This window comes from Zea mays, chromosome 6 (assembly GCF_902167145.1).
Source record: "Zea mays cultivar B73 chromosome 6, Zm-B73-REFERENCE-NAM-5.0, whole genome shotgun sequence".
NCBI classification, from domain to species: Eukaryota; Viridiplantae; Streptophyta; class Magnoliopsida; order Poales; family Poaceae; genus Zea; species Zea mays.
In genome coordinates, this window is record NC_050101.1 from 172,318,756 (window position 1) to 172,390,844 (window position 72,089).

A 72,089-nucleotide genomic window follows, 5' to 3' on the forward strand; every position below is an offset into this window, starting at 1 on the left:
CGTCATCTCCCAAAGCGACAGCCGCCGCTCCATCAAGGGAAGCACCCTCCGGCGATGAATGGCGGCAACCACCCCCGCAGCGGTGAGCCCTCCTTTCCGCAGCTCCTCCAGGGCCTTCAGAAGGGGCTGTTGATTCTTCTGTCTGTCTTGCGGGGTCCCGTAGCGCCAGTTATCGGCGGCGGCAGTCACCACTCGCTGAGAAAACGACGGGAGCCTCCCGTCGTCATTTCGGAGATAGAACCACCGGCGTTGCCACCCTTTGTTCGAAGACGCGAGGATGGCGGGGATGTACTGCGGTGCCCATGCCTGCCTTAGCTGGAGGATGCAGCCAGCAGCCCGCACTGCCATGCAGACCCTTCTCTCCCCCGTCGGCGAGGCAAAAAGCTCCGCGGAGAAGAGATGGGTCCACAGGTCCCAGTGAGGGTCAATCCCCAAGTATCCTTCACAAACCGCCACGAAGATGGCGGCTTGCGAGATGGAGTTGGGACTGAGGTTGTGCAGCTCCACCCCATAGACATGCAGAATCGCCCGCATAAAACGGCTTGCCGGCACTCCGAACCCTCGCTCGTAAAAGGAGACGAAGCTCACGACATACCCCGGCGGCGGGGACGGGGCGGCTCCGCTCGGAGGGGCCATCCACTCCGGCTGCAAGTCTGAAAGTATCCTAGAGGGGGGGGTGAATAGGCTACACCTGAAAATTTTCACTAAAAACTTCGAAATAGGTTAAATTAAAGTTGCACTGGTGCAAACCGGTTCAGTCGATTTTAATCACGACTGAACAAGTTTGAACCTGCTCAACTTAAATTTGATAATCTATTGAACAAATGCGAAGTAGTGAAGAATATAGCTAAAGATTTGCCCTACACAAAAACTACTCAAATGAATAATATGAACCAACCACCGAATATAAAGCGCTTGACAAGAACACACAAGAACACGCGATATAACCCGAGGTTCGGCAACCACCACAAAGGTGTCCTACTCCTCGTTGAGGAACCCACAAAGGGCCGGGTCTTTTCCAACCCTAATCCTCCACAAGCCGACCACAAAGGTCAAGGCGATCTCTTCTCAAATCAGCTCAAGGAGCGGGTGATACAAACTTCTTGGGGTCGTCCACAAATTTGGAGACTCCCAAGCAACCTCTAACCGTCAAGGAACACGAGGTTCCAAGAGTAACAAATCCGTACACGGTTAAGTTTGCAATGAGCTCAAGAACAAGAGAATGGGAGAATCGAGATGAAATTGACAGCGAGTTCGATCGAGTTCACCTCACACCAAGGGCCCTGCAAATGATTGAAGGAGATGCGATTGCGGGTGTGAAAGGTGAAATGAATGCGCTTGTTTGAAGGTTGGTCAGCCAAGAATTCGTGGGAGAGGCAGGAGTAAATGAGAGAGAGAGAGTGTGAGGGGGTATATAAAGGATCCCCCAAAAGCTGGCAGCCGTTGGGAGAAAAGGAGCAAAAACCGGTTGAACCGGTTTTCAGACCGGTTGAACCAGTTTCTACCAGGGGGATCCCGGTCCACTGAGCTACTCAGCCGGAGACTCGACCGGTTTCAAAATCGACTGAGTAGGAAAAAATTCGGCTCAACCGGTTTCTGAAAAATAGCTGCTGCGACTTTTCTGACAGCTCTGACTGTCAGACAGGTCAGAGCAGAGGTGGCAGGTGAACAGTACCGAAACCGGTTGAACCGGTTTTGGGGGCTGAAACCAAATTTTGAGTATTTTGAAGAGAACAAAAGGGGAGTCTTTGTGGGAAGTAAAATTTGTTCTTCTCAAGGGCATTCATGATCTGGGAAAATGATCTCCCAAGAGTTTTCAAAAGATATTGAACTTGGCTCATTTCACAACTTACTTAACCGTCGCGGATCCCTCTTAATTGTACGGCGATTCCTATGACTCAAGAATTATAAATTTAGCACCGCCGTTATTTCTTAGCACTTGGAGCACGCCATTTGATGTTGAATTTTAAATCCGCTGTGCTTTATATTTTTATGCTCGTAAGATCTGTGCTTCTCCTGTCTGTAGAAATACTGTGTACATACTAGGAGCAAACTTGTTAGAATCTTAGTTTGTTTTGTCATTAATCACCAAAACCCTCAATTAGGGTTGATTGCACTTACAATCTCCTCCTTTTTGGTGATTGATGCCAAAACAAACTAGAATAGAAATAAGAATTAAAAGTTACAAGTATTTGCTAGATAAAATCTTTTGTGTATGTGTAGCTCCCCCTAAATATGTGCATGAGTTTTGCGATATTAACATTGACTTGATATGTCAATTTGCAACATATTTAGAGAGAGAGAACAATCAACACCATACACAAAACAATGAGGTATGAAACATAATTGGATAGAAAGAGTAAAAATTACACATTCAAGCTCATTATTGCATAGCATATGATATGAAAAAATTCTACAACTATTACAATAATGAGAACTCGTCTCATCACATCATAAAAGTGTTTATGGCATTCGAGCCATGCATGCATCAAATAGTTATTACAGACCGATTGTTCATTACAAAAATAAAGGGGTACTGCATAATAAACCTTCTCCCCCTTTTTGGCAACAAGAACCAAAAAGAGAGAGAAAAGCGCCAATCCAATAATCACCAGTGGGGAGGAGGATGATGAGGAGCAAAGAGGTGGTGCGCCGGGTCAGAGGCAAAGTGTTCCTCTCCAGACTGGGCCGGAGGAGGAGCACTGCCAGAAGAGTCCTAGGGCGGAGGGTAAGAGGACGATTGGCCCGGATCCCCGTGATACGGAGGCGGGACAAACTGCTCCGGATCATCAAAATAAGTTTCTTCTTCTTCGACGTCATCAGCTGTCGTAAAAGGCACCCCATATGCCTGCTGGTACCACTCGTTGACATCTGGAGGAGGAGGGTGGAGAGGTACATCAGCAGAGCGGGGGCGAAGGGAGTACCCAAAGCGGAAGCTTGACGACGTAGGTTGTCGTCGGTCTCCTGCTGACGTCGAGCCACCTCATGGACATCCGCAGCAATGTTTCAGCACATGGAGAAGAAAGCCGCAAACCCGTGGGCCAAGAGGGCACCCATCCCACGGCCACGACCTCGACCACGACCACGACCACGTGGTGTGGGAGATCCGCGGCCAGGGGAAGGGCGCGAGGCACCAGCAGCACCAGCACCAGCAGACGGACCCGCAGATGTATGAGCACGAGAACTGGAGGGGGCTTTCCTGAGGCGCCCTGCTGGATTGTTTGGATCAATCCAGAAAGGGGTATATGACTGATGTCTGGTACCTTTGTCAAATCTGAACTGAGTCACAACCTCAATCATCTTCATGATAAACGGAGCATGAAGACACCCCTTCAAAGGAAAGCAGGCGACATGAATGATCTCCTGCCAAATCATGTCAAAGACATTTATACTTTCTGAGCTATTGGGTTTCATGAAAGAGAGCAAGACCTTGCTCTCCCCAAGAATGTTCATCTAATTACCCCCTTTTGGAATGAGGGTCATCCTGCAGAGGGAGTTGATATAACGATAATACTTATGAATGTTTGTCGACTCCCAATACTTCCCAGACTCAGAAAGATGAAGATCCTTGGCTTCATCTCTAGTAGGCTGCCGGAAATCATGAATCTTGATCTTGTCGCCAGAAATATCATTGTCAGAAAAGCCAAGAATGTGAGCAAATCGACGACAGCTCACCTTATACCAACTACCTTCAATGTAGAAGTTCAAATAAGGGTAGTTGTAATGACTCTCCTCGTCAGCTAGCTTTATCCATAAAGTGGAGTAAAATTGAGCAATAACTTCATCATTCCAATCATATTGGAATGTCATGATACTCTTCATCTGCTTCCTTTCACAGGCCCTCAATGCCTGTGTCATCTCTGGGTCCCCAATGGCTTCACAACCTTCCCAGTTGATATAACGTTGATGCAGGATAGGTTGATGCTTCTTGGGGAGAATGACAGAATTATAAAAGTCCACGTGAAGAAGTGTCCAAAAGCGGTTTCCATCAATCCTGGCATCACGAATGCGCGATGCAGGATTTTGGAAACGAAGATCCTGGAGGAGAGCAGAGCCTCCACTGGCAGTGAAGTCAGTGACTGGCTCATTGCCAGCGCGCCGAGCCTCTGCCCGGTGGAGGACCAACCCACGAATCACAGGGGCGTGGGCCGGGGGAAGATCAACTTCATCATCCTTCCCGCCATCATCATCACTTGTGGCCTCCCATGCCTGCGGATTCGTCGCGGGACGGGACCGACCGGAAGGATTCCGGGTTGTCCGACCGCGAGCACTTTGAGACCCGGAGGCCTCAGCACCCGGCATGACATTGCCGCTTCCGCGCCCTCGCTTGGATCGAGAGCGAGGTGGAGTATCTCCGTGGATTTACTGGTCATCCAAGGAGTCGGATTCAACCACAGACGGGTTCCTTCGACGCACCATTCTAAGAAATAAGAAATAGAACCTATGATGAGCAAGGATCAAACACGTTTGAGTAGAAACGCATAAGATATTGAGCATGCACTTCAACCGTTCATATGAGCGGTTCAACTACAACGAACAATATCAAATTGCTAATCTCTAACAATGTCTGTGACAAATGAAGATAATCTAAGTGTTGCAATCACTTAAACTAAAATGTACCCAACGAATGATACATTAGATAATCAAGAACACGTAGGATCGAGTACAAGGAAATAAAATAGGGCAATACCTCGATCCGGAGATTGGGTCAAGAACTCCCAACGAGATGGAGGAAGATGATGGAAAACGCCAGGATGAACGGATCTCCAATAGCTCTTCCAAAGGTGAGAAGGCACGAGTGAAATTTTTGGAGTGGAGTGTGAAGGAGAGAGAGGAGGAAGAAAGGACGGCGGCGGCTGGAAAATGAGACTGAGAAGAGAAGAGGAGAGAGGGAGAGAAATAAAAGGGGGAAAGTCGACCGCCAGAAGACAGAAAACCGGTTCAACCGGTTCCAAAACCGGTTCAACCGGTTTCTGGTCAAACTGCGCAGAAAAAGCGCGCAGAAAACGGTGTTGACTGCACGAAAATTCTGGCAGTCTGACAGCACAAACTGCGCGCAGACTGACGGCGCGAAGGCCAAAACCGGTTCAACCGGTTTTTATACCGGTTCAACCAGTTTCCACCAGGGGGAAACCGGTTGAGTGGCCTACTCAGCCGGTTTACTCAACCAGTTTCCAGAAATTGCCTGGAAGGGCTATAATAGCACTTAGCAAATATGACATGAGATATTTTAAAGATAAAAATGTTATTTCTCATTTCATATTGCTCAAACAATCAATTTTCATCCATCAAATTTGATCAAAATTTTAGTTATTAAGTCACGTTTCGAGAATCCAAGATATTTAGTTCACTCCTAAGAAAACAAAACCTAGTCTCATCAAGGGGTTTAGTGAAGATATCGGCTAGTTGGTTTTCTGTGCTCACATGAAACAGTTCGATATCTCCTTTGGCTTCGTGGTCTCTCAAGAAATGGTGTCTGATGTCAATATGTTTAGTTCTAGAGTGTTGCACCGGATTGTTTGCAAGTTTTATAGCACTCTCATTGTCACACAAAAGTGAAATTTTGTTAAACTCACAACCAAAATCTCTAAGGGTTTGCTTCATCCATAACAACTGTGCACAACATGCCCCAGCTGCTATGTACTCAGCTTCTGCAGTGGAAAGTGCAACACAATTTTGTTTCTTGGAACTCCACGACACTAAGGACCGCCCAAGGAATTGGCAAGTCCCAGTAGTGCTTTTTCGATCTACTTTGCAACCGGCATAATCTGAGTCAGAGTAGCCAAGCAAATCGAAAAGGGAGCCTTTGGGATACCATAATCCTAGGTTTTGGGTGTGGACTAAGTACCTTAGAATTCTCTTAACGGCTACAATATGACAATCTTTAGGATTTGCTTGAAAACGTGCACACATACAAACACTCAACATTATATCAGGTCTAGATGCACATAAGTAAAGCAGTGATCCTATCATTGATCTATATAATTTTTGATCTACAGGTTTACCTTCTTCATTTAGTCGAGATGTCCATTTGAAGACATTGGAGTCTTGGCGTGTTTTGCTTTTTCCATGCCAAACTTCTTGAGCATATCTTGTGTATATTTGGTTTGGCATAGAAAAGTACCTTCCTTGAGTTGTTTGACTTGAAATCCCAGGAAGTATTTAAGCTCGCCCATCATAGACATCTCAAACCTGTTCGTCATTACTTTGCTAAACTCTTCACAAAATTTTTCATTAGTACTACCAAATATAATGTCATCAACATATATTTGGCACACAAATAATTCATTGTCAACTTTTCGAGTAAATAAAGTAGAGTCAACTTTTCCCATTGTAAACCCATTCTTAATTAAACAATCTTTAAGACAGTCATACCAAGCTCTAGGGGCTTGTTTAAGCCCGTAGAGTGCCTTGTGAAGTAGATAAACATGATTTGGCTTCTTTGGGTCTTCAAAGCCCGGTGGTTGCTCCACATATACTCTCTCTTGTAGTGGTCCATTTAGAAAAGCGCTCTTGACATCCATTTGATATAGCTTGAAATCATGGTTAGTAGCATAGGCAATTAATATTCTAATTGATTCTAACCTTGCTACCGGCGCATATGTTTCACCAAAATCAAGTCCTTCCACTTGAGTATAGCCTTGGGCAACCAACCGTGTCTTGTTTCTTGTAACCACACCATGTTCATCTTGCTTGTTCCTAAAGACCCATTTAGTCCCAATCACATTTTGTTTGGGTCTTTGGACTAAGGACCAGACTTCATTCCTAGTGAAGTTGTTCAACTCCTCTTGCATGGCAATTATCCAATCCGGATCACCCAATGCTTCTTCAACCTTAAGTGGCTCAAGAGAGGAAACAAACGAGTAAAATTCACAAAAATTAGCTAAACGAGATCGAGTTGTTACCCCTCTCCTGATGCTACCGAGGATGTTGTCCACTGGATGATCCCTTTGAATTGTTTGATGGACTCTAGGATGAGGCACTGATGGATGTCTTTGTATTTGCTCCTCCTCATCATTCACTTGATCAAGAGGCACTTCACCATCAATACTTTCTTGTTCATCTTCTACCACTGTTGGCATCCTTTGATGATTTTCTTCGTGGCTTGGATGACTTGAGGTTGATGGGTTTGCTTGGGTGGAGACTTTGTCACTCACCACCCTTGCACCCACATCAACAACCTCATTGGTCATCCATAAGGTTCCTTCCTCATCATCCCTTTCTTGAGGTCTCACTTCACCTGTTGCAAGTTTCTTTATGGCCTCACAAGGTAGTTCTTCATTTCCTGCAGTGTCATTAGAAACATGCCCTTGCGAGCCATTAGACTCATCAAGTGTCACGTCTATCGCTATTTCAACAAGACCGGTGGTATTGTTGAAAACACGATATCCATGCGCATTTGATGCATAACCGAGCAAGAAGCCCTCGTCCACTCTAGGAGCAAACTTTGAGCTCTTGACTTTCTTGTTAAGAATAAAACATTTACAACCAAACACTCTAAAATAATCAACTTTAGGTTTGTTACCAGTGAGAAGCTCATAAGCAGTCTTTTTGTAGATCTTATGAAGATAGAGATGGTTGATTGCATGACAGGCGGTGTTGACTGCCTCTGCCCAGAAATTGTCAGGTGTCTTGTACTCATCCAACATGGTTCTTGCAGCTTCAATTAGAGTTCGGTTCTTTCTTTCCACAACACCATTTTGTTGTGGAGTGTAAGACACCGAGAACTCATGTTTGATTCCCTCTTCTCCTAAGAATTCTTCGACACATGTGTTCTTGAATTCCGTCCCATTATCACTTCTCACTTTCTTGATTTTGAGCTCAAATTCATTTTGAGCTCTCCTCATGAATTTCTTCAAAATTTCTTGAGTTTCACCTTTGTCACTCAAAAAGAAAACCCAGGTGAATCGAGAAAAATCATCAACAATGACTAAACCATACTTACTACCACCAATGCTAATGTAGGCCACAGGTCCGAAGAGGTCCATGTGAAGAAGCTCCAATGGCCTCTTTGTTGTGACCACATTCTTTGATTGATGTGGGACTCCATGTTGCTTTCCTGCTTGGCATGCGCCACAAACCCTATCTTTCTCAAATACAACATTTGTTAGTCCAATGATGTGATTATCCTTCTGAAGTTTGGCCAAATTCCTCATACCGACATGGGCTAGCCGGCGATGCCATAGCCAACCCTTGTCGGACTTCGCCACTAAACAAGTCTCAGGCGTCGCTTTACTTGTTGTGAAATCAACAAGATAAAGCTTGCCCTTCAAGCGACCAGTAAAGGCAACTGAGGAGTCCTCCCTTCTATGGATCTTCACATCCACATCAGAAAATAGACAATTATAACCCATTCCACAAAGTTGTGAAACGGACAACAAATTATAGCTTAAAGAATCTACCAATAAAACATTTGAAAGTGATTGTTGGTCAGAGATAGGAATTTTACCAATACCAATCACCTTACTCTTGCCACTATCTCCAAACACAATTTCTTGTGCTTCTTGAGTTAGTTGCAATGTATGAAACATGTCTTTCTCCCCGGTCATGTGATTTGTACATCCACTGTCAAGCACCCAACTTGACCCACCAGAGGAGTAGACCTGCAAAACAAGTTTAGGCTATGCTTTTAGGTACCCAAATTGAATTGGGTCCTACAGTGTTAGTTATAGCCTTGGGTACCCACACACATCTTTTCATGACTTTTCGTTTAGTGTAGGCACCCACATATTTCACAACCAATTTCCCTAAATCCCAAGTCAACATATAATCACAAAGATATGAGTGGGAAATGGGAGCATTAGATTTTTGTCCACTTGAGGATCCCACTTCCTTCATCTTACTCTTTGTGGAACTCAAGTTAACCTTTACCTGAGGTGACTTGTCATTTGAGGAGTGAATCCTCCCCAAGGCATCATATAGGGTGGTTCCCTCTATGAACTTGGGGGATCTCCACCCCTTATGCACTGTGCTAGGGTTTTCCTTGGATGAGTTGAACCCAAGCCCCCTTCTTCCATTGTTGGGCTTAAGAGACTTGTACTTGGGTTCAACTTTCTTTAACCCATCATTGCTAGAGAATCTTTTCAAAATTTCTTTGACCTTCACCTGTGGGCTATTCTTCCTTGCATGGTTAGTTAGACAACAAGAAGCATGATATTTGGCACAATGTTTGCAAGAATTATCATTTAAGCTAGACTTAGATTCAAATACTAAAGATGAGGCATTGATGTTCTTGCAATTTTCAAGTTGCACTTGAAGTTCTTGATTTTGAACATTCAAGCTTAACATGCTTGTTTCAAGTGCATTCTTTTCATTTGCAAGATTAGCTATAGAGGTTTTCATGTTAATTACTTCTTTATCTTTATTCTCTATAGTTATCTTGACTAAAGAGACTTCCTTAGTCAAGACATCTAGCATTTCATCTTTATTGTGAATCAACTCTTGAAGCTCTAGGTTTCTTTCCTTTTCAAGGATAAGCAAGTCTTCTTGAGCATCAAGAGTTGCTTTTCTTTTATCTAGCTTCTCCATTAATTTGGTGATAACATTGTATCCATTCAAGCCAAATTCTTTAATCATTTTATTTTTCATGGCAATTTGATCATCATCATCATCATTTGAAAAATCATTACTAAATAAGGTTACCTTATCTCCCTTTGCCATGAGGCAAGTTGGAGTGTAGGAGTCGTCTTGTAGGTTGGTGAAGAGTTGCGCGCTTGATGTAGATTGGATGGCCACATTTACCACCACTTCCTCTTCCTCGGAGCTAGAACTCTCTTCATCGGAGTTCCATTCTTCACCAATGTGGGCTTGACCATACTTCTTCTTCTTGAAGTATCCCTTGGTCTTGCCTCCCTTTTTAAACTTGTCCTTCTTGTATTCCTTCTTGGCTTCTTGTTCCTTCTTGTTAGGACAATCCGCTATGAAATGACTGGTTTGGCCACATTCATAGCATGCCCTCTTCTTTCCTTTCATTTGGAACTTGTCATTCTTCCTTACAAATTTCTTGAATGTTTTGATGAACATAGTTGTGTCTTCATCACTTGAGCTATCTTCATCACTTGAGGTCTCGACCACTTTCTTTGCTTTGTGGTCTTTGTTCTTCTTGAGGTTGTCTTGTTCATTTGTGATCAAGGCATGAGAGTCTCTTGTCTTGATGGGGGCTTCTTCGGACTCGTGTTGTTGAATTTTTGCAAATAATTGATGAGGCGTCATATCCTCATAGTCATCACGATCCCTTATCATCCTTGCAAGACTCTTATCCTTTTCTTTATAAGCTCTCATGAATAATCTTGTGACCTTGGAGTCACTCCAATCTTCACTCCCAAGTACTCTTATTTTGTTGACCAACACCATCAACCAATCAAAGAGTGATTGAAGCGACTCACCCTTTGTCCAATCATATCTTGCAAGCTCACTTTCCAAAGCTTCAACTCTATGTCTTTTGGCTTTGGGATCTCCTTCATGTGACATTTTAAGAATATTCCAAATGTCACGGGCATCTTCTCTTCCTTGAACTTTCCGGTATTCTTCCGGACAAAGACTTCCTTTAATTATGCTCACTGCTTGAGCATTTCGATGAACCTCTTGCATCATTTCCGGAGTCATCTCTTCTCCTTGGGCGGGCTTATACATACCTACATTCACAATCTCCCAAAGACTAGGATGCACACCGATTAAATGCGACTTCATCTTGTCGGCCCACTCATCATAGTTCAAATCACTAAGAGTTAGTAACTTTCCAAGTGGGGCGGAAGAGAAGTTGGGAATATAATTTCTAGAGTAATCGAATTGAACTTTGCTAAATTCGTTACCTTTGCTTTTGGTAGATGATCCTTCGGTGTTGAGACTTACCTTGCTCAATACCTTAGACACCAAAAGATCCACTAGATCGTCATTATAATCAAATGTTCCCTTACCTTTATCTTCTTCGACCTTTCTCTTAGCATCTTCCTCTTTCATTTTGAGGAACATCCTCTCGGCAATCTTCATGGCGAGGTCGAGGACCTTAGGGTCCACTTCCTCACCGGAAGATGTGACGGGGATTTCCTCGAGGAGAGGATCCACATGGTCCCGTTGTGTAGACATGATCGTTTCCTCACGCGGTTAAGCGTAAAATGAGGCACGTAGCTCCGATACCAATTGAAAGTAGCCTAGAGGGGGGTGAATAGGCTACACCTGAAAATTTTCACTAAAAACTTCGAAATAAGTTAAATTAAAGTTGCACTGGTGCAAACCGGTTCAGTCGATTTTAATCACGACTGAACAAGTTTGAACCTGCTCAACTTAAATTTGATAATTTATTGAACAAATGCGAAGTAGTGAAGAATATAGCTAAAGATTTGCCCTACACAAAAACTACTCAAATGAATAATATGAACCAACCACCGAATATAAAGCGCTTGACAAGAACACACAAGAACACGCGATATAACCCGAGGTTCGACAACCACCACAAAGGTGTCCTACTCCTCGTTGAGAAACCCACAAAGGGCCGGGTCTTTTCCAACCCTAATCCTCCACAAGCCGACCACAAAGGTCAAGGCAATCTCTTCTCAAATCAGCTCAAGGAGCGGGTGATACAAACTTCTTGGAGTTGTCCACAAATTTGGAGACTCCCAAGCAACCTCTAACCGTCAAGGAACACGAGGTTCCAAGAGTAACAAATCCGCACACGGTTAAGTTTGCAACGAGCTCAAGAACAAGAGAATGGGAGAATCGAGATGAAATTGACAACGAGTTCGATCGAGTTCACCTCACACCAAGGGTCCTTCAAATGATTGAAGGAGATGCGATTGCGGGTGTGAAAGGTGAAATGAATGCGCTTGTTTAAAGGTTGGTCAGCCAAAAATTCGTGGGAGAGGCAGGAGTAAATGAGAGAGAGAGTGTGAGGGGGTATATAAAGGATCCCCCAAAAGCTGGCAGCCGTTGGGAGAAAAGGAGCAAAAACCGGTTTCTACCAGGGGGATCCCGGTCCACTGAGCTACTCAGCCGGAGACTCGACCGGTTTCAAAACCGGCTGAGTAGGAAAAAATTCGGCTCAACCGGTTTCTGAAAAATATCTGCTGCGACTTTTCTGACAGCTCTGACTGTCAGACAGGTCAGAGCAGAAGTGGCAGGTGAACAGTACCGAAACCGGTTGAACCGGTTTCAGGACCGGTTGAACCGATTTTGGGGGCTGAAACCAAATTTTGAGTATTTTGAAGAGAACAAAAGGAGAGTATTTGTGGGAAGTAAAATTTGTTCTTCTCAAGGGCATTCATGATCTGGGAAAATGATCTCCAAGGAGTTTTCAAAAGATATTGAACTTGGCTCGTTTCACAACTTATTTAACCGTCGCGAATCCCTCTTAATTGTACGGCGATTCCTATGACTCAAGAATTATAAATTTAGCACCGCCGTTATTTCTTAGCACTTGGAGCACGCCATTTGATGTTGAATTTTAAATCCGCTGTGCTTTATACTTTTATGCTCGTAAGATCTGTGCTTCTCCTGTCTGTAGAAATACTGTGTACATACTAGGAGCAAACTTGTTAGAATCTTAGTTTGTTTTGTCATTAATCACCAAAACCCTCAATTAGGGTTGATTGCACTTACAGAGTCATCGAAGAGAGGGCGAAGCAAACCCTCAGCAACAAGGGCCTCCAGGTCATCCGCCGTGACGGTGGAGAAAGGCCACGGGTCGTGCGGCAAAACAATGGTCACCCGGTCAGCCATCACCAAGCAGAAGAGGTGGCGGCGGAGAGAACGAGGTGCACGGTTTCCTTTCACTGGCTATTCCCTCGAGTTGCGAAAACCTAAGTGGGAGAAGAGCAGCATAGTAGAAAACCGTCACCGGTCCCTCTCTCGAATATATGAAGGCCCAGGCAAGACCCGTTCAACACTTCGCCCGAACCCGCCGCGAGATTCAAAACTCAAAGCAAGACACCCGTTCCTCGAACGGCTCGCGCACGCGCAACGGCTGCCCCGTGAACCACTCGTCCCGTCGCATTAACTCTGCGGCAGGACATGCGGCACCTTTGGGAGGAGAAGCAGGCGACGCTTCGCTTCCGCCATAATAACCGCGTCAAAAAATGTGCGCCACGTCGTTCGATTTCGTATCCTTTTCCTCTTCCTCTTTCTCTCTCTTACAACAGGGACCGGGAAAGGGGACACCCCGAAAGGGATCCTTCTCCGCGAAGGAAGCGGGCCCCGAGCCCCCTACTGATCAGAGGTTCGAAGGCTGGCCCCTCGAAAGGGTTCAACAGCCGCCTCAGAGCGCTCGGGCTCCGCGCCCACTACTGGTCAGAGGTTCGAAGGCCAGCCCCTCGGAAGGGTTCAACGGCCGCCTCAGGCCACTCGGGCTCCGCGCCCACTATTGATCTGGGGTTCGTAGGCTGGCCCCCGAAGGGTTCGACAGCCGCCTCAGACGTAGAGCGAGAGATGACCCTGGGTACGTTCGATACTGAAAGGGAATTAGGCTTACACCTAGTTCCTAAATAATTTTGGTGGTTGAATTGCCCAACACAAATCTTTGGACTAACTAGTTTGCCCAAGTGTATAGATTATACAGGTGAAAAAGGTTCACACTCAGCCAATAAAAAGACCAAGTTTTGGATTCAATAAAGGAGCAAAGGGGCAACCGAGGGCACCCCTGGTCTGGCGCACCGGACTGTCCGGTGTGCCACCGGACAGTGAACAGTACCTGTCCGGTGCACCAGGGGACTCAGACTCAAACTCTTCACCCTCGGGATTTCTCGGAAGCCGGCGCGCTATAATTCACCGGACTGTCCGGTGTACACCGGACATGTCCGGTGCTCCAAGGAAGCTCGGCCTCCTGAACTCGCCAGCCTCGGGTTCGCGCGGCAGCCGCTCCGCTATAATTCACCGGACTGTCCGGTGTGCACCGGACTGTCCGGTGTGCCAGCGGAGCAACGGCTCCCTGCGGCGCCAACGGCTCCCTGCGGTGCATTAAATGCGCGCGCAGCGCGCGCAGAAGTCAGAATCGCCCATGCCGGTGCACCGGACATCAAACAGTACATGTCCGGTGTGCACCGGACACCCAGGCGGGCCCACAAGTCAGAAGCTCCAACGGCTAGAATCCAACGGCAGTGATGACGTGGCAGGGGCACCGGACTGTCCGGTGTGCACCGGACTGTCCGGTGCGCCATCGAGCAGACGCCTCCAGCCAACGGTCAAGTTTGGTGGTTGGGGCTATAAATACCCCAACCACCCCACCATTCATTGCATCCAAGTTTTCCACTTCTCAACCACTTACAAGAGCTAGGCATTCAATTCTAGACACATTCAAAGAGATCAAATCCTCTCCAATTCCACACAAAACCCTAGTGACTAGTGAGAGTGATTTGCCGTGTTCATTTGAGCTCTTGCGCTTGGATTGCTTCTTTTCTTTCTCACTTGTTCTTGTGATCAAAACTCCATTGTAATCAAGGCAAGAGGCACCAATTGTGTGGTGGCCCTTGCGGGGAAGTTTTGTTCCCGGCTTTGATTTGAGAAGAGAAGCTCACTCGGTCCGAGGGACCGTTTGAGAGAGGGAAGGGTTGAAAGAGACCCGGCCTTTGTGGCCTCCTCAACGGGGAGTAGGTTTGAGAGAACCGAACCTCGGTAAAACAAATCCGTGTGTCACACTTCATTATTTGCTTGCGATTTGTTTTGCGCCCTCTCTCGCGGACTCGTTTATATTTCTAACGCTAACCCGGCTTGTAGTTGTGTTTATATTTGTAAATTTCAGTTTCGCCCTATTCACCCCCCCCTCTAGGCGACTATCAATTGGTATCGGAGCCCGGTGCTTCATTAGAGCCTAACCGCTCGAAGTGATGTCGGGAGATCACGCCAAGAAGGAGATGGAGACCGGCGAAAAGCCCACTACAAGCTACGGGAGCACTTCATCGGAAGAGTCCCGCACCAAAAGGAGGGAGAAGAAGAAGAGCTCCTCCAACAAAGGGAAGGAGAAGAAATCTTCTTCTCACCACAAAGAGAAGAAGGAAAAATCTTCTTCCCACAAGCCGCATCGGAAAGGCGACAAGCACAAGAGGATGAGGAAGGTGGTCTACTACGAGACCGACACTTCATCAACATCGACCTCCGACTCCGATGCGCCCTCCGTCACTTCTAAGCGCCAAGAGCGCAAGAAGTATAGTAAGATCCCTCTACGCTACCCTCGCATTTCCAAACATACACCTTTACTTTCCGTCCCACTAGGCAAACCACCAACTTTTGATGGTGAAGATTACGCTAGGTGGAGCGATTTGATGCGATTTCATCTAATCTCGCTCCACAAAAGCATATGGGATGTTGTTGAGTTTGGTGCGCAGGTACCATCCGTAGGGGATGAAAACTATGATGAGGATGAGGCGGCCCAAATCGAGCACTTCAACTCTCAAGCCACAACCATACTCCTTGCCTCTCTAAGCAAGGAAGAATACAACAAAGTACAAGGGTTAAAGAGCGCCAAGGAGATTTGGGATGTACTCAAAACCGCGCACGAGGGAGACGAGCTCACCAAGATCACCAAGCGGGAAACGATCGAGGGGGAGCTCGGTCGGTTCCGGCTTCACAAAGGAGAGGAGCCACAACACATGTACAACCGGCTCAAGACTTTGGTGAACCAAGTGCGCAACCTCGGGAGCAAGAAGTGGGACGACCACGAAGTAGTAAATGTTATTTTAAGATCTCTCATTTTTCTAAATCCTACTCAAGTTCAATTGATTCGTGGTAATCCTAGATATACTAAAATGACCCCCGAGGAAGTTATCGGGCATTTTGTAAGTTTTGAGTGCATGATAGAAGGCTCGAGGAAAATCAACGAGCTTGGCGACTCATCCGAAGCCCAACCCGTTGCATTCAAGGCAACGGAGGAGAAGAAGGAGGAGGCTACACCAAGTCGACAACCAATCGACGCCTCCAAGCTCGACAATGAGGAAATGGCGCTCGTCATCAAGAGTTTCCGCCAAATCCTCAAACAAAGGAGGGGGAAAGACTACAAGTCCCGCTCCAAGAAGGTTTGCTACAAATGTGGTAAGCCCGGTCATTTTATTGCTAAATGTCCTATGTCTAGTGACAGTGACCGAGGCGACGACAAGAAGGGGAGAAGAAAGGAGAAGAAGAGGTACTACAGGAAGAAGGGCGGCGATGCCCATGTTTGTCGCGAGTGGGACTCCGACGAGAGCTCAAGCGACTCCTCCGACGACGAGGACGCCGCCAACATCGCCGTCACCAAGGGACTTCTCTTCCCCAACGTCGGCCACAAGTGCCTCATGGCAAAGGACGGCAAAAAGAAGAAGGTTAAATCCAACTCCTCCACTAAATATGAATCTTCTAGTGATGATAATGCTAGTGATGAGGAGGATAATTTGCGTTCCCTTTTTGCCAACCTCAACATAGCTCAAAAAGAAAAATTAAATGAATTAGTTAGTGCTATTCATGAAAAGGATGACCTTTTGGACTCCCAAGAGGATTGTCTAATTAAAGAAAACAAGAAACATGTTAAGGTTAAAAAGGCTTATGCTCTAGAAGTAGAAAAATGTGAAAAATTATCTAGTGAGCTAAGCACTTGCCGTGAAATAATTGACAACCTTAGGAATGAAAATGCTATTTTAAATGCTAAGGTTGATTCTCATGTTTGTGATGTTTCAATTTCCACTCCTAGAGATAATAATGATGATTTGCTTGCTAGGATTGAAGAATTGAACATTTCTCTTGCTAGCCTTAGAGTAGAAAATGAAAAGTTGATTACTAAGGCTAAAGAACTAGATGTTTGCAATGTTACAATTTCTGACCTTAGAACTAAAAATGATATGCTGCATGCTAAGGTTGTAGAATTAAAATCTTGCAAACCCTCTACATCTATTGTTGAGCATGTATCTATTTGTACTAGATGTAGAAATGTTGATATTGATGCTATTCATGATCACATGATTTTAATTAAGCAACAAAATGATCATATAGCTAAACTAGATGCTAAAATTGCCGAGCACAACTTAGAAAATGAGAAATTTAAATTTGCTCGTAGCATGATTTATAATGGGAGACGCCCTGGCATCAAGGATGGCATTGGCTTCCAAAGGGGAGACAATGTCAAACTTAATGCCCCTCCTAAGAACTTGTCTAACTTTGTTAAGGGCAAAGCTCCCATGCCTCAGGATAACGAGGGTTACATTTTATACCCTGCCGGCTATCCTGAGAGCAAAATTAGGAAGATTCATTCTAGGAAGTCTCACTCTGGCCCTAATCATGCTTTTATGTATAAGGGTGAGACATCGAGTTCTAGGCAACCAACCCATGCTAAGTTGCCTAAGAAGAAAATTCCTAATGCATCAAATGATCATGCCATCTCATTTAAAACTTTTGATGCATCTTATGTGCTTACTAGCAAATCCGGCAAGGTAGTTGCCAAATTTGTTGGGGGCAAACACAAGGGCTCCAAGACTTGTGTTTGGGTACCCAAAGTTCTTGTTTCTAATGCCAAAGGACCCAAAACCGTTTGGGTACCTAAAGTCAAGAACTAAAATTGTTTTGTAGGTTTATGCATCCGGGGGCTCAAGTTGGATACTCGATAGCGGGTGCACAAACCACATGACAGGGGAGAAAAGGATGTTCTCCTCATATGAGAAAAACCAAGATCCCCAACGAGCTATCACATTCGGGGATGGAAATCAAGGTTTGGTCAAAGGTCTTGGTAAAATTGCTATATCTCCTGACCATTCCATTTCCAATGTTTTTCTTGTAGATTCCTTAGATTACAACTTGCTTTCCGTTTCTCAATTATGTCAAATGGGCTACAACTGTCTATTCACTGATGTTGGTGTCACTGTCTTTAGAAGAAGTGATGATTCAATAGCATTTAAGGGAGTGTTAGAGGGTCAGCTATACTTGGTAGATTTTGATAGAGCTGAACTCGACACTTGCTTAATTGCTAAGACTAACATGGGTTGGCTCTGGCATCGTCGACTAGCCCATGTTGGGATGAAGAATCTTCATAAGCTTCTAAAGGGAGAGCACATTTTAGGATTAACAAATGTTCATTTTGAGAAAGACAGGATTTGTAGCGCATGCCAGGCAGGGAAGCAAGTTGGAGTCCATCACCCACACAAGAACATCATGACGACCGACAGGCCGCTTGAGCTACTCCACATGGATCTATTCGGCCCGATTGCTTACATAAGCATCGGCGGGAGTAAGTATTGTCTTGTTATTGTGGATGATTATTCTCGCTTCACTTGGGTATTCTTTTTACAGGAAAAATCTCAAACCCAAGAGACCTTAAAGGGATTCTTGAGACGAGCTCAAAATGAGTTCGGCTTAAGGATCAGGAAAATAAGAAGCGACAACGGGACGGAGTTCAAGAACTCTCAAATTGAAGGCTTCCTTGAGGAGGAGGGCATCAAGCATGAGTTCTCCTCTCCCTACACGCCACAACAAAATGGTATAGTGGAGAGGAAGAATCGAACTCTATTGGACATGGCAAGAACCATGCTTGATGAGTACAAGACACCGGACCGGTTTTGGGCCGAAGCGGTCAACACCGCCTGCTACGCCATCAACCGGTTATATCTTCACCGAATCCTCAAGAAGACATCATATGAACTCCTAACCGGTAAAAAGCCCAACATTTCATATTTTAGAGTTTTTGGTAGCAAATGCTTCATTCTTATTAAAAGAGGTAGAAAATCTAAATTTGCTCCTAAAACTGTAGAAGGTTTTTTACTTGGTTATGACTCAAACACAAGGGCATATAGGGTCTTTAACAAGTCCACTGGACTAGTTGAAGTCTCATGTGACGTTGTGTTTGATGAAACTAACGGCTCTCAAGTAGAGCAAGTTGATCTTGATGAAGTAGGTGAAGAACAGGCTCCATGCATAGCGCTTAGGAACATGTCCATTGGGGATGTGTGTCCTAGGGAATCCGAAGAGCCTCCAAATGCACAAGATCAACCATCATCCTCCATGCAAGCATCTCCACCAACTCAAAATGAGGATGAGGCTCAAGTTGATGAAGGGCAAAATCAAGAAGATGAGCCACCTCAAGATAATGGCAATGATCAAGGGGGAGATGCAAATGATCAAGAAAAAGAGGATGAGGAAGAACCAAGACCGCCACACCCAAGAGTCCACCAAGCAATACAACGAGATCACCCCGTCGACACCATCCTCGGCGACATTCATAAGGGGGTAACTACTCGATCTCGGGTTGCTCATTTTTGTGAACATTACTCTTTTGTTTCCTCTATTGAGCCACACAGGGTAGAGGAAGCTCTCCAAGATTCGGATTGGGTGGTGGCGATGCAAGAGGAGCTCAACAATTTCACGAGGAATGAGGTCTGGCATTTAGTTCCACGTCCTAACCAAAATGTTGTAGGAACCAAATGGGTCTTCCGCAACAAGCAAGATGAGCATGGTGTGGTGACAAGGAACAAAGCTCGACTCGTAGCCAAAGGGTATTCACAAGTCGAAGGTTTGGATTTCGGTGAAACCTATGCACCCGTAGCTAGGCTTGAGTCAATTCGCATATTATTGGCCTATGCTACTTACCATGGCTTTAAGCTCTATCAAATGGACGTGAAAAGTGCCTTCCTCAATGGACCGATCAAGGAAGAGGTCTATGTTGAGCAACCTCCCGGCTTTGAAGACAGTGAGTACCCTAACCATGTCTATAGGCTCTCTAAGGCGCTTTATGGGCTCAAGCAAGCCCCAAGAGCATGGTATGAATGCCTAAGAGATTTCCTTATTGCTAATGGCTTCAAAGTTGGCAAGGCCGATCCTACACTCTTTACTAAAACTCTTGAGAATGACTTGTTTGTATGCCAAATTTATGTTGATGATATTATATTTGGGTCTACTAACGAGTCTACATGTGAAGAGTTTAGTAGGATCATGACACAGAAATTCGAGATGTCGATGATGGGGGAGTTGAAGTATTTTCTAGGATTCCAAGTCAAGCAACTCCAAGAGGGCACCTTCATTAGCCAAACGAAGTACACTCAAGACATTCTTGCTAAGTTTGGGATGAAGGATGCCAAACCCATCAAGACACCCATGGGAACTAATGGGCATCTCGACCTCGACACGGGAGGTAAGTCCGTGGATCAAAAGGCATACCGGTCGATGATTGGTTCATTGCTTTATTTATGTGCATCTCGACCGGACATTATGCTTTCCGTTTGCATGTGTGCAAGATTCCAATCCGACCCTAAGGAATCACACCTTACGGCCGTAAAACGAATTTTGAGATATTTGGCTTATACACCTAAGTTTGGGCTTTGGTACCCTCGGGGATCCACATTTGATTTGATTGGTTATTCGGATGCCGATTGGGCGGGGTGCAAAATTAATAGGAAGAGCACATCAGGGACTTGCCAGTTCTTGGGAAGATCCTTGGTGTCTTGGGCTTCAAAGAAGCAAAATTCGGTCGCTCTTTCCACCGCCGAAGCCGAGTACATTGCCGCAGGACATTGTTGCGCGCAATTGCTTTGGATGAGGCAAACCCTGCGGGACTACGGTTACAAATTAACCAAAGTCCCTTTGCTATGTGATAATGAGAGTGCAATTAAAATGGCCGACAATCCCGTCGAGCATAGCCGCACTAAGCACATAGCCATTCGGTATCATTTTCTTAGGGATCACCAACAAAAGGGGGATATCGAGATTTCTTACATTAATACTAAAGATCAATTAGCCGATATCTTTACCAAGCCACTTGATGAACAATCTTTTACCAGACTTAGGCATGAGCTCAATATTCTTGATTCTAGAAATTTCTTTTGCTAGCTTGCACACATAGCTCATTTAAATACCTTTGATCATATCTCTTTTATATGTTATGACTAATGTGTTTTCAAGTCTATTTCAAACCAAGTCATAGGTATATTGAAAGGGAATTGGAGTCTTCGGCGAAGACAAAGGCTTCCACTCCGTAACTCATGCTTCGCCATCACTCCGAGCAACTCTCTATTCCTTGGGGAGAAATGAGCATCAAAGAAAAGGACTTCATCCTTGGGGGAGAGAGTAAAAGCTCAAAAGCAAAAGGACCGGACTTCATCTTTGGTATAATCTTAACTCGTTACTTATGACCAAAGGGGAAGAAATTACTAAGGAGGGCTCTAATGATTCCGTTTTTGGCGATTCATGCCAAAAAGGGGGAGAAATGAGCCCAAAGCAAAAGGACCGCACCACCACCACCAAATTCAAAAACTTAGTGCTTTCAAAAAGTCTTTATCATTTGGTATCCTATTGTGTTCAAAAGGGGGAGAAAGTAGTATTTCAAAAATGGTATATCAAAACCCTCTTGAACACTAAGAGGTGGATCTCTTTTAGGGGGAGTTTTGTTTAGTCAAAGGAAAAGCATTTGAAATAGGGGGAGACAATTTCAAATCTTGAAAATGCTTTACAAACTCTTATTCATTTACCTTTGACTATTTGCAAAAGATCTTTGAAATGGATTTACAAAAAGAGTTTGCAAAAACAAAACATGTGGTGCAAACGTGGTCCAAAATGTTATATAAGAAAGAAACATTCCTTGCATATCTTGTAAGTAGTTATATTGGCTTAATTCCAAGTAACCTTTTCACTTACATTATGCAAACTAGTTCAATTATACACTTCTCTATTTGCTTTGGTTTGTGTTGGCATCAATCACCAAAAAGGGGGAGATTGAAAGGGAATTAGGCTTACACCTAGTTCCTAAATAATTTTGGTGGTTGAATTGCCCAACACAAATCTTTGGACTAACTAGTTTGCCCAAGTGTATAGATTATACAGGTGAAAAAGGTTCACACTCAGCCAATAAAAAGACCAAGTTTTGGATTCAATAAAGGAGCAAAGGGGCAACCGAGGGCACCCCTGGTCTGGCGCACCGGACTGTCCGGTGTGCCACCGGACAGTGAACAGTACCTGTCCGGTGCACCAGGGGACTCAGACTCAAACTCTTCACCCTCGGGATTTCTCGGAAGCCGGCGCGCTATAATTCACCGGACTGTCCGGTGTACACCGGACATGTCCGGTGCTCCAAGGAAGCTCGGCCTCCTGAACTCGCCAGCCTCGGGTTCGCGCGGCAGCCGCTCCGCTATAATTCACCGGACTGTCCGGTGTGCACCGGACTGTCCGGTGTGCCAGCGGAGCAACGGCTCCCTGCGGCGCCAACGGCTCCCTGCGGTGCATTAAATGCGCGCGCAGCGCGCGCAGAAGTCAGAATCGCCCATGCCGGTGCACCGGACATCAAACAGTACATGTCCGGTGTGCACCGGACACCCAGGCGGGCCCACAAGTCAGAAGCTCCAACGGCTAGAATCCAACGGCAGTGATGACGTGGCAGGGGCACCGGACTGTCCGGTGTGCACCGGACTGTCCGGTGCGCCATCGAGCAGACGCCTCCAGCCAACGGTCAAGTTTGGTGGTTGGGGCTATAAATACCCCAACCACCCCACCATTCATTGCATCCAAGTTTTCCACTTCTCAACCACTTACAAGAGCTAGGCATTCAATTCTAGACACATTCAAAGAGATCAAATCCTCTCCAATTCCACACAAAACCCTAGTGACTAGTGAGAGTGATTTGCCGTGTTCATTTGAGCTCTTGCGCTTGGATTGCTTCTTTTCTTTCTCACTTGTTCTTGTGATCAAAACTCCATTGTAATCAAGGCAAGAGGCACCAATTGTGTGGTGGCCCTTGCGGGGAAGTTTTGTTCCCGGCTTTGATTTGAGAAGAGAAGCTCACTCGGTCCGAGGGACCGTTTGAGAGAGGGAAGGGTTGAAAGAGACCCGGCCTTTGTGGCCTCCTCAACGGGGAGTAGGTTTGAGAGAACCGAACCTCGGTAAAACAAATCCGTGTGTCACACTTCATTATTTGCTTGCGATTTGTTTTGCGCCCTCTCTCGCGGACTCGTTTATATTTCTAACGCTAACCCGGCTTGTAGTTGTGTTTATATTTGTAAATTTCAGTTTCGCCCTATTCACCCCCCCCTCTAGGCGACTATCAGATACATAACCAAGGCTCGGGCTACGCTCCCAAGGTACCCTAGGACATTTCCGAGACCAACGGGAACGATTTTGTAACGGAATCCCACCAGAGGGACGCATCGAGCCCTCAGACCCCGTCAAAAGGGGACCGGGTCCGACAAATCACCCGCAGGTACTGTTGGAGTGCGCCTCCGGGCCACTAGCCGACCCCTAACGAATGGGGCACAGGCGTCCACTCGGATTACCCGTTAGCAACTCACTGGAGACACCATGTTCGGCACCCTCCGAGGGCAACATGGCGCTTTCCCCCCTCCTCCTTGCGGAAAGGCGACGCAGGGGCGTATGTAAAAAAGTCGAGTCTGTCCTTGACCGTCCTCTCGCTCTGTGCGGAGGCTCGGGGGCTGCTCTCGCAAACCCGGCTCCGGCCAAACCGTTGACAACGTCAACATACCAGCCTGAGAACTTGGGACTCGACTGTGCACCCGGGCTACGACCAGTTCGCATGAGGAAACAACCAGACCAGCCGAAGCATTACGAAACGCGCTAAGACCTCGAAGGAGTCAAACCACTCCTCCGAGGCCTCGGGGGCTACACCCGGCGGGTGCGCTCGCGCACCCACCGGAACGAAACGCAACCGAGAAAGGTCAGTCCCCTTGCAAAAAAGTGCGACAAAAGCCTCCAAGCGAGTATTAACACTCCCTTCGAGGCTCGGGGGATACTGTCGGGGACCATAATTAGGGGTACCCCTAAGACTCCTAATCTTAGCTGGTAACCCCCATCAGCAAAAAGCTGCAAAGGCCTGATGGGTGCGATTAAGTCAAGGCTCGGTCCAGTCAAGGGACACGATCTCGCCTCGCCTGAGCCCAGCCTCGGGCAAGGGCAGCCGACCCCGGAGGATTCACGTCTCGCTCGAGGGCCCCCTCAAGCAACGGACACACCTTCGGCTCGCCCGAGGCCCAGTCTTCGCCAAGAAGCAACCTTGGCCAGGTCGCCACACCAACTGACCGTATCGCAGAAGCATTTAATGCAAGGATGGCCTGACACCTTATCCTGACGCGCACCCCTCAGTCGACAGAGCCGAAGTGACCGCAGTCACTTCGCCGCTCCACTGACCGGCCTGACAAGAGGACAGCGCCGCCTGCGTCGCTCCAACTGCTGTGCCGCTGGACAGAGTGAGGCTGACAGCAGCCAAGTCCGGCTTCGGGCGCCATAGGAAGCTCCGCCTCGCCCGACCCCAAGGCTCGACCCCCGTCTCGGCCTCGGCCCCAGAAGACGACGAACTCCGCCTCGCCCGACCCTAGGGCTCGGACTCGGCCTAGGCCCCGGAAGACGACAAACTCCGCCTCGCCCGACCCCAGGGCTCGGACTCAGCCTCGGCTCCGGAAGACGACGAACTTCGCCTCGCCCGACCCTAGGGCTCGGACTCGGCCTCGGCCCCGGAAGACGACGAACTCCGCCTCACCCGACCCCAGGGCTCGGACTCAGCCTCGGTTCCGGAAGACGACGAACTCCGCCTCGCCCGACCCCAGGGCTCGGACTCGGCCTCGGCCCCGGAAGACGACGAACTCCGCCTCGCTCGACCCCAGGGCTTGGACTCGGCCTCGGTCCCGGAAGACGACGAACTCCGCCTCGCCCGACCCCAGGGCTCGGACTCAGCCTCGGCTCCGGAAGACGACGAACTCCGCCTCGCCCGACCCCAGGGCTCGGACTCAGCCTTGGCCTTAAACGACGGTCTCCGCCTCGCCCGACCCGGGGCTCGGACTCGACCTCGACCTCGGAAGACAGACTCGACCTCGACCTCGGAGGAGCCTCCGCCTCGACCGACCCATGGCTCGGACCGACCACGTCACAGGGGGGGCATCATTACCCTACCCCTAGCTAGCTCAGGCTACGGGGAACAAGACCGGCGTCCCATCTGGCTCGCCCCGGTAAACAAATAATGATGGCGCCACGCGTGCTCCATGACGACGGCGGCTCTCAGCCCCTTACGGAAGCAAGGAGACGTCAGCAAGGACTCGACAGCCCCGACAGCTGTCCTTCCGCAAGGCTCCAGCGCTCCTCCGACGGCCACGATATCACATGAACAGGGTGCCAAAACCTCTCCGGCTGCCACAACGGCATGTACTTAGGGCGCTAGCTCCTCTCTGCTAGACACGTTAGCACACTGCTACATCTCCTATTGTACACCTGAGCCCTCTCCTTACGCCTATAAAAGGAAGGTCCAGGGCACTCGTACGGGAGGGTTGGCCGCGCGGAGAGGACGGGACGGCGCGTGCAAGCCTCTCGCCCCTCTCACGCGGACGCTTGTAACCCCCTACTGCAAGCGCACCCGACCTGGGCGCAGGACAAACACGAAGGTCGCGGGTTTCCCCTTTACGCCTGTCTTCTTGTTTCCCCCTTCGTGCTCCGTCTCGCGCCGACCCATCTGGGCTGGGACACGCGGCGACAATTTACTCGTCGGTCCAGGAACCCCCCGGGGACGAAACGCCGACAAAGGGGAATATTGCGAACACAAGGTTGCGAAGTGCTCTTATGGTTCAGTTTGTGATGAGTGCTTGTTAATGTAGTAGAATCTTGGTTTCAGTCGTGTAGAATAGTTAGTGTTGAAAGGATCACGATGCCCAAGAGGGGGGTGAATTGGGCTTTTCTAAAAATCAACACTAATTAAAACCTAAGCAAGAGCTAAGCAAGAGCCCAACTTCACCCCAACAACTAGCACTAAGATAATAATACTAGAAATACAATATTGCTAATATAATACTTCAAAAACTTGCTAAACAAATACACAATGTAAAGTGCTTGAATTAAGTGCGGAATGTAAAGCAAAGTTTAGAAGACTCCTCCAATTTTTCCCGAGGTATCGAAGAGTCGGCACTCTCCACTAGTCCTCGTTGGAGCACTCGCGCAAGGGTATCGCTCCCCCTTGGTCCTCGCAAGAACCAAGTGCTCACTACGAAATGATCCTTTGCCACTCCGGCGCGGTGGATCCCTCGAGACCGCTTACAAACTTGAGTCGGGTTACCAACAAGATCTTCACGGTTATCACCGAGCTCCCAACGCCACCAAGCCGTCTAGGTGATGCCGATCCCCAAGAGTAACAAGTCGTAGACTTTAGCTTGACCAAGAGAAGTCTAATGCAAGTGGTGTGTGCCATAGGTGGCTCTCGCTAGCGCTAATGAGGAACAAATGCGGGATTAAGCTTCTCTAATCTCCTCACTAGGCTTTTGGTGCTTGCAATGCTCTAGCAATGTGCTGGAATTAATGTGGGTAGCAAGACATTGAATATGGTGGGTGTAGGGGGTATAAATAGCCCTCACCCACCAACTAGCCGTTACCAGCACTTTTCTGCGCACGGGCGCACCGGACAGTCCGGTGCGCCAACGGTGCGCCACCGGTGCGCCAACGGTCGGCTCCAACGACTAGTTTTGACAGCTAGCCGTTGGGCTGATGGCACACCGGACAGTCCAGTGCACTGTCCGGTGCGCCACTAAAATTCATTTCTGAAACGGGCGCTCTCGGGTTTTTTCGGGGAAAACTCTTCCCTAAGGCCAGCTTGGCCCCACCTGGCAGATGGTGCACCGGACAGTCCAGTGCACACCGGACAGTCCGGTGCACAACGGACAGTCTGGTGCCCCTCGGCCAGAAACCCTATTTTCTTTTATATGCTGTTTTTCAAATCGGTTTTTGTTCTAACTTGAGTGTATGTTCTAGAGTGTCATCTAGCACTATATGTGAGTGTGAATGTGCACCAACACTACACTAGAACTCTCTTGATCAAACTACTCATCGACAACCCCTTTTTATAGTACGGCTAAAAGAGAATAAAATACCTAACTAAATCACGAGTGTCCACATCTCCTTGACACTCGGACTGTGTAGTCCTTCACCTTTTGTTTCGTCGTTTTAGTCGTCGCTTCGAGTTCTTATCTCCGGGATTGTTTTCACCGTTGTAGTACTTCTACCTGTAATGCGACCTAACTTATCATTTGTCTCTGCAAAACACACGTTAGTCACATATAACATTACGTTGTCATTAATTAATAAAACCAACCAAGGGCCTAGATGCTTTCAATCTCCCCCTTTTTGGTGATTGATGACAACCTTACAAGATTTGTGAGAGTAGTTTGTTTTGAAATTTCTGTCAATAGAGAAGATGGTTAGTTATACTCAATAATCTTTGACAGAAAGAATGTGTACCATAATAATAAGAATGAGCGCATACACAACGTGAGTTTCTTGTTCATATAAAAGTGAAATCAAATCGATGAACAAGAACTAAAAGACTGGTGATAATATATAAGGTGAAAACATAATATACACACACAGTCAACATAAGCATCGAGAGTATATATAGAGTTTGTGAGCCAAAAGCACCAAACTAGTACAGAGAATTGCAAGCACATATATTACATCAAAATAACTCTCTACTAACTAACTAACTCCCCCTAGCTCTCACAACTCATATCTCTCCCCCTTTGGCGTCAAACACCAAAAGGGTACCCGAGCCTACGCATCAGAAGTTGGAGGAGGCGGCGGGGGCACATCCGGTCGCGGTCGAGGCAGTAGAGCGAACGCTAGCTGAGGGTCAGAGTCAGTCTCGGATCCAGGATCTGCTGTAGAAGCTAGAGCTGATACTGACTCGGACTGAGGCTGCGCTGCAGGGGCTGCCGGATCTGAAGTGGTCACAGACACCGCCATAGCAGTAGTGGGAACAGCAGAAGCTGGTGGCACTGACGGCTGAGGGCAGACAGAGCTAAAAACCGGTGACGTGAAAGCCAGGGTAACCGACCGGAGCGGAGAGGAAGAAGGACCAACTGTAGGAAGAGAGGGTCCTGGCTGAATCGTTGGCACAACAGGAGCCTGAAGAGGTGGAGGCAGGACTGACTGAACCGGGGGAATCAATATACCAGAATGATGTAGCATAAGAGTCATTAATGCCCTTCTCTCAGCCCGATCCTGAAGAAGCTGCTGCATAAGAGAATCATGCTTGTCCTGTATTGTCTGAAACATCGAGAGCATTCTCTCGGTCAACTGCTGATGGGCTGCTGCCTGGCGGGTCTGCTCGGCTGCCAAGTGAGCCTGTTGCTGAGTAAGTGTCTGGAGAATCGAAGCAAAAGCAGGGTCAATGGCAGGAGGGGCAGCAGGGGTAGCACGAGAACTCTCAACCTCATGATCATGTGAGCGTGGAGGCATAGGAGGCGGAATCCCAAAATCATTATTATCAACTGCTGTGTCCTGAGCTTCGAACTGATGAAGGGCAGTATCCTCGGCCTGAGTGTCAAATACTGGAGCAGGTGCTGGCACAGGATCCTCAGGCGCTGGACGGTAGGACCCAAAGACGAGGCGTGAGACCTCAAGTGTGCCCTGGAACTGTGGAGGTCGAATCAGCTGAGCAAAAATGTGACATAGATAGTGAGCATATGGCAGCTGTCGTCGTGCACGCAGACCATCCAGAATGGTGTCCTCGATCTCACAAATAAGGAAATCCACAACATCGAACTCTGAGTGAGATATCAGGGCACCAAGGAGCCAGAGCTGGATATGAGTGGTGGCCTCCCTGTACCCTATCCGCGGCAGAAGTGTCCGTCTCATAAGCTGATAGAGAAACTTTGCTGTTGTGGTGAAATCTGCCGGTGAGCGTCGCGACCCATCTGAGAAGGGCGGTCGGAACAGAGCCGCGACGTAAGCTGTACCCGGAGCAACACCGCCGTGAGGGCGACGAGGAGGGTCAGAGGTGCCATAGCATAAGCTGTGAAGACGAGTCGATGACTCGTGAAATCCAAATAGCTGGCGAATCTGGCTGGCATAAATAGTGACATCCTCTCGCTCAAAACGAAACCTCATCCAGTGGTGATTAGGGTCGATCCATACAGTCGCGTAGAAAACTCGGACCCATTCCTCAACATACCTGCCGCTAGTAGTCAAAAGAGTAAGAAGGCCAGGCAGATAAGAGAGGTGCACCTCAGAGTCAGCACCGGCGGCTAGCAGAAAAGCGGGAAGGTCCAAAAGCCGGTGCACTCGCAGAGCAATCTGTGCAGACATCTGGGCTCTGAAAAAGGACTCCTGAATACGGGTGCTAAAGAGGTCAACTGCAGCAGGGTCCCTCTGAGCCGGTAACCAAGACTCCACGGGTACATATCTGAACCGACGTACCCGTGCTGCTGTAGCACGCTGAAGGTCAAACAACCTAGGATCTGCAGCTAGAGGTCGCACCTCAGTCTCATCGCGCTCCCGGAAGCGAGCAGGTGGGATAAGAGGAGCGAAAACGGGAGCGGGAGGAGGGGCAGTGGAAGCTGGTGCAGCAAGGGTGACGGGAGCGGAAACGGGAGCGGGAGGAGGAGAAGTGGAAGCTGGTAAAACCACACTCTGGTCTATTTCAATCTCCATAGGGTCGTCAGCAGAACTTGTTGTGTTAGACTGAGCAGTGTTCTTTTCCATATCACCCACCCTGACATCGGGTAATGGAGGCGATGAAACTTCATCATGTCCACCAGATTTTTTAATCTCCTTACAAAAATCATCCGAGTCAGACGTGAAATCAGACTCATCAGAATTTGACTTCTTTTCGACATCTTTATCCGAATCAGGACCTGCTGGATCATAGTCATCATCCTCTGAATCTTCAGAAGGTAATCCCAGGTCATCAACCTTCTTTTTATCTATCAAAGGTTCCAAATCATCAGAACAGGTTAAGAAGTCAGAGTCGTCAGAGTCTGATCCTCCGTCATCATCCTCTTCCTCTTCAGAAGATCCTTCTTCCTTACTAGCCACATGCTCTTCAGGCATATTGGGGTCAAAATCATTGTCATCCGAATCATCAGATGGAAGATCAAATGCTTCATCTTGCTTAGAGCCATTGGTCATAGCAGCTGCCTCTGGAAAAACTTTCTGCAAAAATAAATGTACGGGTGAAAATGTAATTCGATTCATAAATTGTTACTGTTCTTATAAAAAGAATTTTTTACCTCCCAAGGGTCCTCAATGGAGATGTCACTGCCCTGGAGTTCATTTATTAGATCTATACAGTCTAACTTGCAATCACATGCTGGGCAGAGCCATCCTTCATCTCCCATGGGAACTACAAACGAATGGTGCTAATGAATGAATGCCAAAACAAGAATTACTGATACTATAGAAGAGGAAAATGAATATTACTATCTTCAGTACGCAGAGGAGGATTTAGACAGTTCTGGTGGAACCCTCTGTCACAAGCTCCATCACAGAGAATGATATCATTACCCAATGTAGCATTTTTCGAACCACAAGTAGCACAAAAGATCTGTGATATATGAAGTTTTTTCACTGATTAAAAGGCTGAGCATAACAGAACGCAATTACTAGATAATACAGATACATTGTTGGAATTAAAATTACATGCTGACTTACATCTTCACAAGATATTTCTCCTTCAGAATCAAATAAAGATTCGTCAATTTTCCCCTTGGATAGAAGAGAATCAATATTTTGGAAGACTTCCCGTATTCTCAATTTGCATCGTAAGATTTCTGATTTGGCTCGTTCAAGCTCCTTCTCAGGTCTTATCTTATCCAAACTGCATATTTGTACACGGGTGTCAGTTATTTTATATTGCAACAGAATTTGTGACGAACTCAACAGCTAAAGAAATATCACAGCAGTAGCAAAATCCCAAGATGCTGTCTATTAATGCAAAGTTGAAGGGAGACTTTTTTTACAACACATATTCATCTGATCAGCAACTGAGCCTAATAGGCCATATATATAAGTTTAACCGAACCAAGCACGTGTCATGGCTGACAGTGAGAAGATGCAGAGATACTAACTGCATATAGAGAGAACATAACAAGTGAAAGCAGGATGGTATCAGAAAGGGTGAAACAATAGTTTCAAGACCGGAAAACATGTGTGAATTGTGATACAAAAGTCACATCATTAAGGTATAGGAATACATGGAGGGGGACTGCAGAATGATGGGGAGCTAAAGGATGGCATCCACTTGACAAGCATATTTAAGCTAAAATATCAAGGTAGACAAACCTTATTAGTCAGGTTTTTAGCACACAACTCTATTGTAGTTGGTTAACGAAGAAACTTAAGGATTTTGACTAGCATGGCCTTTAAGCACTATTCAGTAACCCTGGCAACACACAGGTAATGAAGAACCAGACTTCTAAACACCAACGCTACATTAGTTACTAATAATATAAGAGAACATAATTTAAATTCCGAAGATGCTGGCAACTCAAGTGACAAACCTTTGATTTTTCCAGCCTTCACTAGCATAAGCTTCAATTAGGCTTTGCTCATAATTCATTCGGTTCAAAATGTATCTAACCCGTTTACGAATTTGTGAGAACTCATCTGTCGAATTTTTGTTTGAGGCTCTGCTCCTTTTTCTTCTCTTGGCAGCTGGTTGTCCTGGAGGCTGCACATGCTCAGTAGATGTTGTCTTTGAACCTGATGTAGAGCGAAGCACCCTGACATCAATATCAGATGACCTCAAAGTATATGCCTGACCTGTTAGTCCTTGGGAACCCTTTTTACCTCTGTTTGCTGCCCTTTTATAGTTTTTCCTTATCCCCAAGTTATTTGGCACAGTTTGAGATGCAGACAGCAAAACTGGATGCTCAAGGGTCTCAGGATTCTGACTAGAGCTCGTACCATTTTCAATCTCACCATTACCCTCAGCCAGAACGTGAACTGTCTTTTTTTCCATAGTATATGATCACCAAAATTTCATCAATTTACAGTAGACAGAAAGCAGTCTCAGCAAACCTGTCTTCTGAGGACAACAATAAAAAAGATCTATGTGGCCAAGCCAGATTCACCAGCACCTTGAAATCTACAGCAAAGAAATAAAGATGAATCAATATCGGTTACATGGGCTCAAGAGTCAAGTATCTATTAGTCTTACACACCCCTGATTTATACCAGGTTTTATTTGTTCCCCAATCCCCATTATGCAAAACTATTAGACTAGATGATGATCTTTTTAGTTAAAAAATGAGCAAGAACTTCCATCACTCTTAAGTGATTAGATGCCAAAAGAGCCCTCAGAGAACACGCTCGGCTGTTCTTAAGGCAACTTATGTCCTTTCCCATTAACAACTTTTCCTTCACACATTCATTTTCAGTCTTCAGCTGAAATGTCATTTCTTCCCATCAAAACAGAATGCGGTTGCATACTTGCATCACTTTTTCCCCATTTTCCTTTTTGCTTTGCTTTTTTCTAGGCAGGCACTACCATTTCGATAGTCACCTCAATGTTATACTGTATATCAAAAACATTTTACTGGATGTTTAAAGCATTCAGCTAGCAGAAGGTCGTGACTTTTTACTATATATCAAAAGCATACTATATACTTATTCTTTTTTTTAGATGGTGGCCAAGGAGCAATGGAATCACGTATATATATCAAACATTAAATGTATTAAGTGCATGTAGCTACGCCTCTTTCCTGAAATCCTGTAAGTGCAAATAAAAAATAACACTTCTCAAACTTAAATGACAAACAAAAAGATAGCTGGCTGTTTCTCAACGGAATCAATAACTTCTTAGGATTAAAATAGGAGTTCCATAGAATTTTCATAAGCATCCACATCTCGCTTGACGACAACACAGAAAAAGATGTCTGAAGCCTTGATGACCTTGGACAGGAAACAGGCAGCTTGCAGTTAGGGATGGATCCTGAACATCCGAATTATACGATAAATTTATTTTTTCAAATATATATATGTGTGGATTAGTGTGCTAATCTTTAGTTATATTGTTAAGCACATTATTTAAAATAAGAATAAAATTTTGTATATTTTTTTGTGCATCATTTGCTCCCTACAACGAAAAAGGTGAAAAAACATTTGAATCGGTACCCGTATCCGAATTTTATATCCATCATTTGAGAAGATATAAGACGAATTTGAGGTTTACTTTTTATAAAGCTTAACAAGCTCAATGTTAAAAACAAGAATATGGATTTGCTGTAATACCCAAAATTCTATTTTGGGATACATAAGATTTCCAAAAAGACTTGAGTGGAATTGTCTGTCAATAATAGTTTATTTTCTGTTGAAGGGATATTTTCCTAAAACTAAAATAAATATTAATACTAAAATATTGGCATTTCAAAAGTTAAAAATTAAACTTTGAAAGTATAATAAATATTTGAGTACATTCACTAACATATTTAAGATAGGATAGTAAAAAAGGGTTTGTGAACATGAATATTGGAAAGCATTTGTAATAGATAAAAATAAAACAGTAAATAAATAAAAATAAACTATGCATCATGCTGAATCTTATTTGTGATGTTGCATCCAAATTTGAAACTTAAGGGTGAACCGTAGTTGGACTTGAAATTGTGAATGACACTTTTTTTTCTCGAATACGCAGGATATCATTATATTAAAGTAGAGGGAAAAAGGCCTGAGGCCTGGGACAATCAGAACACAACACACAACTCACACAAAACACACACACAACACAGGCACATACGAGTCCTTTGATTAAGTAAGTTACTTTTCGATAAGTAAACTATAAGTAAAAGTGGAAAAAAATAGAAATGTAACAATGAGGCTTGCCTTATTATGGAATTTTACTGAACATTTTATATTTGAAGTCAAAACCAAAATTTAAAGTCAATTTGAATTTTGGAAAATGACATTAGAAAAGAAGTACAAAAAAAGAATAGAAAAAGGGAAAGAAAGGAATCAAACCTGGGTCGAAACCTCAGCCACCGGCCCATAACAATCCCTGGCACCAGCATGTGGGGGCAGCTCTCCCCTCCTCAGCAGGCACTGACATGCGGGCCCGTAGCACAGGGACTCGATGCAACACCACACCGCGCGCGCATTCCGTTTTTTCTGCTGAGTGGGCCCAGGTGTCCAAGCGCATCTTCCACCTTCTGCAAACGCAACAAACCTCCCTCAGGGAGCGAAAGTCCTGGGGGATTGATGTGGTCGCCTCCTTCACAAACTCCACGTGCGTATAAAAAGGCACCCGCTTCGCCAGGATGGGATTCGCAGCACATCGGTGAGGAGAACCGGTCGTGGCGTGTGCTTCGTTTTCATCCAAAAGGGAGAGAGAAGGGAGGTTCACCGCCACCAAATCCACGTACACCGCAGCCAACCAAGCCGGCGCGAGGGACAGCTGATGAGGACATCACTCCCATGGATTCAAACAACACTCCCCTAGTTGATGTTCAAGGTCCGATTACTCGCTCACGCGCAAGACAATTGAATTTGCAGGTGAGCTCGTTCCTATGTACTTATTCTTGTGCATTTGAGAATAGTGTGCTACCTAATGAATTAATTATACTTAGGAATGAAGGAAAGGACCAGCAAGGACATGGTGAAGGACTTGGAGGCGTGGAAGGCCAGCAAGGACGTTCGGATCAAGGTGGAGGTCCATAATCTGTCTCGGTGCTGCGACACCGTAACTTGGCCTTTGGGTCGTGTATCTTTGTTGAGCCCATTAGGGCGCGTCCAGGGAGGGAGTCACGCTCCTAACCCTCATATAATCAGTAGCCGCCACCACATTAGGGCTCGGGTTTTGCTTGTCATTCTGTCAAGAACAGTTCGCCTCTCGATCGGTTTGTAAGACCCCAACTTGTGAGCTTAATCATTCATCTGCAATATTCCAGATTGTGTTCTTTCTTGTTCTTGCTTGTGTCTTCGATTCTCAGGCAGGAATTAGCCCTCGTGGCGAGGTCAATCGCGAAGTGTGCAGTTGATAACCAGAGGAGAAGTGGTGCTGCGATTGCGGGGTTCTAGTCGTGTTGATTGGAAGCCGGATCGTCTCTATGACATCTCCACCAAATCAAAAGTTACCCCTCCTGACGGAAGATCCATAACCCACGTCCCCATCAAGTGGTAATCAGAGGCTCAGGTATTACCGTCAGGATTACCCTAGTTTAGTTTATGTTTTTCTTCCTATAACTCCAAAAAATTGCCATACAAAAAAATTTCGTTGTCCTAGAACCCTCGTTTAGCCTTTGCAATTTCGTTTTCAGTTTGGCTTTGTTCAGTTCGTGTCCGTGGTCGAGTCGTGTTGCTGGTTTAGGTTGTATCTTCGTCGTAGTTCAACTGCACCTTCGCCGCTATCCCATCCACCATTACCCAGATCACAAGTCGATCCACCCCATTAATCGACTTGCCCTAACCGCTGTAATTGCAGATAGGGAAGTTTTGCCCTAACCGCCGCTTTCTAGTCGTGCCTCCCAAAAACATAACTTGAGGTACCATCCTTAAACCGGGCATAACTTTTCGTTCGGGTGTCCAAAAAATATGAAATTTTTACAGGAGCTTGGTGACGCCATTCTGAGGCCAACCAAACTCGCCTACGGCCTGTTTGGTTTCGATAAAATTGTCAAAAAAATCAGAAAAATAAAGAAAAAAATTTGTCAAAGCTCTTGCACGCTTTTCAGAGAATTTCCTGATTTTCTGTAGACCACATCCGATCTCTGTTTTAGGTGAAACTTGGTGTAGCTCCTATTTTGTTGCTTGTGCTGAGAAAAATATCAAAAAAAAACATACAAAAAAACAAAATCACATGTGATTCCTACTAGTGCCTTTTTGGCCTCGCTAGTACAATATTTACGGTACTGCCTTTCTGCTAGTTCCATTGTTCTTTGTTCCAACTTGTTGTGCTACGTCTCGGATACATCTCTTAGCCAGCAATTGTGACTTGTGCTTTGGATATTTATTGAACTTCGCTCATCTGCACTCGATTTTGTTCCACATTCACATACATATTGTGCCTGTCCTACAGCTCCACATACTATATCTTCTGATCAATACAGATGTGACCTTGCAATCGCGGTTTCACTACCTCTTGGTAAGTATCACAAACCAGCCTCCGATTGTACCATCCTTTGCTTTGTATTTCGTCAGACACTTGTAAGAGCTTGGTAAGATACAATAGAGCGTGTTCCTGTGTTCCACCTGAGAGGAGCGTGTAGTGAAATTATTAGGGATAACCTTCACCGTTTGTTTCCTGTTTTTGTGTTTCGATGGCAGGCGACGAAGAAGAAGCAAGGATCCCTACAGACTTCAATGAATGTGTTAGCCGCCAAGATCTTGAGGCAAACAACAAGCTCCTGAAGGAGCAAATGGAGGAGACGGTCCACAAGTCAGTGCATGATGCCTTCATTGACATGGACCTTGGCAAGACTTACGAGAGGCTGGATCGACGATTGTCCGAGATCGTCGACAGACTTGCTATGTTGGAGACGCAACAACAAGCACCGCCACCACCACCTCCTCGTCCACGTCGTCCCGATGATGCGGTGTTTGATGCAGAAGGTAACTATGATGAAGCGGCCACCAGAGATTTGCGCCTACGTCGCCGTCTTCATCAAAACACAGAAGGTATGCCACACCGCCAACAAGGTAATAACAATCGTGCTCCTGACGACCCTTATGCTAAGATTAAATTTACTACACCATCTTTTTCGGGTCATTATGATGTTGAGGGATATCTTGATTGGGAGATGACGATAGAACAGAAATTTGCTGCCCACCTTGTACCTGAACGACATCAAGTTAGACAAGCCACTAGTGAATTTAAAGATTTTGCTATTGTCTGGTGGACTGGTCTAGTTGGGGATGGCAGAGCACCTACGACTTAGGAAGATCTTAATGTAGCTATGCGCGATAGATTTGTTTCCCCATCTTATCATAGCGAATTGCGTAAGAAATTGATGCGTTTAGAGCAAGGGGATAAATCTGTTCAAGATTATTATGCTGAGCTTCAGAAGGGATTGCAGCGTTGTGGGATAGTAGAGGGACATGAGGACGCTCTTTGCCGTTTTTATTCAGGTTTGCGGCGTGACATTCAAGACATTGTGGATTACAAAGAATTTAACACTGTCAACAAGTTGTTCCAGTTTGCTATGCTTGCAGAGAAGGAATTGCAGGGACGTCAACATCGACCTAGGGCTACTTTTGGCGCCTCCTCTACATCACGGACGCCCACACCTGCCTCGAGTCATACACCTTCGACCACTCCAGCGTCCACGCGACCTGCTGCACATGTTGGTAAACTTCCTTTGCAGGTACCCGCCAAGAAACAGAATTCACCAGCACCTGCAGCACCTTCCAGTGCGTTCTTCGGGTATTGTTTGCCACCGTTGTCATGGGATTAGTCACGTGAAGAAGGATTGCCCGAGTCAGCGAACATACATTGCTACGGATGATGGCTACATTAGTGCTTCCTGTTAGAATACCTGTTTAGGGTTTGGGGTTTTTCCCTATGTAATTACTGTCTCACCCCTCTGTAATGGGCCTGGCCCAGTACTCAAGTCTATTAATACACCACCCAACCCCTGTTAGGGTTAGGGTTCACATTCCAACATGGTACCAGAGCCAACTTAATTTTTTTCCAGCCCCCATCTCCCTCTCGGGCGCCGCCAACCCTAGCCGCCCACCCCGTCGCTCTCTCTCCTCCCTTCCCTGCGCCGGCGACACACCTGACCGCACCCCTGCCATCCTCAGGCGCTGCTTCCTCGTCTCCAAATCCAGCCACCTGACGCCGTCGTGGCCGTCGTTCTCCCTCCCCCAGCAGCTCTAGCCACCGGGGCGAACTCTGCCTGCCTCCGCTGTCCAGGCGCTCGGTGCAACTCGCCCCCTGCCAGTGCATCGCTCCGCCGCGACCACGCCGACCGAACCCGAGCGCCCCTGCTCGCGCGCGCACAGGAGGACCGGCCGAGCCGCGCGCCCAAGACCCACGCCGTGCGCGCCCCTGCACGCCCTGCCTCGGTCGACCCCGCGCGCAGCCGCCAAGCGACTCGACGCCCCGGCCACGGCCGCGCCTGCGCGCCCTTGAAGCCGAGCAGCACCGCCCCGCCGTGCCTTGAAGCCAGGAGCCCGACGCGAAGCCCGACTGGCCGAGGACACCGCACCCGTCCTGCCCCTCTCTGGCGGACAGCGCCAGCAACGTCGCGCCGCCGGACGGTCGTCCGCTGCCCCTCTGTTGGCCGCGGGTCCTCTACCGACGGCGCACTGCCCCCGCTCGGCGCGCAGCTCCGTCCTGGCCACCTCCCCGCCGTGGCCTCCTCTTCTGCTCCCAACCGCGCCACCGCGGCCGTTCCCTGCTGTCGGGCGCCATCGGCCCCAACTCCCAGCCACGCCGCCCGACTCGATCCTAGTGGTTGTGCGCGCCCTTCTGGACGGCTCTCCTCGCTACTCGCGCAGTTGCGCCTCTCCTAAAAGTGTTGTCCCCACCCACACCGGTCCCATGGCGTCACCCCCGCCATTCATGAGCTTTACCTCGCCCGTCGTTCCTATGAATGTGTGTGCCCTCCTCCACAACGACCAGCTCATCCGGGGCATGTTCGTGTCCTTCGATCCAGTCTGGAACCCTATTCTCCAGGACTGTGTCGAGATCCACCCTCAGGCGGGCCATCACGTGCCTGGACCGCTTGTCTACCCATGTGCTGCGATCGCCTCCCTAGCGGTCGAGCCCGTGTCATCTCCCTCCCTAGCGCCTCTATCGGGGCACCTTCTTTAGCCCTCTCCGCTCACACCGTACCTTCGCCACCACCACCTCCCCCTCCCACCACCGATTGGGTGGTTGACTCTGGGGCCTCCTTCCACACTACCCCCACAACCAGTTCGTTATTCCACTACCATCCACCACACCCCTCACATCCTTCCTCCATCGTCGTTGGCAACGGTTCCACCCTCCCGGTCACCTCAGTAGGTGCATCGGTTCTTCCAGGACCATTCTGCCTTAACGACGTCCTTGTTGCTCCCGGACTGACTCATCCCCTCCTCTCGGTTCGTCGCTTCACTAGTGACAACCAGTGCTCTATGGAGTTCGACCCCTGGGGTCTCACCATACGCCACCTTCCCACACATATTGTGCTCGCTCGCTGTGACAGCTCTGGCCCCCTCTATTCTCTTCACTTGTCCTCCACTCCCCACACCAGAGTAGCCTCATCTCCTGCCCTTACTACTACCACCACATCACATGCTCTTGCTACTACCACCACCTCCTCTGCCATTTGGCACCGTCGCCTCGGGCACCCTGGACCCGATGTCATGTCCCAGCTTGCCGGCCACTCAGACATATCCTATACTTGGGGCTCTTCTGAGCGCCTCTGTCATGCTTGTCAGCTCGGTCGTCACTCCTGCCTTCCTTTTTCCACTTCCACGTCTAGGGCTATTCAGGCCTTTGATCTTGTCCACTGTGATCTCTGGAGGTCTCCTGTCCTTAGCCTCTCCGGCTACAAATACTACCTGGTCATTCTGGACGACTACTCCCATTTCCTTTGGACTTTCCCCCTTCGGCTGAAGTCCGACACGTTTACCACCCTCACTCACTTCTTCGCCTGGGTATCCACCCAGTTTCGGCGCCCGGTCCGTGCCCTGCAGTGCGACAATGGCCGCGAGTTCGACAACAACACCTCTCGTTCTTTCTTCCTCACTCACGGCGTCCAGTTGCGTCTCTCGTGTCCCTACACCTCTGCTCAGAACGGCCAGGCCGAGCGCATGATTCGCACCACCACCAACATGATCCGCTGCCTTCTTTTTCAGGCGTCTCTCCCTGCCACCTACTGGGCAGAGGCCCTTCATACTGCCACGCATCTCCTCAACCGTCTTCCCTCGAAGGCGGTGAGCCACCCTACACCTCACTTTGCCCTGTACGGCACAGCCCCTTCCTACGACCACCTGCGCGTGTTCGGCTCTGCCTGCTACCCTAACACTTCCGCTACCGCCCCTAACAAGCTTTCTCCTCGCTCCACTCGCTGCCTCTTCCTCGGCTACTCCCCTGACCACAAGGGGTATCGATGCCTGGACCTCACCTCCCACCGCATCATCATCTCTCGTCACGTCGTCTTCGACGAAGATGTGTCTCCCCTTGCAGGCTCCACCCCACCCACCGATCTAGACTCACTCCTCGAGTCTGATCCGGTTCCCCCCCACCCCCGGCGCCCCGCCTTGCGCCGTTACCCGTACCTCGTGCGGCCACGACGCCACCGCTCGCGCCCATTCCCGCGCCACGCGCGTCCCCGTCGATCACGCCTGCGCCACACGCGGCCCCGTCGACCCCGACTCGCTTCGCCGACCCCGCGCTCGTCTACCACCGTCGCAGCCACACCGCCACCTCGGCGCCTGCCGACTCGGGCCCGTCGACGAGCACGGCCCGCTTTGCCAACCCCGTTGTCGTCTATCACCGCCGCGAGCCGGCCATACCCGCCGCTCCCGACGTTCCGGCGGCCCACTCCGAGTCGTCAGTGTACCACCCGGTCGCCATCCACCTCGACCCGGGGCACGTCCACCCGATGGTGACTCGGCGCGCCGCTGGCGTTCTTCGCTCCGTCGACCGGGTGATCCTGGCAGCGGATACGACCTGCACTCCTCCGGACGCATACCCTGTGCCATCCTCCGTTCGCGCTACCCTCGCCGATCCACATTGGCGTCGTGCTATGGAGGAGGAGTACGCGGCCCTCTTGGCCAACCACACCTGGGACCTGGTGCCGCGTCCACCAGGCACCAACGTGGTCACCGGCAAGTGGCTATTTCGCCACAAGCTGACCTCGGACGGCTCCCTCGACCGCTACAAGGCCCGTTGGGTCCTTCGGGGCTTCACCCAGCGCCCCGGAGTGGACTACGACGAGACCTTCAGCCCCATCGTCAAGTTTGCCACTGTTCGCGGCGTACTCACCCTCGCCCTCTCCCGCGACTGGGTGATCCACCAGCTCGACGTCAAGAATGCCTTCCTCCATGGCACTCTGACGGAGACTGTCTACTGCGGCCAGCCCACCGGCTTCGTCGACGCTGACCGTCCGGATCTGGTCTGCCGACTGAACCGGTCCCTGTACGGCCTCAAGCAGGCGCCACGGGCATGGTACAGTCGCTTCGCCTCCTACCTGGCCTCCATCGGCTTCGTCGAGGCCAAGTCGGACACGTCCCTGTTCATCTACCGGCGCGGCGACGACACCGTCTACCTCCTGCTCTACGTCGACGACATTGTGCTCACGGCATCCACCGCCGACCTTCTTCACCGCACGATTGTCGCCCTTCAGCGGGAATTCGCCATGAGGGACCTGGGGCCCCTTCACCACTTCCTCGGCATCACCGCCGAGCGCCGGCCTCAGGGTCTCTTCCTCCACAAGCGCCAGTACGCCATCGACATCCTGGAGCGGGCTGGCATGTCTGACTGCAAGCCTTGCTCCACGCCTGTCGACACCCAGGCGAAGCTCTCTGAGGACGACGAGCCTCCGGTCGCCGACGCGACGTCCTACTGGAGCCTGACCGGCGCGCTCCAGTACCTCACGCGCAAGACAATTGAATTTGCAGGTGAGCTCGTTCCTATGTACTTATTCTTGTGCATTTGAGAATAGTGTGCTACCTAATGAATTAATTGTACTTAGGAATGAAGGAAAGGACCAGCAAGGACATGGTGAAGGACTTGGAGGCGTGGAAGGCCAGCAAGGACGTTCGGATCAAGGTGGAGGTCCATAATCTGTCTCGGTGCTGCGACACCGTAACTTGGCCTTTGGGCCGTGTATCTTTGTTGAGCCCATTAGGGCGCGTCCAGGGAGGGAGCCACGCTCCTAACCCTCATATAATCAGTAGCCGCCACCACATTAGGGCTCGGGTTTTGCTTAAGTCATTCTGTCAAAAACAGTTCGTCGCTCGATCGGTTTGTGAGACCCCAACTTGTGAGCTTAATCATTCATCCGCAATATTCCAGATTGTGTTCTTTCTTGTTCTTGCTTGTGTCTTCGATTCTCAGACAGGAATTAGCCCTCGTGGCGAGGTCAATCGCGCAGTGCACGGTTGATAACCAGAGGAGAAGTGGTGTTGCGATTGCGGGGTTCTAGTCGTGTTGATTGGAAGCCGGATCGTCTGTGTGACATCTCCACCAAATCGAAAGTTACCCCTCCTGACGGAAGATCCATAACCCACGTCCCCATCAACAGTCGTATTCGCTCACCCTAGGAAGGAGAATTTCTGGTCGGGGATCCTAAGGCGGCGTCGGGGCATCCTGCGTCGTGGACATCGCGACCCCTCACCCATCGCTGGTAAAACCTTGACAGCCGTATTCCCCCTGCCCTTGTTGCAAGTAGCGTCAGATCCGTGGCATGGATGATAGACTGGGCGCCGGGCGGAGCCATGCCGGTAATGGCTCCGCCGTTGGTGCTCACTCCTCCATGGCAGGTCGGTCGGTGATGACAGCCGAACAGGTATCGTCGATCCGGTAATGAACGCATGTGATTGCATCGGGGTATAACCCCTCGCCTCAGATAGGTTTTAACCTTAGATCTTGGATCGTGCGGTCTCAATAGATCGTGGGGATTTTAATTTTGAGTCGTTGATCTCGGAATCAATGCTAGCGAGTGGCGTACCGATTCACTTAAGCCGCGATTTAATCCTGACCGTGGATCCAAGATCCATCAGCCCCAGTGCAAACATACCCCTTCGGCCTATCGCTTTTGTGAAAGAGACCTCGCCTTATTGTAGAATTAACCCGCCATCCGCAGTTACTATAGAACCATCACGACAGTCTTTTTTCTTGCATAAAGAACCCTGGATTTCAAAGAAATGGTGGCCGCAGTCCAATAATCTGGTATAATTATAAATTTAATCCAAAAATTGACTAATGTATATAAAAATAAATCTAAGAGCTTGTAAAATTCATATTCAACCCAATTTAGCTCTGAATCAATTCGTTCCAATTGTGTTAGTCTCATATTAATATTGTCTACACTTTAGTAACATTATTTTATCAAGTAGAATGTTGTCAAAAATAAGTACCTAGTTTGTTGAACCCATGTTTATCAAGATAATTGGCCTAAACACGTGAATCTTCCAAAAGTCGTATCTCCTTAACCATAACTCCGATTTTAGTGATTCTCAAACCTACGTCCTTGTAGCAGCGCGTAGAATATTCCTACACAGTTTGTTCCCATGTTTGGTGTAATGTTATTTTTATGTACTCCTTGTCGTTTGTATGTATTGCTACAAGTAGCAGCAAGGTCACAATAAAACTAAAGACCAACTTGGTGAGGTACCTGGAATCTCAAGTCTCAGGCAAGTTGTGTCATTGATCACTCTTCTTTGTCTAATAATGTTCCTATTAATCATTGTGACATGCTTAGGTTAACCTGATGGGATCCAATAGGTTTCCTAGTTTTATTTACCCCACACCATGCAAACAAGTGAACTATTGGGTAGACTTGCTATTGCTCTACCTGGTTTTGGGATTAATGATATACTGAACTATGATCATGTTCCACTATTATTGTTGATTTAATTATTGATCGTGAAAAGACTATTGTGTTAATTGGAACAGGGAGCTTAACTTGAGATAACAGTGCTACCACAAGGGTAGAATGGGACGCCCTTGGCCGCATAATTAGGAAAGCTAGAGAGAGATCACCTTATCTGAAAGGGGCAAACGGGGAGCCATCACTGCAAAGTATAGGGAGGTCCTCGGGTCGGACTGTTTGTAAAGATTTTCGAACGAGAGATTCCTAAGCTTCCTTCTTCCTGAATCTGTAGCGGGTTTTCTCGAACTAGTGGAACATTGGAAAGGTCTCGTGGTGGATCCCTAGCCATTCACCTTGGAAGTGTCTAAGGGTCTAGCTAACCCTGGCTAATCGGGAAACACGTCTTGTGGGTAAAGATGTGCAACCTCTGCAGAGTGTAAAACTGCTATATCAGTCATGCTTACGGTGAAGAGCGACTCAGGACTCTCGCATGATTAATTTATGGAACTAAGTTTAATCTGTCATATGCATTGCATTGTAGGTGTTATTATTAATTGTGATCTCTTATTTAATTGGTTTGATATCTACTTATACTTAGTAACTGCTAATAAAACTTTGACCAACTTTAAAAGCAACACTCAACTTTAATTATCTCCTTTGGTAAGCCTTACACTTCACATGAGCCCCCACCGTGAACTCATGCACATTATTGCCCACAACTTGTTGAGCGATGAACGTATGTGAGTTCACCCTTGCTATACTCGTATTCCCCCAGGTCAAGGACAGGTACCACAAGATGAAGAGCATGAAGGATGTCGTGATGAGTTCATGAGAGGTCTAGGCCACGTATCCCAGTCAACTATGGTTACTGGGTCGTTGCCTTCATATGATGTAATTATTTAGCTATTTTGTACAGAACTCCTATTATAGAGTAAAGATGTGACATTCGTTTCTGTACCATGAGTCATCATATTTGCGAGACTTGATCCTAGCACACATTTAATTCGCGTCCGGGTTTGTCCCTTAAATCCGGGTGTGACATTTGCATAGCATATTTTACATCTTATTTATTCGCACTCGAAGAAATAAGATAAAAAATAACATTCAAATAAATATCCGAATTCGTCCCTACTTGCAGTTCATCTCCTGCTTCCACGTGTCATGAACCATGCACGTCCTAAGCTCCCACTCCCTAGCATGCCATGCAAAAGCTAAGTGCAAACCTCCACCCCTCCCCATTCCTATTGGTAGAGGGTGACTTTGGCATAGCATTTCCAGAATGCATCTGTTTTAAAAGCGAATACCAGAACCAAGTACTTTTGGCGTTGTGGAATAACGCCGGATACGTAAAGTACCGAAAAAAGAGATTTGGAGCATGATTGGGAGCCAACACATGAGCCAATTTTAAGAGATTCAATTCATAAAGTGCATAATACCCTAAATCCTCTTGTTACTCATCAATTGATAAGCACAAAGGTGAAAAAGATTACAAACTCATAACCCAACTGAGCATCATGACCTCCTATGTCTCCCTTACATCTTGGTTCTTGTGGGATTTCCAACCTATTGGTCCTAATCCACGTGTGTGTGTCCTCTATGTAGAGTGAATTCTCTATGAGCTAGAGATTCTAAGTTTGAACTAATATTTTGAGTTGGGCTAATGGGAGAGTGTGTATCAGCAATCCATCCCCTGAATGTTACTCTGCTCCCCCTTTTGTAGGAAAAGAGAGAAGAGAGAAGAGAGGTTACATTACACGAACCATGGATCCCATCAGCTCAGACCCAACAATCCCGACCTTATCATATTCATGGTGTCGTAAGCAAAGCTATGACATTGGTCGTGGCACAGTGTCGGAGATGTCCTCCAGTCAGTTGATATACCTACCGCAGGGGCATGTATGTTATGTCGTATTTATGAGTGTCATGGCTCATGTCGTTGGATACAACAAAGTTGGTAGCCAATGTAGCCCTATGTACATGATAATACTTCATGGTACATTGGCATGCGCACACGTGGCTACAAGGTTGATGCACGTATGGAATAGTGGTCTCGAGTATCATGTAGCCTAAGTCGTGATAAAAGTGCACCAGTCAAGCATTTTGTGTCGCACATCACACATTTAATGTGTTGTACCTAAGACATTTTATAAGCCAGTGCTTTGGACTTGCCAGTAGGCCCTAGACCCTAGACATGGGGTCCCTACTTTGGGGTCGTAATGCCCTCAATAGGACCAGGCACATCCTTCTATTTCGTGGATAGGATTACACTTAGTCGTAGTAAGTCCCTTGTTCCCACGGGAGGCCTTGGACCCTAAAGAGGTTGGGGACCGACAATTCATATTATGCAAGGTCGAGGGCCTTGGGGACCCCAAAGAGGTTGGGGACCGACAATTCATATTATGCAAGGTCGAGGGCCTCGGACCCCAAAGAGGTTGGGTAGGTCATTTGTTCTAAACATGAACTGCTTTCACACCGAACATCTGGTCCCAAATTTACCTGCATTGTTAGGCTGCTGTAAATTCCAGGATTTCCTTCCTGTGGTCAACTACGTCTACAGTGGTTGCTACAAATTCCAAAGATTTCCTTCCGGTGGTCATCTACTTCCACGCGTGCGAAGCTATATATCCACGAGGACCCCTAGATCCACAAAATTAAAGCTGGAAGCTCGTTTGTCTCTCCTCCCCTCCCCTGCAAAATTGCTAAGTAGAAAGGGGGTTGCAAATTGCAACCGGCCGTGGGCTGAGAACGACTTTCGTGTTTTGCAGCCAGCCAAGCCACATATGTCCGGCTCCCCAAAACAAACGGACCATCGGAACCCTAGAAACCATACCCTTCTTCAATGTGACATCCGAGCGTCACATCACTGAACCACATCACACCCTCTGGAATCCCCTTATCCCACGAAATGGCACAGAAGCAGAGCTCAAACCCCGACAGGGACCATACCGTGCCACAGCAAGACCACGAGGTCCCTCCGCAGAAGAGGCCGCGAAAAAGCTCCCCCGGCAAAACTAAATCGTGAGACGCAGCTAGCGAACTCAAAGCTCCGAGCACGGCGTTTGACTGCAGCCAAAAGAACGAGAGGGGCACAGGGTACTCACCGCTGCGAGCTGGCGACGCAGCGCCGCGGAGAAGCTTCCAGGCCCGGCGGCTCTCCTCCTCTCCTGCGTGGGGCGAGTGTGGCGGGGAGGAAGAGCGGGAGGCGTGGCCGCGTGAGCGAAGCGGCGGGCAGAATAAAAATGGTCTATGCACGGCTCAGGAACTGAAAAGGACAGGGGACAGCACGCACGGGATCGGCGCCTGTGTGGGCCGGATGTGTCACGATGGACCGACAATTTTTGTTAGGCTAAGGTCGGGCAGAGCGACGAGCGCCCGCCCAGTCCCGACCGAGTTGGGCCGAAAATGCCAAATGAGTGGCGTCTTCCTCCCATTTATAAGCGCATTGCGCATAGATGTTTCTAGGGATAGAAACGAGTGTTTATTCGAATTTCAGATTCTAATTATTTTTTTTATTACGGATAAATAAGATATATAATTTACTATGTAAATTTATAGCCTTGTTTTTAACCTTGACCTTGTAAAGATTCATAAAAACTAAACGTCAAATTTATCATATATATTATCAAATGATAGCTATAAAAATTCGAATACGGATCGGATACGGATTCAAATGTTTTTTCACCTTTTTTAGTTGTAGGGAGCAAATAATACATAAAAATCTATACAAGATTTTATTCTTATGTGTAATAATATGTTAGATAATATAAAAAAGGATTAGCATAAATTGCAAGCATATCTATTTTAAAATATCAAATTTGTTCTAAAAAATCGGATGTTTAGTTCCAACCCGAGATGTTTCTCAAAAACAATTTATCGGCACACATGTTTAGATCTAGCTAATCAGCGCTCAGTGATTAGTAGATTCTATCGGTAGGATAGATGTCATGTTTTTATTAATGAAAGTAAGTATAATAAGGTGATGTAGATGGGTTGCAATAGATGACACGTCAAATTTGTTTTGATATGGAAGAAAGAGAGCTATAGATAAATGGGAAGTGGGTTTCTTACTAGTAATCAGTTAAAATTGAGTTGCTCACGGACTTCAAGACACCTATGAGAGAAAGAGATGGACCAAGTAGTAAGTATAATCATGAGAGGGTTATTGTATGACTAAATTTTTAGTTGACAAGGTAACATCATAAAGTTCACTATAAGCTATATTATTAACCTTGCTCTAAGCTATATATATTATTAAAGTTGCTCTAAGTACAATATAGATGTAGATAATTCTATCCTTTACCGACTTTGGTCTCATACAGCTTGAGGTCTTTCGAGCACTGTCATGGGTCTTGAAGACAAGGCTTTGGGAACTTTTTTCTAAGGGGTGTATTTGTTAGGGTAGTTTTTGGAGAGATGATTTTGCTCATTTTTGTCTCTTTCTAAAGGAACTAGTTTAGCTTTTAGAGTTATCGGTGTGCTTTCATCTTTTTCTTTGTTCATTGGCTAGTGGTGTGTAAGTCTTTTTCTACCTCTTATTGAGGGTTAGTCATTTTTTCTTATTCGTCGTCCATGTCTTTGGGAACCAAACATTGCTCATTTTCGATGGCTTTGATTTGACTTTTATCTACCGTCTTATGATTTTGAGTGAGTTTTTTCGTTCTTCCTTTTGAGTGAGTTATTTTGTTCTTCCCGCTCCCTTCTTTCTTCTACGCTAAATCTTTGTGTTTATGCGATCAAGGGGAATATTGCGAACACAAGGTTGCGAAGTGCTCTTATGGTTCAGTTTGTGATGAGTGCTTGTTAATGTAGTAGAATCTTGGTTTGAGTCGTGTAGAATAGTTAGTGCTGAAAGGATCACGATGCCCAAGAGGGGGGGTGAATTGGGCTTTTCTAAAAATCAACACTAATTAAAACCTAAGCAAGAGCCCAACTTCACCCCAACAACTAGCAATAAGATAATAATACTAGAAATACAATAGTGCTAAGATAATACTTCAAAAACTTGCTAAACAAATACACAATGTAAAGTGCTTGAATTAAGTGTGGAATGTAAAGCAAAGTTTAGAAGACTCCTCCAATTTTTCCCGAGGTATCGAAGAGTGGGCACTCTCCACTAGTCCTCGTTGGAGCACCCGCGTAAGGGTATCGCTCCCCCTTGGTCCTTGCAAGAACCAAGTGCTCACTACGAGATGATCATTTGCCACTCCGGCGCGGTGGATCCCTCGAGACCGCAAGAGTAACAAGCCGTAGACTTTCGCTTGACCAAGAGAAGCCTAATGCAAGTGGTGTGTGCTCTAGGTGGCTCTCGCTAGCGCTAATGAGGAACAAATGCGGTATTAAGATTCTCTAAGCTCCTCACTAGGCTTTTGGTGCTTGCAATGCTCTAGCAATGTGCTGGAATTAATGTGGGCAGCAAGACATTGAATATGGTGGGTGGAGGGGGTATAAATAGCCCTCACCCACCAACTAGCCGTTACCAGCACTTTTCTGCGCACGGGCGCACCGGACAGTCCGGTGCGCCACCGGTGCACCAACGGTCGACTCCAATGGCTAGTTCTGATAGCTAGCCGTTGGGCTGATGGCACACCGGACAGTTCGGTGCACTGTCCGGTGCGCCACTAAAATTCATTTCTGAAACGGGCGCTCTCGGGTTTCTTCGGGGGAAACTCTTCCCTAGGGCCAGCTTGGCCCCACCTGGCAGATGGTGCACCAGACAGTCCGGTGCCCCTCGGCCAGAAACCCTATTTTCTTTTATATGCTGTTTTTCAAATTGGTTTTCGTTCTAACTTGAGTGTATGTTCTAGAGTGTCACCTAGCACTATATGTGAGTGTGAATGTGCACCAACACTACACTAGAACTCTCTTGGTCAAACTACTCATCGACAACCCCTCTTTATAGTACGACTAAAAGAGAATAAAAGGCCTAACTAAATCACGAGTGTCCACATCTCCTTGACACTCGGACTCCGTAGTCCTTCACCTTTTGTTTTGTCGTTTTACCCGTCGCTTCGAGTTCTTATCTCCGGGATTGTTTTCACCGTTGTAGTACTTCTACCTGTAATGCGACCTAACTTACCATTTGTCTCTGCAAAACAAACGTTAGTCACATATAACTTTACGTTGTCATTAATCACTAAAACCAACCAGGGGCCTAGATGCTTTCAATCTCCCCCTTTTTGGTGATTGATGACAACCCTACAAGATTTGTGAGAGTAGTTTGTTTTGAAATTTATGTCAATAGAGAAGATGGTTAGTTATACTCAATAATCTTTGACAAAAAGAATGTGTACCATAATAATAAGAATGAGCGCATACACAACGTGAGTTTCTTGTTCATATAAAAGTGAAATCAAATCGATGAACAAGAACTAAAAGACTGGTGATAACATATAAGGTGAAAACATAATATACACACACAGTCAACATAAGCATCGAGAGTATATATAGAGTTTGTGAGCCAAAAGCACCAAGCTAGTACAGAGAATTACAAGCACATATATTACATCAAAATGACTCTCTACTAACTAACTAACTCCCCCTAGCTCTCACAACTCATATCTCTCCCCCTTTGGCGTCAAACACCAAAAGGGTACCCGAGCCTACACATCAGAAGTGGGAGGAGGCGGCGGGGGCGCATCCGGTCGCGGTCGAGGCAGTAGAGCGAACGCTAGCTGGGGGTCAGAGTCAGTGTCGGATCCAGGATCTGCTGTAGAAGCTGGAGCTGGTACTGACTCGGACTGAGGATGCGCTGCAGGGGCTACCGGATCTGAAGTGGTCACAGACACTACCACAACAGTAGTGGGAACAGCAGAAGCTGGTGGCACTGACGGCTGAGGGCAGACGGGGCTAAAGACCGGTGACGTGAAAGCCAGGGTGACCGGCCGGAGCGAAGAGGAAGAAGGACCAACTGTAGGAAGAGGGGGGTGAAAGGGAAATAGGCTTACACCTTTTCCTAAATTGATTTTTGGTGGTTTAATTGCCCAACACAAATAATTGGACTAACTAGTTTGCTCTAGTCTATAAGTTTTACAGGTACCAAAGGTTCACAATAAACCAATAAAAAGACCAAGAATGGGTTCAAACAAAGAGAGCAAAAGACAACCCAAAGGCACCCTGGTCTTGCGCACCGGACTGTGTTCGGTGCACCAGGGAATTCGACGCTGAACTCGCTACCTTCGGGAAAATGGAGGCCGCTCCGCTATAATTCACCGGACCATCTGGTGTATGCACCGGACAGTGTCCGGTGTGCCAGCGGAGCAACGATTGCTTCGCGCGCAACGGTCGACTGCAACGCATTTAATGCGCGCCTTCGCGCGCAGAAGACAGAGCACGCGTAGAAGGCGCACCGGACAGTCTACAAGACTTGTCCGGTGCACCACCGGACAGCCCTGAGGCCCCACCTGTCAGAGCTCCAACGGTCAGAACCCAACGGTCGGGTGACATGGCTGGCGCACCGGACAGTGTCTAGTGCACCATGCGACAGAAAGCCCTCCAACGACCACTTTTGGTGGTTGGGGCTATAAATACCCCAACCACCCCCACATTCAAGTCATCCAAGTTTTCCACCTTCCAACACCTTACAAGAGCTATAGCACTCAATTCTAGACACAACCAAAGAGATCAAATCCTCTCCCAAGTCCAGAATCACTCCAAATCAAATAGTGACTAGAGAGAGCGACATTTGTGTTCATTTGAGCTCTTGCGCTTGGATTGCTTCTTTTCTTTCTCATTTTTTTGTGATCAACTCAATTGTAACCGAGGCAAGAGACACCAATTGTGTGGTGGTCCTGGGGGGACTTTGTGTCCCATTTGATTGAGAAGAGTAGCTCACTCGGTCTAAGTGACCGGTTGAGAGAGGGAAAGGGTTGAAAGAGACCCGGTCTTTGTGACCACCTCAACGGGGAGTAGGTTTGCAAGAACCGAACCTCGGTAAAACAAATCCTTGTGTCTCACTCTTTACTCGCTTGCGATTTGTTTTTGCCCTCTCTCTTGGACTCGTTCATATTTCTAACGCTAACCCAGCTTGTAGTTGTGCTTAAGTTTATAAATTCTAGATTCGCCCTATTCACCCCCCCTCTAGACGACTTTCAATTGGTATCAGAGCCCGGTGCTTCATTAGAGCCTAACCACTCAAAGTGATGTCGGGAGATCACGCCAAGAAGGAGATGATGGCCGGCGGGAAGAAGCCCACAAGCCCCGCCAAGTCTACAAGCCACGGGAAGGCACCATCAAAGGAGTCCGGCAACAAAAAGAAGGATGGATCCCCTTCACGCATTCGACCGCACAAGAGTGGCGAGAAGAAGAAGAAAATGAAGAAAGTGGTCTACTACGAGACCGACTCTTCCTCGCCCTCTACATCCGGATCCGACGCCGCGTCCGTCACTTCTAAGCGCCAAGAGCGCAAGAAGTATAGTAAGACCCCCCCTATGCTACCCTCGCATTCCTAGACATACTCCATTACTTTCCGTTACATTAGGCAAGCCGCCAACCTTTGACGGTGAAGATTATGCTAGGTGGAGTGATATGATGAGATATCACCTAACCTCACTCCACAAAAGTATATGGGATGTTGTTGAGTTTGGAGTACAGGTACCATCCGTAGGAGATGAGGATTACGATGAGGACGAGGTGGCCCAAATCGAGCACTTCAACTCCCAAGCCACCACTATACCCCTCCAATCTCTAAGTCGTGAGGAGTATAAAAAGGTGCAAGGATTAAAGAGCGCCAAAGAGGTTTGGGACGTGCTCAAGACGGCGCACGAAGGAGACGAGGTGACCAAGATCACCAAGAGGGAAACGGTCGAGGGGGAGCTCGGTCGATTCCGGCTTCACCAAGGGGAAGATCCACAAGCCATGTACAACCGCTTGAAGACCTTGGTGAACTAAGTGCGCAACCTCGAGAGCACCAAATGGGATGACCATGAGATGGTCAAGGTTATTCTAAGATCACTCGTATTTCTTAACCCTACGCAAGTTCAATTAATTCGTGGTGATCCTAGATATACACTAATATCTCCCGAGGAAGTGATAGGCAAATTTGTGAGCTTTGAGCTAATGATCAAAGGCTCCAAAAAGATCATCGAGCAAGGCGACTCCTCCACGCCCGAGGTACAACTCGTCGCTTTCAAGGCGACGGAGGAGAAGAAAGAAGATTCTACTCCAAGTAGAATCCCCATCGACGCCTCCAAGCTCGACAACGAGGAAATGGCGCTCATCATCAAGAGCTTTCGCCAAATCCTCAAGCAACATAAGGGGAAGGATTACAAATCCCGTTCCAAGAAGGTTTGCTACAAGTGTGGTAAGCCCGGTCACTTTATAGCTAAATGTCCATTATCAAGTGATAGTGACAGGGACAACGACAAGAAGGGAAGAAGGAGAGAAAAGAATAAGTACTACAAGAAGAAGGGCGGCGATGCCCATGTTTGCCGCGAGTGGGACTCCGACGAGATCTCCACCGACTCCTCCTCCGACGAGGACGCCGCCAACATCGTCGTCACCAAGGGTCTTCTCTTCCCCAACGTCGGCCACAAGTGCCTCATGGCAAAGGATGGCAAAAATAAGAAGGTTAAATCCAAATCCTCCACTAAATATGCAACCTCTAGTGATGAGGATAATTCTAGTGATAATGAGGATAACTTGCTTACACTTTTTGCCAACCTTAACATGCAACAAAAGGAAAAATTGAATGAACTTATTAGTGCTATTCATGAGAAGGATGAACTCTTGGATAGCCAAGAGGACTTCCTTATTAAGGTAAACAAGAAGCATGTAAAGGTTAAAAATGCTTATGCTCTAGAAGTAGAAAAATGTAAAAAACTATCTAGTGAGCTAAGCACTTGCCATGAATTGATTGCCAACCTTAGAAATGAGAATGCTAGATTAATTGCCAAGGTTGATTCAAATGATTGTAATGTTTCAATTCCAAATCTTAGAGATGTTAATGTTAGTTTACTTGCTAAGATTGAAGAATTGAATGTCTCTCTTGCTAGCCTTAGAAATGAGAATGAAAAATTAATTGCTAAGGCTAAAGACTTAGATGTTTGCAATGCTTCCATTTCCAGTCTTAGAAGTGAAAATGATATTTTACATGCTAAGATTGTTGAACTAAAATTTTGCAAACCCTCTACATCTACCGTTGAGCATGTCACTATTTGCACTAGATGTAGAGACATTAATGTTGATGCTATCCATGACCACCTAGCTTTAATTAAGAAACAAAATGATCACATAGCTCAACTTAATGCTTAGATTCATGAGCATGACTTAGAAAATGAAAAAATTAAATTTGCTAGAAGCATGCTCTATAGTGGGAGATGCCCTAGCATCAAGGATGGCATTAGCTTCCAAAAGGGGACCAATGTCAAACTTAATGCTCCTCCTAAAAGATTGTCTAACTTTGTTAAGGGCAAGGCTCCCATGCCTCAGGATAACGAGGGTTACATTTTGTACCCTGTCGGTTATCCCGAGAGCAAAAATAGGAGAATTCATTCTAGGAAGTCTCACTCTGGCCCTAATCATGCTTTTATGTATAAGGGTGAGACATCTAGTTCTAGGCAATCAACCCGTGCTAAATTGCCTAAAAAGAAAACTCCTAATGCATCAAATGAACTCAACATCTCATTTAAGACTTTTGATGCATCTTATGTTTTAACTAACAAATCCAGCAAGGTAGTTGCCAAGTATGTTGGGGGAAAACACAAGGGCTCCAAGACTTGTGTTTGGGTACCCAAAGTTCTTGTATCTAATGTCAAAGGACCCAAAACCGTTTGGGCACCTAAAATCAAGAACTAAACTTGTTTTGTAGGTTTATGCATCCAGGGGCTCAAGTTGGATCATCGATAGCGGGTGCACAAACCACATGACAGGGGAGAAGAAGTTGTTCTCCTCCTATGAGAAAAACCAAGATCCCCAACGAGCTATCACATTCGGGATGGAAATCAAGGTTTGGTCAAAGGATTGGGTAAAATTGCTATATCTCCTGACCATTCCATTTCCAATGTTTTTCTTGTAGATTCTTTGGATTACAACTTGCTTTCAGTTTCGCAATTATGTAAAATGGGCTACAACTGTCTTTTTACTGATGTAGGTGTCACTGTCTTTAGAAGAAGTGATGATTCAGTAGCATTTAAGGGAGTGTTAGAGGGTCAGCTATACTTAGTAGATTTCAATAGAGCTGAACTCGACACTTGCTTAATTGCTAAGACTAACATGGGCTGGCTCTGGCATCGCCGACTAGCACATGTTGGAATGAAGAATCTTCACAAGCTTCTAAAGGGAGAACACATTTTGGGACTAACAAATGTTCATTTTGAGAAAGACAGGATTTGTAGCGCATGTCAAGCAGGGAAGCAAGTTGGTGTTCATCATCCACACAAGAACATCATGACGACAGACATGCCACTCGAGCTCCTGCACATGGACCTATTCGGCCCGATAGCTTACATAAGCATCGGCAGGAGTAAGTACTGTCTAGTTATTGTGGATGATTATTCTCGCTTCACTTGGGTGTTCTTTTTGCAGGACAAATCACATACCCAAGAGACCTTAAAGGGATTCTTGCGACGAGCTCAAAATGAGTTCAGCTTAAGAATCAAGAAAATTAGAAGCGATAACGGGACGGAGTTCAAGAACTCTCAAATTGAAGGCTTCCTTGAGAAGGAGGGCATCAAGCATGAGTTCTCTTCTCCCTACACGCCACAACAAAATGGTGTAGTGGAGAGGAAGAATAGAACTCTATTGGACATGGCAAGAACCATGCTTAATGAATACAAGACTTCGGATCGGTTTTGGACCGAGGCGGTAAACACCGCTTGCTACACCATCAACTGGTTACATCTACACTGAATCCTCAAGAAGACATCGTATGAACTCCTAATCGGTAAAAAGCCCAATGTTTCATATTTTAGAGTCTTTGGTAGCAAATGTTTTATTCTTGTTAAAAGAGGTAGAAAATCTAAATTTGCTCCTAAGGCTGTAGAAGGCTTTTTACTAGGATATGATTCAAACACAAGAGCATATAGAGTCTTTAACAAGTCCTCTGGACTAGTTGAAGTTTCTTGTGACATTATGTTTGATGAGACTAACGGCTCTCAAGTAGAGCAAGTTGATCTTAATGAGCTAGATGATGAAGAGGCTCCATGTGTCGCGCTAAGGAACATGTCCATTGGGGATGTGTATCCGAAGGAATCCGAAGAGCCTCCACAAACACAAGATCAACCATCTTCCTCAATGCAAGCATCTCCTCCAACCCAAGATGAGGATCAAGCTCAAGATGATGATGAAGATCAAGAGGAGCCACCTCAAGAGGAGGACAATGATCAAGGGGGAGATGCTAATGATCAAGACAAGGAAGATGATCCAAGACCGCCACACCCAAGAGTCCACCAAGCAATCCAACGAGATCACCCCGTGAACACCATCCTCGGCGATATCCATAAGGGGTAACTACTCGATCTCGTGTTGCTCATTTTTGTGAACATTACTTGTTTGTTTCCTCTATCGAGCCACACAGGGTAGAGGAAGCACTTCAAGATTCAGATTGGGTGATGGCGATGCAAGAGGAGCTCAACAACTTCACGAGGAATGAAGTTTAGCATCTAGTTCCACGTCCTAATCAAAATGTTGTAGGAACCAAATGGGTCTTCCGCAATAAGCAAGATGAGCATGGTGTGGTGACAAGGAACAAAGCCCGACTTGTGGCCAAGGGATACTCACAAGTCGAAGGTTTGGATTTCGGTGAAACCTATGCACCCGTAGCTAGGCTTGAGTCAATTCGTATATTATTAGCCTATGCTACTTACCATGGCTTCAAGCTTTATCAAATGGACGTGAAGAGTGCCTTCCTCAATGGACCAATCAAGGAAGAGGTCTATGTTGAGCAAACTCCCGGCTTTGAAGACAGTGAGTACCCTAAACATGTTTATAGACTCTCTAAGGCGCTTTATGGGCTCAAGCAAGCCCAAGAGCATGGTATGAATGCCTAAGAGATTTCCTTATTGCTAATGGCTTCAAAGTCGGAAAGGCCGATCCTACTTTATTTACTAAAACACTTGCAAATGATTTGTTTGTATGCCAAATTTATGTTGATGATATTATATTTGGGTCTACTAACGAATCTACATGTGAGGAATTTAGTAGGATCATGACACAAAAATTCGAGATGTCTATGATGGGGGAGTTGAAGTACTTCTTAGGATTTCAAGTGAAGCAACTCCAAGAGGGCACCTTCATTAGCCAAACGAAGTACATTCAAGACATTCTAACCAAGTTCGGAATGAAGGATGCCAAACCCATCAAGAGACCCATGGGAACCAATGGGCATCTCGACCTCGACATGGGAGGTAAATCCGTAGATCAAAAGGTATACCGGTCGATGATAGGTTCTTTACTATATTTATGTGCTTCACGACCGAACATTATGCTTTCCGTATGCATGTGTGCAAGATTCCAAGCCGATCCTAAGGAAGTTCACCTTAGGGACGTAAAACGAATCTTGAGATATTTAGTTTATACTCCTAAGTTTGGCCTTTGATACCCCAGGGGATCCACATTCGATTTAATTGGTTATTCGGATGCCGATTGGGCAGGGTGTAAAATTAATAGAAAGAGCACATCGGGGACTTGCCAGTTCTTGGGAAGATCTATGGTGTCTTGGGCTTCAAAGAAGCAAAACTCTGTGGCTCTTTCTACCGCCGAAGCCGAGTATATTGCCGCAGGTCATTGTTGCGCGCAATTGCTTTGGATGAGGCAAACCCTCAGATACTATGGTTACAAGTTAACCAAAGCTCCTCTTCTATGTGATAATGAGAGTGCAATCCACATGGCGGATAATCCCGTTGAGCATAGCCGCACTAAACACATAGCCATTCGGTATCATTTCTTAAGGGATCACCAACAAAAGGGGGATATCGAGATTGCATATGTTAACACCAAAGAACAATTAGCCGATATCTTTACCAAGCCATTAAGTGAAGAAAATTTTACCAAACTTAGGCATGAGCTAAATATTCTTGATTCTAGGAATTTTGATTGATATTCTTGCACATAGCTCATTTCTATACCTTTGATCATATCTCTTTCTTTGCTATGACTAATGCGAATTTCAAGTGTATTTCATGCCAAGTCATAGATTGAAAGGGAAATGGAGTCTTCGGCGAAGACAAAGGCTTCCACTCCACTCCATCGACTATTCATCCTTCGCCGTCGCTCCACACCACTCTCCAACTTTGGTATAATCTTCACTTCTATATTTTTAGCCAAAGGGGGAGAAGTTAAGAGGGCTCTAATGACTCCATTTTTGGCGATTCATGCCAAAGGGGGAGAGAGTATTAGCCCAAAGCAAAAGGACCGCACCACCACCAATTTCAAAATTTTAGTCTTTCAATTTGTCTTTAAAGAAGTTTTCAAATTGATATCTTATTTGTGATATAATTTCAAATTGGTAGACCCTCTTCAAAATTAATATCTAAAACCCTCTTGAACACTAAGAGGAGGATTTCATTAAGGGGGAGTTTTGTTTAGTCAAAGGAAAAGCATTTGAAACAGGAGGAGAAAATTTCAAATCTTGAAAATGCTTCTCAAGAATCTTATTCATTTACCTTTGACTATTTGCAAAATGACTTTGAAAAAATTTGCAAAACAAAACTAGTGGTGCAAGCGTGGTCCAAAATGTTAATATGAAGAGAACAATCCATGCGTATCTTATGAGAATATTTATTGGTTCAATTCTAAGTAACCTTTGCACTTACAATTACGCAAACTAGTTCAATTATGCACTTCTATATTTGCTTTGATTTGTGTTGGCATCAATCACCAAAAAGGGGGAGATTGAAAGGGAAATAGGCTTACACCTTTTCCTAAATTGATTTTGGTGGTTGAATTGCCCAACACAAATAATTGGACTAACTAGTTTGCTCTAGTCTATAAGTTTTACAGGTGCCAAAGGTTCACAATAAACCAATAAAAAGACCAAGAATGGGTTCAAACAAAGAGAGCAAAAGACAATCCAAAGGCACCCTGGTCTTGCGCACCGGACTGTCCGGTGTGCCACTGGACAGTGTCCGGTGCACCAGGGAATTCGACGGTGAACTCGCTACCTTCGGGAAAATGGAGGCCGTCCGCTATAATTCATCGGACCATCCGGTGTATGCACCGGACAGTGTCCGGTGGCGCACCAGACTGTCCTTTGTGCCAGCGGAGCAACGACTACTTCGCGCGCAACTGTCGACTGCAACGCATTTAATGCGCGCCTGCGCGCGCAGAGGACAGAGCACGCACAGAAGGCGCACCGGACAGTCTACAGGACTTGTCCGGTGCACCACCGGATAGCCCAGAGGCCCCACCTATCAGAGCTCCAACGGTCAGAACCCAACGGCCGGGTGACGTGGCTGGCGCACCGGACAGTGTCCGGTGCGCCATGCGACAGAAAGCCCTCCAACGACCACTTTTGGTGGTTGGGGCTATAAATACCCCCAACCACCCCCACATTCAAGTCATCCAAGTTTTCCACCTTCCAACACCTTACAAGAGCTATAACACTCAATTCTAGACACAACCAAAGAGATCAAATCCTCTCTCAAGTCCGGAATCACTCCAAATCAAATAGTGACTAGAGAGAGCGACATTTGTGTTCATTTGAGCTCTTGCGCTTGGATTGCTTCTTTTCTTTCTCATTCTTTTGTGATCAACTCAATTGTAACCGAGGCAAGAACACCAATTGTGTGGTGGTCCTTGCGTGGACTTTGTGTCCCGTTTGATTGAGAAGAGTAGCTCGCTCGGTCTAAGTGACCGGTTGAGAGAGGGAAAGGGTTGAAAGAGACTCAGTCTTTATGACCACCTCAACGGGGAGTAGGTTTCAAGAACCGAACCTCGGTAAAACAAATCCTTGTGTCTCACTCTTTACTCGCTTGCGATTTGTTTTTGCCCTCTCTCTCGGACTCGTTCATATTTCTAACGCTAACCCGGCTTATAGTTGTGCTTAAGTTTATAAATTTCAGATTCGCCCTATTCACCCCCCTCTAGGCGACTTTCAGGGGGTCCTGGCTGAATCGCTGGCACAACAGGAGCCTGAAGAGGTGGAGGCGGGACTGACTGAACTGGGGGAATCGATATACCAGAATGTTGTAGCATAAGAGTCATGAATGCCCTGCTCTCAGCCCGATCCTGAAGAAGCTGCTGCTGAAGAGAATCCTGCCTGTCCTGTATTGTCTGAAACATCGAGAGCATCCTCTCGGACAACCGCTGATGGGCTACTGCCTGGTGGGTCTGCTCGGCTGCCAAGTGAGCCTGCTGCTGAGTAAGTGTCTGGAGAATCGAAGCAAGAGCAGGGTCAATGGCAGGAGGGGCAGCAGGGGTAGCATGAGAACTCCTAGCCTCATGTTCATGTGAGCGTGGATGCATAGGAGGCGGAGGCGGAATCCCAAAATCATCATCATCATCATCATCAATTGTTGCGTCCTGAGCTTCGAACTGATGAAGGGCAGTATCCTCGGTCTGAGTGTCAAATACTGGAGCAGGTGCTGGCACAGGATCCTCAGGCGCTGGACGGTAGGACCCAAAGACGAGGCGTGAGGCCTCAAGTGTGCCCTGGAACTGTGGAGGCCGAATCAGCTGAGCAAAAATGTGACATAGATAGTGAGCTTATGGCAGTTGTCGACGTGCACGCAGACCATCCAGAACGGTGTCCTCGATCTCACAAATAAGGAAATTCACAACATCAAACTCTGAGTGAGAGACGAGGGCACCAAGGAGCCAGAGCTGGATATGAGTGGTGGCCTCCCTATACCCCATCTGCGGCAGAAGTGTCCGTCTCATAAGCTGATAGAGAAACTTTGCTGTTGTGGTGAAATCTGTCGGTGAGCGTCGCGACCCATCTGAGAAGGGCGGTCGGAACAGAGTCGCGACGTGAGCTGTATCCGGAGCAACACCGCCGTGAGGGCGACGAGGAGGGTCAGAGGTGCCATAGCATAAGTTGTGAAGACGAGTCGATGACTCGTGAAATCCAAATAGCTGGCGAATCTGGCTGGCATGAATAGTGACATCCTCTCGCTCAAAACGAAACCTCATCCAGTGGTGATCAGGGTCGATCCATACAATCGCGTAGAAAACTCAGACTCATTCCTCAACATACCTGCCGCTGGTAGTCAAAAGAGTAAGAAGGCCAGGCAGATAGGAGAGGTGCACCTCAGAGTCAGCACCGGCGGCTAGCAGAAAAGCGGGAAGCTCCAAAAGCCGGTGCACTCGTAGAGCAATCTGTGCAGACATCTGGGCTCTGAAAAAGGACTCCTGAATACGGGTGCTGAAGAGGTCAAATGCAGCAGGGTCCCTCCGAGCCGGTAACCAAGACTCCACGGGTACGTATCTGAACCGACATACCTGTGCTGTTGTAGCACGCTAAAGGTTAAACAACCTGGGATCTGCAGCCAGAGGTCGCACCTCAGTCTCATCGCACTCCCGGAAGCAAGCAGGTGGGATAGGAGGAGCAGAAACGGGAGCGGGAGGAGGGGCAGTGGAAGATGGTGTAGAGGAGGTGGTGGATGGCGCAGAAGGGGTGACGGGAGCAGGCAAAGTGGGTGGTGGACTGGAAGCAGTGGTGGGAGTGGAGGAGCGAGGTCGGGAGGCGAGACAACGAACTCGGTACACAATCTGATCTGAAGGAGTCTGATGCTGATCTCCTAGCTCGGCCTGCTCAGCGGCTGCTGCCGCTGCTGCCGCTGCTCGGGCTGCTCTGTCCATACGCCGCTTCTTGCGGCCTTCCTGCTGCTCCAAGTACATGGTCTTTCCCTTGACCTGCCTGAAGGGCGACGAGGATCCTCATCATCGTGTCCCCTAGTGCCGACACATTCTTCGTGCGTGGCATCCTGACCTGACGACTGGAAAGCTCACACGAGAGGTGAAAATCCAGGCAGGACAGGAGACGGCTCATGGGCAGTCAAGGCCACAGAGAGGAGTGAGGAGCTCAGCCGAGGAAGATCACCGGAGGATCGCCAGAGGGGAACAGCTGTCGCCGGCGGGGGAGAACAGATCGCTTGAGAATCAGAGAGCAGAGAGCACAGAGGGAGAAGAGAGCCTCTGGCTCGGTCGCGGACTGGAGGCGATTTTTTAAAACGCAATATGGGCGCACCGGACAGTCTACAGTGTCTGTCTGGTGCACACCAGACAGCGCACAGTAGTTGTCCGGTGAACCACCGGACAACGCACATGAGAAGGAGTTCTTGCGCGCGCACGGCCGGTGCACCGGATAGTGCACAGTGCAGTGTCCGGTGCACACCGGACTGTCCGGTGCACACCGGACTGTCCGGTGAGCCCAAACAGAGGAAAAAATTGGATTTTTTGAATTTTTCTATCTAGTTTTCAACCAAACCAAATCCCAACTTATAAACACACAAAATAACACTTGTTGGGACAGGTATTGGCACCCTCATATATTTTCTCATAATTTTCAAAATATTTTGCCATAGGCTAGATAATTTTGTAGAGAAAATAGGCAAATGGTGAAATTTGCATTTTGGCCTTACACTAGGGGTTTTCATGAGTGATTTGAGTTTTGAATACTCCCCCTAAGTGCAGTACCTCATGCATATTTCAAGAACCAACAATTGCATAAAAAGTAAGAATTTAAGTGCTAAAAGCTTAAAACTAAGACTTGTCAAGTTTGATCCGAGTTAAGCTTTTTCACTCGCTTTGTTGGCGGTTATCTCAACTAGGTTAGACAAGCCCTAGATGCAATATAAGAAATTTAATTATGCAATGCAAGCTTGACAACACCATTTGACATCTTAAATAAAATTTCTGAGATCAAGTATATTTAATTCATTCCTCAACATGCAAAAGCGGGTCTTATCAAGTGGCTTAGTGAAAATATCCGCTAATTGATCTTCCGACCTCACTCCTTCTAAAATGATATCTCCTTTAGCAACATGATCTCTAAGGAAGTGATGACGGATATCAATGTGCTTCGTGCGAGAGTGTTGTACAGGATTATTAGCAATTTTAACAACACTCTCATTATCACACAACAAAGGTACCTTTTCTAAAACTACGCCATAGTCTAGAAAAGTTTGTTTCATATATAAAATTTGTGTGCAACAAGCACCCGTGACAATGTATTCTGCTTCGGCAGTTGACAAGGCAACACTATTTTGCTTTTTGGATGTCCATGAAACTAGTGATCTACCAAGCAGATGGCATCCCCCAGAAGTACTTTTCCTATCAATTTTGCAACCGGCATAATCCAAATTGGAATAGCCAATTAAATCAAAAGTAGTTCCTTTGGGATACCACAGACCAACACTTGTGGTGTGCCTGAGATACCTAAGAATTCTTTTAACAGCGCGAACGAGAGCACCTAGAGGGGGGGTGAATAGGTGATCCTGTCAAAACTTGAAACTTATAGCCACAAAACTTGGTTAAGTGTTAGTAGGCTAAATAGCGAGCTCTTGTGAACACAAGTATCACAGAAAAGCAATCACAAAAGACACGCGCGTTATCCCATGGTTCGGCCAAGTACAACACTTGCCTACTCCACGTTGTGGCGTCCCAATGGACGAGGGTTGCACTCAACCCCTTTCAAGTGATCCAAGGATCCACTTGAATACCACAATGTTTCTTTCTTTCTCTATATCCCGTTCGTGAGGAATCTCCACAACTTGGAGCCTCTCTACCTTACAATTTGATGATCACAAAGAAGCACAAATGTAAGGAAGGGAAAAGCAACACACACACAAGCCTCAAAGCAACAGCACAAACACGCACACTAGTCACAACTTGAGCTCTAAGTTCACACACGGAGTTCTCAACTCAAGAGGAGCTCAAATTGCTATCACAACGAATCAAATGTGCTAGAATGAAGTCTTGGTGCTTAGAGATGATCAAAGAATGTTTGGTCTAATCCTCCATGCGCCTAGGGGTCCCTTTTATAGCCCCAAGACAGCTAGGAGCAGTTGGAAGCAATCTAGGAAGGCAATTCTTGCCTTCTGTCGGGTGGCGCACCGGACAGTCCGGTGTACCATCGGACAGGCACTGTTCAGTGTTCGGTGCAGATTGCTTTCCTAAATTGGCGCAGCCGACCGTTGAAGATTTGGAGCCGTTGACGCACCGGACAGTCCGGTGTCCCCTTCTGACCCTTGGCTCGGCCACGCGTCACGCGCGGATTGCGCTGCCGACCGTTGAATCGGCCGACCGTTGGCTCACCGGACAGTCTGGTGAATTTTAGCCGTACGCCGCCGATGATTTCCCGAGAGCAGCCAGTTGACCAGACGCCAGCCTGGCGCACCGGACACAGTCCGGTGCACCACCGGACAGTCCGGTGCCCCCAGACTGCGCAGAGTCTTGGCTGCTCCAGCCAAGTCTTTTTCCTTTTGTATTTTATCTAATTCTAGCACTTAGACAAATATGTTAGTACACAAAAACCAATGTACTAAGTCTAGAATCATACCTTTGTGTTGATTTGCACTTCTTGAGTCTTTGGCACAAATATCACTCAAAGCATTTGTGTGGAGCACTTAATCACCAAAATCTTATAGAAAATGGCCCAAGGGCACATTTCCCTTTCAATCTCCCCCTTTTTGGTGATTTATGCCAACACAACAAAAAACAACTAAAAGAAGTGCAACATCAATGCAAATGAGAACAAAAATTTGTTTTGATTCAAATTTGGCATATTTGGATAATTCTTTGCCACCACTTGGTTTGTTTTTGCAAATAAAACTCAATTTCCTATATCTAAGTCAAATTCACTTGTTGAGGCATAGAGAGAGGTATTCCAAGAGAAATTGATCAAAGATTCAAAAACTCCCCCTTTTTCCCATAATCAAACATTCTCCCCACAAGAGACCAACTTTTGACAAAAAGAGACAACAAGAGGATTTTGACAAAACAAAAGCTCTAACTCTACTGTTTTCAAAATTCTCAAGTGGTAGCTGATTCATTTCTTGCTTTGGCCTTAATTTCTCCCTCTTTGGCATCAAGCACCAAAACGGGATCATTTTTGGCCCCTAAACCCCATTGCCTCACCAAAATCTTCAAATAAGAGTAAAAAGGCAACAAGATTATGGAGATGAACTTGGAGTAAGTTACCCTCTCATCGGAGTGCAGTGGAAGTCTTGCATGGTCCAAGTTCACCTTTCCCTTTCAATCCACCTTTGAGACTAAATCAAGAACACTCAAGCACATGGTTAGTCTCAAAATGTCAAGTTGTAGCACCTCTCCCCCTAAGTATGTGCATTACTCGCACATGGACTTTTGAGGTCCGGGGAGTGCTTGTACAACCTGAGCACCATAAATAAACAACAAAGTGCATAAAGGAACATGATCAAAGGCATAAAACACACGTATGCTATAAATCAATCCAAGTTACGCGAATCTAAGACATTTAGCTCACTACGCAGCCTGCAAAAGGTCTTCTCATCTAAAGGCTTGGTAAAGATATCGGCTAGCTGGTTCTCGGTGCTAACATAAAACACTTCGATATCTCCCTTTTGTTGGTGGTCTCTCAAAAAGTGATGCCTGATGTCTATGTGCTTTGTGCGGCTGTGTTCAACAGGATTATCCGCCATGTGGATTGCACTCTCATTATCACATAGGAGTGGGACTTTTCTCAGGTTGTAGCCAAAGTCCCGAAGGGTTTGCCTCATCCAATGTAGTTGCGCGCAACACTGTCCTGCGGTAACGTACTCGGCCTCAGCGGTGGACAGGGCAACATAAGTTTGTTTCTTAGAACTCCACGACACCAGGGATCTTCCTAGGAATTGGCATGTCCCTGATGTACTCTTCCTATCAACCTTGCATCCAGCATAATCAGAGTCTGAGTATCCAATCAAGTCAAAGGTTGACCCCTTTGGATATCAGATCCCGAAGCAAGGCGTAGCAGCTAAATATCTAAGGATCCGCTTAACGGCCACAAGGTGACATTCCCTTGGGTCGGATTGAAATCTAGCACACATGCATACGCTTAGCATAATATCTGGTCTACTAGCACATAAATAAAGTAAAGACCCTATCATAGACCGGTATGCCTTTTGATCAACGGACTTACCACCTTTGTTGAGGTCAACATGTCCGTCGGTTCCCATTGGAGTCTTTGCGGGCTTGGAGTCCTTCATCCCGAACCGCTTGAGCAAGTCTTGCGTGTACTTCATTTGTGAGATGAAGGTGTCGTCCTTGAGTTGCTTCACTTGGAACCCAAGGAAGTAGTTCAACTCGCCCATCATCGACATCTCAAATTTTGAGTCATCACCGTGCTAAACTCTTCACAAGACTTTTGGTTAGTAGAACCAAATATTATGTCATTGTCGGCGTTTCGACCCTCGGGGGTCCCTGGACCGACGAGTAAATTGTCGCTGCATGTCCCAGCCCAGATGGGTCGGCTCGAGACGGGACACAAGGGGGGAAGACAGTAAGGGGAAATCCACGGCCTCGTGTTGTCCTGCGCCCAGGGCGGATGCGCTTGTAGTAGGGGGTTACAAGCATTCGCGCGGGAGAGAGTGAGAGAGAGCGTGAGCCTTGTGCGTCAGCCCGTCCTCCCGCGCGGCCACCTTTCGTACCGCCACCCTTCTACCTTCCCGTACGAGGGCCCTGGACCTTCCTTTATAGACGTAAGGAGAAGGCCCAGGTGTACAATGGGGGGCGTAGCAGTGTGCTAACGTGTCTACCAGAGAGGAGCTAGAGCCCTAAGTACATGCTGTCGTGGTTGTTGGAGAGGTGTTGTTGCCCTGTTCATGTGATGTCGTGGCCGTCGGAGGAGCTTGAGCCCTGTGGAAGCACAGCTGTCGGGGCTGTCGGATCCTTGCTGACGTCTCCTTGCTTCCGTAAGGGGCTGAGAACCACCGTCGTCATGGAGCACGCGAGGCGCCATCATTACTTGTTTTACCGGGGCGAGCCAGACGGGACGCCGGTCTTGTCTTTCGAAGCCTGAGTTAGCTAGGGGTAGGGTAATGATGGGCCCTCCTGTGACGTGGTCGGTCCGAGCCCGAGGTCGGGCGAGGCGGTGACTCCTTCGAGGTCGAGGCTGAGTCCGAGCCTTGGGGTCAGGCGAGGCAGAGACCATCTTCCGGGGTCGAGGTCGAGTCCGAGCCCTGGGGTCGGGCGAGGCGGAGACCGTCTTCCGGGGTCGAGGTCGAGTCCGAGCCCTGGGGTCGGGCGAGGCGGAGACCATCGTCCGAGGTCGAGGTTGAGTCCGAGCCCTGGGTCGGGCGAGGCGGAGTTCGTCGTCCGAGGTCGAGGTTGAGTCCGAGCCCTGGGTCGGGCGAGGCGGAGACCGTCTTCCGAGGCCGAGATGGGGGCCGAGCCCTGGAGTCGGGCGAGGCGGAGCTTCCTATGGCGCCCGAGGCTGGACTTAGCTGCTGTCGGCCTCACTCTGGCGAGTGGCACAGCAGTCGAAGCAGGGCAGGCGACGCTGTTTTCCTGTCAGGTCGGTCAGTGGAGCGGCGAAGTGACTGCGGTCACTTCGGCCCTGTCGACTGAAGAGCGCGCGTCAGGATAAGGTGTCAGGCGATCCTTGCATTGAATGCTCCTGCGATCCGGTCGGTTGGCGTGGCGATCTAGCCAAGGTTGCTTCTCCGCGAAGCCTGGCCGAGCTGGGCCTCGGGCGAGGCGAAGGTGCACCCGTTGCTTGAGGGGACCCTCGAGCGAGACGTGAATCCTCCTGGGTTGGCTGTCTTTGCCCGAGGCTGGGCTCGGGCGAGGCGAGATCGTGTCCCTTGGGCGGAGCCTTGGCCTGAATCGCGCCCATCAGGCCTTTGCAGCTTTGTGCTGATGGGGTTTACCAGCTGAGATTAGGAGTCTTGGGGGTACCCCTAATTATGGTCCCCGACAGTAGCCCCCGAGCCTCGAAGGGAGTGTTGGCACTCGCTTGGAGGCTTTTGTCGCACTTTTTTGCAAGGGGACCGACCTTTCTCAGTTGCATTTCGTTCCGGTGGGTGCGCGCGAGCGCACCCGCCGGGTGTAGCCCCCGAGGCCTCAGAGGAGTGGTTTGACTCCTTCGAGGTCTTAATGCCTTTCGCGATGGCTCGGCTGGTCTGGTTATTCCCTCATGCGAACTGGTCGTTGCCCGGGTGCATAGTCGGGTTCCAAGTTCTCGGGCTGGTATGTTGACGCTGTCAACGATTTGGTCGGAGCCGGGTTTGCGAGAGCAGCCCCCGAGCCTCTGCACAGGGCGAGAGGACGGTCAAGGACAGACTCGGCTTTTTTCATACGCCCCTGCGTCGCCTTTCCGCAAGGAGGAGGGGGGAAAGCGCCATGTTGCCCTCGGAGGGCGCCGAACATGGTGTCTCCAGTGAGTTGCTAACGGGTGATCCGAGTGAACGCCCGTGCCCCGTTTGATAAGGGTCGGCTAGTGGCCCAGAGGCTCGCTCAAAAGTACCTGCAGGTGATTTGCCGGACCCGATCCCGTTTGATAGGGTCCGAGGGCTCGATGCCTCCCTCTGATGGGATTCCGTTACAGAATCGCTCCTGCTGGTCTCGGAAATGTCCTAGGGTACCTCGGGAGCGTAGCCCGAGCCTTGGTTATGTATCGAACGTACCCAGAGTCATCCCTCGCTCTGCGTGTTCTGAGGCGGCTGTCGAACCCTTTGGGGGGGGGCAGCCTACGAACCCCTGATCAGTAGTGGGCGCGGAGCCCGAGTGGCCTGAGGCGGCTGTCGAACCCTTCCGAGGGGCCAGCCTTCGAACCTCTGACCATTAGTGGGCACGGAGCCCGAGTGCTCTGAGGCGACTGTCGAACCCTTCCGAGGGGCCAGCCTTCGAACCTCTGATCAGTAGGAGGGCTCGGGGCCCGCGTGCTCTGAGGCGGCTGTCGAACCCTTCCGAGGGGCCAGCCTTCAAACCTCTGATCAGTAGGGGGGCTCGGGGCCCGCTTCCTTCACGGAGAAGGATCCCTTTCGGAGTATACCCTTTCCCGGTCCCTGTAGCAAGATAGAGAAAGGGGAAGAGGAAAAGGATACAAAATTGAACGGCGTGGCGCACCTTTTTTGACGCGGTCATTATTGCGGAGGTGAAGCGTCGCTTGCTTCGCCTGCCAAAGGTGTTGCCTGCCCTGTCGCAGAGTTAATGCGATGGGACGAGAGGTTCGCGGGGCAGCCGTTGCACGAGCCGTTCAAGGAACGGAACACGAGCGCGTCGTCTTCACGCCGTGGGAGAGGGTTCTCTTGCTGCTCCAGGAGGGGACGTGAGCCTGCAGATGATTTGAGTGCTGCTTCCGCCCGCCTGCCGCCGCCATTACTGTTGGCCCTCTTTTGGCTATATCGACTGTCGCACCTTCTCCCGTGGCTGATTGACCCGTGAACGATGTTCTCGATTCGCACTGTTGGGTCATGCACAGGGCTGCCTCGAGTCGCGGCACCGGTTCCGCAGTCGAGAAGGCGAGGTACTGGCGCAAGTGGCGGTGCAGTTTCTCGTACGTAGTAACCGCGTGCCGGTTACATGACGTGTGGGCCTGGGCCTCCATGCTGGACGCGTCGAAGTTGAAAGGGTGCGCCCCCTTGGTGCATTTGCATGCCGCCTGCATGACGGTCCGCCCTTTCACCCGCTGGTCTGGGCGAAAGTGGAGGAGTGCCTGTAACCGCTGGGCAGTTACGTGCTCCGCGCGTGGCGGTTTGGCTCCTTCTGTCCTGGGCCAGCTTGCATGACGCGTGGGACCCAGCCCCTGTGTCGTAGGGGGAGGACCTTGGAGCGTGTTGGTGAAGACTTAGCCCGCGACGGCTTAGGACGCGGGTGGGGAGAGTCGCCTTTAAAAAGGAGGCCGACCCCCTTGGATGGCAGCCATGCCTTCGCATTCCCCTCATGCATTGCGCCCTTCCACCTTCCGAGCCCCCAGATGGGGGGCGTCCGCGTCGCTTTCGTCTTGCTGTTGTTGGAGGAACGCAACTTCGCGGAAGTTGGTACCTTTCAGCCATCGCTTGACTTCAAGGATTTTTATCAGGCAGCCCGGCTGCATCCCCTCACCGATGGTCACCCAAGACGGTGACCACCAGCTTGATGGTGGAGAGAAGCAAACCGGGCTGCGGCCTCTGCCCCGCCCTCAGCTTCAAGGATCTTCATCATCCTTGCTGGGGAGGGGAGTGCACCGAGTTGGGGCCTGTCTCTGCGCGGGCAGCGGCCCGCTCCTTCCCTCAGTGATCGGGGGGGGGGGGGGGGGGGAGGGCGTTCGCCGTTCGTGGTGCTGGTAGCTGCCGCGTGTCCGGCTCTCCAGCCTGAGCGGCTCTGGCGCTGCTTCCGATGCCACCTCCCACCGAGACAGCCGGAGAAGGTTTCTCCGCCGACGAGATAGCTGGCGCCACCCACGGACTGACCTCCGACTCCACGGCCTTGGTAGCTTGTCCTCGCCCCTCGAGTGGGAGCGTGGGCGAGGGCCTTATCGCAACATCGTCTACCCTGAGGTCATCGCTGCTGCTGTTTGGCCGCCCGGAGCGGATGTGACGGAACCTCCCAAGTAATTAGGCCCACCTACAGTTGTCCTTGTCCAACGGACATCAGACAACCCTGTAGGTGCCCCTGAACTACTTGACAAGTTCGGTATCTTTCCTTACCTTACCAGGAACGTCTCACCCATCTTGTAGACATTACAGAACATCGGAGATAAAGAAATGCGGAAGCGAATTACATAAACTTTACATTTATTTCAAAAGTAAGCTTGAGTTATATTATTACAGACCAGCCTAAAAGTGAGTGCATAGGAGTAATATTATACAAACCAGGGGAGGCACAAGACTCCTCCCGATAAGCTAAAAGCAAAAGATCCTAAACGGAGGACCGAGTCCTCCCGCACTTCAGTCTTGATTTTCTTCTTTCGGAACCACCTTGGCACAGAAGTAGCAAAAGTCTGCTACTTCCTCACCTAAAAACAACAAAGGGATAAACCCTGAGTATGGAATACTCAGCAAGTCTTACCCGACTAAAGAAAAGACTCTCAAGGGTATGCTGGTTATGTGGGAGTCAAGGTAAGGCTTTTCAATATTCAAAGACTCTGTTTTGCAGAAATGCTTACTAAAGTGGATCCTTAAAAATCCAGTTTTAATTTGTCAAGTTAAGTAAAATTACCTGTGCTAGAGTTCTTTCTACCCTAGTTCAATCACTGGTCCTGCACTAGCCAATTTCTTAACAAGAGCCCATCGTCTTTAGTGGAATGCTACGTGTAAGTCAGTGGCCAAGTCTCCATAACCGCGGAGGTACGGCGATCCGAATCGATTATACTCAGCTGAGGATCTCCAATCACACGACATATGTAGCACTTAACCCTTGCATATGTCAACCCGCCACCGGGGTTCTTAAGACCGGATCAGGTTCACGCAAACCGAGAGCACAGCTACACCACCGTCCAGCCTCTTGCCACGGAGGGTACACGCTACTCTCGCCACCGCTCCACTCCCATTTCGTGGTATCTTATTCCGGCCTTAGTCTGCTCGAGGCAAGGCTTACCCATGACGAGGCATGTGACCAGTTAAAGGGTCCTCGGTCAGCAGGCCTACATCGAGACGGTCCTTAATTGACTCAGATGGAGACACTACACCGAGACTCTCTTCTCGTGCAAGTCACCCGCCCGGTCTCAGCTTAATCATTTAACCCAAAACTTGGTACCTGGCAGAGGTACATCTTTTCCGATGTTGAATCCATCACGGCCATGATGAATCCACCATCAAGTTTTATTTTTGAAAACATCCCACCCACTTTTGCCACATCATATTTGGTAAAAAACAAAACCTTTTGTTTTTCTAAAGCAAAGCTAAGCAAAGTAAAACCTTTTGTAAAAACAGGATTTCAAGGGGGGGTAATCAAGATCAAGGAAGGTAATGCAGGAATTGTTTAACAATCAACTCCTATAACTTAATGCAGCAAGCAAGTGAGAAAAATTTTAAAACATCAAGGGAGGTGGCAAATGCACCGGGGCTTGCCTTCGTTTACAGGTGATTCAGGCTCGGATCCACAAATGTCGAAGTAGAAACTATTCCCGGCCTGAATGTCCAAAGGTGGTTGCACTTGCTCTTCAGTTACTTCTATCTCTTCTTCTCGTTCTAATCATAACCATACGTATGTATAAGAATGGATGCCATGGGATGCTCATGAGGATGCAAAGACAACATAAACTTATTATTTATGTCTTGAATACAACTTGCCTTCACGGAGTTCCGGGAACTTAGGGTTTCCGGAGTCGGTAAAGGAGTTCATAGGGCAGGGGGGGGGTGTTTTGGGGTTTGGTGATCAAACAAGGTCCAAATCAATTCAAACTCTACCCAAGGTCTCTAAATAGTATATAACACTCATATAAAAATTTTGAGCATTTTAGGACTTATCAATTATTTTCTAAAAATCCATAACCAAGACTTTTAGCTACTTTAAATACCCTAAAATTTCTTACTTCCACTAAAAATCACAAACTTATTTTTATTAAATACTATGGAAAATAACAAACCTAGGAAAATTAGTTCCACAATTTTCGCATTTCTCTACATTTTTCTACACATTTCTAAAGTTTTCCTGAAAAAGAAAAAGGAAAAGGGATAAACAGAACTGGGCCGATTCTGGCCCAGACGGCCCAAGCCTCAGAGAAAACGGGGCGCGCCCGCGCCCGCGAGGGAGGCTTTGCGCAGAGGCCCTCGAGGTTTTATCTAACAGGAAGCGGGTTCGGTTACTATTTCCTGGGGTCACTGACATTTCACAAAAAGGTCCCCGGGTTCTTGTCAATTCACAACTCGCAGTCCCCGACGGCGTTCAAGCACGGCCGCGCTCCGGCGAGCAACTACGCCGGCCGATTGAGGCAGTGACCGGTGCTAATCTTCGGCTGAGACTAAATCCGAGTCCCCAAGAATGTTTCCCCCAACTTAATTGCACTATTGGTGGGCTAGGGAGCTCCGGCCACGGTGGTCGTAAGTACAACGGCAACATGATCGTGTTCCCGGCGATGGGCACCGGTCTAGTTCAATTAAAGGGGTCGGGGAGCATCACAGAGGCATG

General features: G+C 47.7%; 1 protein-coding gene across 4 annotated transcripts; it reads right to left on the reverse strand.

The window, feature by feature from the left end:
* Positions 1–27,382: 27,382 nt before the first annotated feature.
* LOC103631611 (uncharacterized) lies at positions 27,383–46,392 on the reverse strand. 4 transcript variants are annotated; one of them, XM_035960233.1, is made up of 8 exons: positions 46,247–46,392; positions 33,643–33,830; positions 31,474–31,771; positions 31,185–31,386; positions 30,337–30,502; positions 30,106–30,229; positions 29,916–30,028; positions 27,383–29,838 (listed from the first exon to the last, which is right to left on the reverse strand). In XM_035960233.1, exons 3-8 carry the CDS (start codon positions 31,643–31,645, stop codon positions 27,457–27,459), a joined length of 3,159 nt encoding a protein of 1,052 aa, XP_035816126.1. In that variant the 5' UTR covers positions 31,646–31,771; positions 33,643–33,830; positions 46,247–46,392; the 3' UTR covers positions 27,383–27,456. The 4 variants fall into 4 exon arrangements, with proteins under 4 accessions (XP_035816126.1, XP_020395223.1, XP_020395222.1 ...); XM_020539634.3 differs by lacking the exon at positions 33,643–33,830 and having other exon boundaries at positions 46,247–46,391; XM_020539633.2 differs by having other exon boundaries at positions 31,185–31,771; positions 46,247–46,384.
* Positions 46,393–72,089: the final 25,697 nt, after the last annotated feature.

What these genes read in the sequence shown, in the direction of transcription:
- LOC103631611 (XM_020539632.2), bottom strand. Translation starts at nt 31,645, where the DNA reads ATGGAAAAAAAGACAGTTCACGTTCTGGCTGAGGGTAATGGTGAGATT. An exon ending in GAGAAATATCTTGTGAAGAT is followed by an intron (nt 30,230 to 30,336) that starts GTAAGTCAGCAT and finishes CATATATCACAG; the next exon opens with ATCTTTTGTGCTACTTGTGG. An exon ending in TCCTCTGCGTACTGAAGATA is followed by an intron (nt 30,029 to 30,105) that starts GTAATATTCATT and finishes ATTCGTTTGTAG; the next exon opens with TTCCCATGGGAGATGAAGGA.